This window comes from Ochotona princeps, chromosome X (genome assembly GCF_030435755.1).
Source record: "Ochotona princeps isolate mOchPri1 chromosome X, mOchPri1.hap1, whole genome shotgun sequence".
Lineage (NCBI taxonomy): Eukaryota > Metazoa > Chordata > Mammalia > Lagomorpha > Ochotonidae > Ochotona > Ochotona princeps.
The window spans coordinates 37,821,179-37,893,267 of NC_080865.1; the positions used below are offsets into that span (position 1 = coordinate 37,821,179).

General features: G+C 42.6%; 1 protein-coding gene across 2 annotated transcripts; it reads right to left on the bottom strand.

Moving 5' to 3' along the window:
* Window positions 1-22,671: 22,671 nt before the first annotated feature.
* LOC101521102 (protein shisa-1-like) lies at window positions 22,672-45,958 on the bottom strand. Of its 2 annotated transcripts, none has more exons than XR_009244567.1 (2): window positions 45,824-45,958; window positions 22,672-23,195 (listed from the first exon to the last, which is right to left on the bottom strand). XR_009244567.1 is itself a non-coding variant. In XM_004595258.2 (2 exons), the coding sequence occupies exons 1-2, from the start codon at window positions 30,910-30,912 to the stop codon at window positions 22,714-22,716; spliced, it is 813 nt and encodes a 270-aa protein (XP_004595315.2). In that variant the 5' UTR covers window positions 30,913-30,949; the 3' UTR covers window positions 22,672-22,713. The 2 variants fall into 2 exon arrangements, 1 of the variants encoding a protein (XP_004595315.2); XM_004595258.2 differs by lacking the exon at window positions 45,824-45,958 and adding an exon at window positions 30,582-30,949.
* Between the last annotated feature and the right edge of the window lie 26,131 nt (window positions 45,959-72,089).

The window sequence follows — 72,089 nt, forward strand, 5'->3', positions numbered from 1 at the left end:
TTCAATATAGTTTTGGCTATTCGTGATCCCCTGCGTTTCCAGGTGAAATTTTGTATCACCTTTTCCAGCTCTGAGAAAAATGTTCTTGGGATTTTGATTGGAATAGCATTGAATCTGTATGTTACTTTTAGTAATGTTGCTTATCGAAAGAGGACTCAATGAAGAAACCATGGTACATTTATTCTAGGGAATACTACTCAGCTACTAAAAAGAATGAAATATTACCCTTTGCAACCAAATTGTCCCAATTGGAGAACATTAATCTAAGTGAAATGAGCCAATTCCAAAATGACAAATATCGTATGTTCACTCCAAAAAAAGACAACTTCCATTGAGAATGCAAAACAAAAATTAAAGTAAACAAACATACACTTGTAATCTCACAAGCAAATACCAGGAACCAAAGAAGATCAACAGGAAACATCTCTGCAACTCAATAAATTATATCCTCAATGAAACTTCTAAATATGCCTAGACAACAGAATACTAAAATTTCTACCCTTGCCTATACCAACAGTGCCATGACCCATGTAAAGAGCAAAAAGATGGAGTTAAAACCACACTTGATAGACTGTTTCACTACAAAACATAGGGGACAATCAAGGGGAGGCATTATAAAAGTTCTTTTTAATGCTGTTTCTGCTACATATCATAGGATCTGATAGGTTTTTTTTAAATTTCAGTTCTTCAAAAAGGTTCTTTTTTTCTACTAATTTATTCAGTGACACATAGTTCATACAGCAGCATCAATTTCCTCAGGAAGGTTTGTTTTTATTTTATTTTTCATTTTGTCAGTGACGCATTGGTCATTCAATACCATGCTATTTAGCTTCATGTTGTTGTAAATCTTTTATTACTATTCCTGTTGTTGATTTTGTATTATGGCTTTCCATTTAAGGGGAAGTATGGTAAATGTGTAATTGAAATTATCTTTTTTTAGATTTATTTTATTTTTATTGCAAAGATGGATATACCAAGAGGAGGAGAGAAAGAGAAGAAGATCTTCTGTTCATTGATTCACTCCCCAAGTGGCTGCAATGGCTGGAGCTGCACAGATCAGAAGCCAGAAGCCCAGAACCTCTTCAGGGTCTCCCACAAGGATGCAGGGTCCCAAGGCTTTGGGCTGTCCTTGACTGCTTTCCCAGGCCACAAGCAGGGAGCTGGATGGGAAGCGGAGCTGCTGGGATTAGAACTGGTGCCCATATGGGATCCCAGTGAGTTCAAGGTGAAGACTTTAGCCGCTAGGCTACCACACCAGGCCCTGTAGTTAAAATCATAACCAATCGTGAAGATGCAATGCAGTATGCGTCTCTACTTCCAAACCAAAGATGAACTCCCAATGAGACAGTTAAATATGTGTTGACAATAGGACACTGGACTCTCCACCATTGTCCATACCTACAATGTAAGGTTACTCTTAAATAACAGAATGATGGACATGCGGCTGTTTATGATGGATTATACTACTGTAAGAAAGAGGGGAAGGGTGAGTAGAGGGATTTAGAATATTAGAGCCTATGGAATCACATTGTAAAATAATAATACTAGTACTAACAATAATAAAATACAGTTTAAAAAGCATTTTGAAGTGTATGGTTATGCTCTAGTTAATGCTCTGAATAAATAAACCATACAAATGGTTAAATAATTTGGCATTTGTGGATTTTTACAGGTGAGAACGAAATAGAATTGTTTTTTCTCTACACTTCAGCTTTCAAAAAACCCAGTAACATTTTCTGCAAAGAAAATGGCTAAAAATTTCATGTTTCACACATTATTAGGACATATTTGGATGGCATTACAATTTACCCATTAGAAAAAAACACAAGTCTCACAAATTATCCAGCAGCTAGAAAGTTTTGGGATTCAGAATTGGTTTCATAAAATATTAATTTACAGCATTATATCTAGTTAGTTATCTACTCTGCTCAGTGAATTTAAATTAAAATGAATGATGCATTTTTGTATACCCGGGAATAAAAATGTCTTGTGTGATGTAAATTAATATTGAACAATTATGCAAAAATTATTCTGTAGAATTAAAAATATATTTTATTGGCCCACTCTCCAAATGTCACAATTGGTAAAAATTCATACTAAGAAACGTACGTTGTTCCTAAAGTCACACTTTATTTTCAAATTTCCATTTCAGCTGCTCAAATCTCCATTAAGTAACTAAGGAAAAAAAACAGATAATTATATTTGGCATGGCGAAAGCATTAGATTATTAATAGATACATCAACTATCACACAAATATGATGGATTAAAAACCCCAGATCTTGCCAATATACATTATGATGCATGTCTGGACAATAATAATAATGCATGTAATTGGAGAGGTCCAACAATGGTGCCCATTTCATGGAGATAAAGTGCAAGCTGGACCACCTTTGCTGCAGCTGGGTGGATTATGTCCGCCAATGGACCTTGGAAGGATTTCATCAACCTTGGAGCAACAAAATCATTAGCATGTCAAAACTACTAATCCATTTAGGCAGTGTTTTCAGATCATGCTCCACACTGGAGATCCTAGAATGACATGAAGTAGTCATCAACCATCCCCAGGTGTTAGGGTGCTGGAAGCAGACCTCTTCTCTTCTCTCACCCCTTGCCCCAGATACAGGAAGAAAAAAAAAATGGAAGCGATTGTTTCATCCACTTTCCTCCATATCTCGACCCTCCCTATCCTAATCAGTGGTCCACATGGGTATACATATATAAAACAAAGAAATCTATCTGACAAGGCACAAAGGAAAGATACATATGAGACCCAACATAAGCCATAGTGAGTGATCGGGTGAATCAGCGTGTGATGAGACCATGGATGGAGGACAGTGGCTTGGTTACTAAAAATGGTCCCAAAGAGAAGTGCTATTCAACGTAGAATGTATAACAATTCTCCCTTATCTCAAGACTACTTTTGGAAGCAATTATTCTCCTAATATTCAATCAGACACATGGGGTATGTCAATAAGAAATCCATGCAGTGATGGTGAAAGACTAGTCAATGTACAATGGTATCCCACTGAAGACTAGAGGCTACTGATATTTGGTGAAGTATTAGAACTGAGGTTCCACTTAAGGTCCCGTCTCACAAAGAGTGAATTCCTCAGCAAATGCTGAGAGGCATTCCAGGGAAGACAAAATCAGTTACTACATTCGAACTAAAGGAGCAAATCATGGACTAGAATGGGAATATCAATCCAAAATGCTAAGTTGAAGCAGAAAATGGAAAAGTAGGATGGGACAAAATGAGGGCCTCCATGATAATTTGTTCAGAACTGTATTAATTGGGTCCAAGGAATTTGGCTCAAGACATATGAATTCTGTAGATGGGCCCACTGAGATGCCTCAGAATGCAAAACAGGATTCTTAAGGAATCCTTTCTTTAAAGAAAACTAGTATAAGAAGAAAGGGGAAGAAAGAGATTGAAGAAATAGGCCAGGACTCACGTGATTCTCACATCTACTAAGCATGGAAACTTCAGGAACATTATTAGCAACAATAGTTGTTTCAAGGGCAAGTATTTGGCACATAACTCAAAGTCACTGCTTGAAAAACCCACATACCATATGAGAGTGTCTGGTCCATGCTCCAATTACTATGCTAATGATCCAGTTGCCTGCTAAGGCACACTCTGGGAGGTAGCAGTGATGCCTCTAGTGTTTGAGTCCATGAAAAGCAGGTTGGAGACCAGTATTGGGTTTTTGGTTCCTATCTTCAGCCTGATCCAGCTCTGGCTCTTTATAGCATTTGGGGAAGTGAACCAATGGATGAGTGATATCGTGTTTTTGCTCTCTCTACCTGTCTTTCAAGAAAACAAAACCTGCAAGTTATGAGGATTTAGATAACATCTCGGTAACTAGGACTTGAGGAAATTAATATTTAAACATAATCTTAAATACTGAGAAGGTGGTGCTGGCATTGTGGCACATGAAGTTAAGCTGCTGCCTACGATGTTGGCATCCCATTTGTGAATGTCAGTTTGAGTCCTGGTTACATTGTTTCTGAACCAGCTCCCTGTCAGAGAAAGCAGAAGAAGATGACCCAAGTGCTGGAGTCTTGCCACTCCTGGTTCTCCCATGTGGGAGACCAGGATGAATTTCTAGGGTCTTGGCTTTGGCCTGGCCAAAACAATCTGGAGAGGGAACCAGCAGAGAGAAGATCTCTTCCTCTTTCTGTCTGTTCCTCTCTCTCATGCTATCTTACTTTGAATGAATAAATCTTCAATTAAAGTTAGTTAGAGATTACCATGTGGATAGGAGGGAAGAGAGAAAGACATTCTAGGTAATTAGAACAGCAATGATCAAAGGTACAGGCTTGTGAAAAGTGTAATTTTAAGATACATGTGTATATATATATAATTATTTGTGAGGTGTATCTTAGAATATAAGTAGAACAAAAATAAGACAGATCAGATAAAGTGAAGCATTCCTTCCTCAACTGACACAGAGAATATTTCCTTTCTCTTCCAAAGCTCCCAAACACAGTTTTGCTTTCATATGCATAGCTTTATTTCATTTTGGCTGGTTTAAGAAAACTACCACAGAGAATCAAGATAATGGAATAGGATGAGGACACGTTTAAACAGATGGAGAAACATTAGCCAGAGTGAAGCAGAGAGGGCACATCCCAGGAAATAGGAGAGGACAGACTGATAGCAGAGGAGCACCTGGAGACTGGAGGACACAGGAAAGAAACCGAGACAATGGTGTGGTGTTGCAGTGACCAGACATCCCAGCAACATTCAGCCAGTGGCGATTTGAACTGCACTGGCAACAGGAACTTCACCAGCAACCAGGTGGCAAGCAGAGTACGCCGAGAACTCAGGAGGTGAACTGCTCGTCCTGTTGGTTTGTTTGATTTGACCAAGGAGCAGAGACAGAGCAGCAGACCCCAAAGAGGTGGTGCGGTAACATTGTGGATTTCACAGTCCAAACCCCCAATAGAGCCGAATTGAGTGCTATCTTATGTAGGGAGGCAAAGGCAATGGGAGTCAACTGATTTTTTTGACTGGTACTGTCAGTCCCACCTGCCATTCAACCCTCATACATGTCAAGGGCACTGAAGCTAGTTCAACCCAACCAGCCATACATGTGCCAGCGGGTGCATTCTTTGTCTAGCCATGCTTGCCCCAGTCCTGGTTTTCATGCTCACCTGTGGGAGTGGCAACCTAAGAGGGAGGTGCCCACTGTTTCCCTACTGGGCCCACTCCTACTCTTGGATCTTGCACTCTCCAGGCCGTTTAGCTCAACAGAGTCCCGTGCCCCCCGCCTCCCCTCTCCAGTGCCAGCATCTACTAGCTGATGCTGTGGCAAAGCCCAACCATCCCACACCCACTCTGACTTATGCTTGCATTAGTAGAAACAGTCAACCCAGCCTGGCTTTCCCCTAATTCAGCTCACATGAGGCCAACCGGTGTTTTAACCCTGCTTGGTCTGGTTTGTCCCCATCCCAACTTGCACTCTCCAATGGGAGTGGTGGTCCTGCAGGGGAACCCCATGCAAACCCCGTAATGGCTTTGCCACCTTTCTGCTGGTTCTCATGTGTGCTAGTTGAGTACTGCAGCCCGATCTGGTATGGCCTGCCTCACCTCAGCATTTGCCAGTGGGTGCTGTAGCCTGGCTGGACCCAGCCCACACCCAATTCCAGCTCACATTGGTGGGGTATACAGCCTAGCACAGCCCAGCTGGCACCCAATACCAGCCCTCATATGTACTGACATGTGTTGTATCAGAACTCAGCCCAACCCACACTCCATTCTGGTGCTCGGATTCACCAGCAGGTGATATGAACGGGCCCAGCCTGGTCTGTCCCCAACCTGCACCAAATGTATGTCAGTGGGTACCATTCCATGGGCTGATCTGGGCTGCTCCTTATTGTGGTTCTTGTGCTCACCTTCAGCGACTGTGTCCTGACAGAGGAGTTTCCCAAGTTCCTCCATCCAATGCCAGATCTTGCACACACTAGTGGGTCCCTGAGCCAGCCCTACTTAGCCTACCTCCTGTCCTAGCAGAAACAGTGGCCTTTCCTGACCAGCCTTCAACCCATTCCAGTTTTTATTATTGGGTGTTACAGCCAAGCTATGTCTGATCCACACCCAGACACAGCTCATACATGGCTCAGTAGGGGCAAAGACCTAGCCTAGCCCATCCTATACCTACCCTGGTCCTCATGAGCACCAATTAGTGTTGGAGTTTAACCCAGTCCGGCGTGCCCAACTCTAGTCCACACTTGTGCCAAGGGACACTGCAGCCATACCCAGACCAGAACGCAGCCCCCACTCTGGCCCCTGCACTCACCAGTGTGAATCACATCCCAGCCAGTGTATACCCCCAGCTTCCCAACCATGCCTGTTCCCAGCCATAGATCTTTGTGCATACCAGTGGTTGCTCTGACCCAGCTTGGCAATAGTCTCTCACCTGTCATGACCTTCACCTTTGGATGCTGTAGCCTGGCCTGACCCAGCCTGCCCCCAGTCCCAATTCTTCCTGGCAGGTGCTGGAACCAGGCCTTGCTCAGTCTGCTCCCCGGCTCATGCAAACCAGTAGGTGTGACAGCCTAACTCAGCGTGACTTGTGCTCCAGCCTGGTTTTTGCTCTTGCTGGTGAGCTAAGGTTTGCTCAGCCCTTCCCGGTCTGCGCCCTACCCAAACTAACCCACATGTTAGCCAATAGTTTGCAGCTTGATTTTTATTCTTCTGGGTTGCTTTAGCTATTTGTGTCTCTTATGTTTCCAGATGAACTTTTGTATCTTCTTTTCTATTTCTGAGAATGTTGTTGGAATTTTGATTGGAATAGTGTTAAGTCATATAATGCTTTTTGGTAATATGGACGTTTTGATGACGTTGATCCTGCCTATCCAGGAACATGGTAAAATCTATCTTTCAAGTAAAAAAAAAATTAATGCTATTAATCCTGTCTATAAAGTGTTTTTTTTTAATAACCTGAGCATATTTCTTTATTTGAAATGCTGAGTTATGGGGGCAGTAGGGAGGCAGAGAGATCTTCCATCTGCTGGCTCATTCACCAGATGGCTGCAATGGCTGTAGTTAGGCCAGTTCAAAGCCAGGAGCTGGCCTTTCTTCTGGGTCTCTGATGTGGGTACAGGGGCTCAAGTACTTGTGTCTTTTGCTGTTTTCATAGGTGCATTAGCAAGGACCTGGATCAGATATAGAGTAGTCAGGACTCAAGCCAGCACTCATATGCGATGCTGGTGCTGTAACTGGACACTTTACCTGCTATGCAACAATGTTAGCCCTGCATGCAACCTTTTTTAATGGGAAATTTTTCTTTTTCTTCTTTAATTGTTATGATTATTTTCCATGTTTCCTTCTTCCTCCTTTTCAGTTTTCCCTCTCGACATTTTCCCCAGTGTTATCACAGTAGTATAGTGTTTTAGTAACAGTTGCAAGTTTAACATTCTGCCTTCATGCAAAATACAAAACAAATGGATTTATATGCATAAAATATTAATTTATGCTTTATAAATCTAGATTTTGGTTGTGCGGTTGGAAATAAAGATTGAAGGCCCTCAGACACAGGTTTGTATTCATGTATAGTAGTCAAAGGGTCTTGATAACGTTGAAAGGTTTCATTTGAAAGTATTTATTTGTGTTTATTTTAATGGCAGAGAAACAGAGATCTGCCATCTTCTGATTCACTCCTTTTATGCCCAGGGCTGAATCAGGCTGAAGCCAGGAGCAAGAAACAAAATCTGGTTCTCCCATGTGAGCAACACTGCTATCTTCCAGGGTGTATCAGGAAACCAGTATCACAGAAACAGAGCAGGACCTAAACTCAACCACTCTGATAGGTGATGAGGATTTCCCAAATAGCATGTTAATTTCTATGCTAAATACCTACCCCCTAAGGTGTGATCTTGATTATGTAAAACACATAAAAACAAAGCTATTCCAAAACAATATGCAAAGCCTGCTCATCCAGCCAATATTTTTTTTTTCTCTGAATTCCTTCCACAGACAGGGAAAATGAGATCCAAAGTGGGAAATGGGTCAATCATTCATTCACGTAGTCATTCAATTGTCATATACATTATAGCTACAGGTCTAGCTCTGTGGACCGGACTGTATGCTGAGAGTAAAAAAATAATAGAGACCTTAAGTGATTTTGGCTACAAGCAAAGTCATGTCTTATATTGGAACATAAAAGAAAGCAGAGATTAGGCTACAAAAGAGGGAAAAAAGAATTTGATTTACATGGCTTATATTTTCTCAGTGAAGCTTGAGACAAGATCATCATCTGAAATTCAGGGGTGAGAACGTAGCGGAGGTTTGAGGAAAGGGAAAATATGCTATAATCTCAGAAAATAGAAAGTCAGCCTATCAGAAAAAAAAAATCACAATTTCAAAGTAGAAGTAAGAATCAAATATAAAACTCCTAACTCATTGAACAAACCTGACCAAGTACCAATAGGGCTGCAAATGAAGTTCAGGAAGGAGAGACTTCTGACAGTTGGCATTATGCTAGTCTCAACCTCGGAGCCACGGGCACCTGTATGCTGCTGCCAGTCAATGCCCAGCAAAAGCCTACGGCAGAGGGCATCCATCTTATTGGTCTTTTTAACAAAGGTATTATATCTGATACTTATGACAAAGTTTATCTGACACTTTCTCTTTCCTCTCCTACAACCTTCAGCCTAGTGTACTAGGGAAAGATTACTGCCAGCTAACTCATGTTTTCTGGGCTTGAATTCCAAATTTGATTCTAGATAACTGTGTAAAATTACTTTTTCTTCTTTAGATATTAGTTTCTTTATTTGTACAATTAGATGGAAGTGGAGAAAGCTTACCAATTAATCCATTCTCCTGGAACTCTCATGATTTGAAAACTATAAACTCCAATCCTAGGAACTCCCTTAGTCTTAGGCAAATTGAATGTCTGGATATTCTAGCAAGGTCAGTGATTTCCAAAATGTTGCTAGACATTAACAGATATTCTGTAAGAAAAGAAGAAACAAACAAACAAACAAAAAAGTCATGCCTGAAAATTCATCTCTTCCTGAAGAACTCTGAATGCTGTGAATCTCGGTGAGGAAGCGTAGTGAATAACATTTTTCAATCTCTTTTGTGTACTACTGATTTTGCACTCAAAACATTTTATTTGAAAGTCAAAGTTACAGAAAGAGAGAAAAGCAGATCTTCCATCTGCTGGTTTACTCCTCAAATGGCTGCAACAGATGGAGTACTCGAGCCATCAGTTACTGCTTCTCCCAAGCACATGGTAGGGAGCTGGATCAGACAGAGAAGCCGGGATTTGAACCAGCATGTATATAGGATGCCCACAACACAGGATATGTAGCTCTGTGATGCAACAGTGCAAGCCCCTAATGGTAGTCTTTCAAGATAATCTGAGAAAGGCTGAATAAGATTACAAAATAGGACCTAGCTGTTCTACTTCCCATCCAGCTTCTTGCCAATGGCCTGGGAAAGCAACAGAGGATGCTCCAAGTGCCTGGGCTTCTGTACCTATCTTGGAGACCCATAACAAGCTCCAGGCTTGTAGCTTTGCACTGCTGTAACCCCTCTTGGTGGGCTATAGTCATTTGTTTTGTTTTGTTTTGTTTGTACTTTTCTTTACTTTCCAAACTATTTAATTGGAAAAATATATTACATTAATATTAATGCAATAAGTCATTAAAGAAAAGTTTGTTTAAGCCCAGACATTTCCTTCAGAGCACATTTGGAGTTCATAAGATCTTCACAATTAATCTCTGGCTTGATTTGCCTTATGCCTATTACAAGACAATTCAGTAGAATGGTTAAGAACACAGGCATTGGGGCCCGGTGCAATAGCATAGTGGTTCTAATCAAGGCGGCCCCACTTCCCATCCAGCTCCCTGCTTGTGGCCTGGGAAAGCAGTCAAGGATGGCCCAAATCCTTGGGACACTGCACCCGCCTGGGAGACCCGGAAGAGCTCCTGGCTTCGGATTGACTCAGCTGCAGCCGTTGCGGCCGCTTGGGAGAGTGAATCATCAGACGGAAGATCTTCCTCTCTTTCTCTCCTCCTCTGTATACATCTGCCTTTCCAATAAAAATAAGTAAAAACTTAAAAAAAAAAAAAGAACACAGGCTTTGGAGTCAAATCTGGGTATGAATCCTGGGTATATATTTTGTATAAACTAATCTCTCAGATTCTCCATATCTTTGTCAATAAAATAAAGGCTGTAGTATCATCTACCTCCTAACGTTGTTGCAAATAGTCAAAGATAATATATATGAAATAGTAACACAAAGTCTGGCACACATAGTAAGCACCCACTAAGTAATAACAGGCACTTCTATTCACATCATTGTTATCAACATGGTTCTTCTAGAGGAGTGGAAAGATCACTGCCGGAAGTTGGAAAGCGTTGGCACTTCACTTGCCTTTACACAACTGGGCTGAAAGACTTAGGATGAGATTCTTCTCTGGGACTTTGTAAAATCACACGGTACAACGTAGAAAGTAGTCCATACTTGCTCTGCCATTAACTTGCTAAATGATTACAACTAAATCATTGCCTCTGTTTATACATCTGCTTCCTCATGTATAAAATGGAAAATACAAAGGTGATTGAATGATTTGCATGGCTCTTTCTAGCTCTAACAGTCTACAAACAAAAGACGCTAACTGGTTACCCTCATCTTTGTCTCATTCTGCATTTAGCAGCTGTTAGGCTTATATTCACACATGTGGTAACCATGTTAGTATGTATTAAACACTGTCACTGTTTTGGATAAAGATGATACCCCGTTATCTGTAATACTTGTTTTAAACAACCTTCTGTGCTCCTGTAAATTGAAATGTGAGCCTACCAGCTTTTTAACTGTTACAGTAATGTATCCCAAGCACCAACTCTCCCAAAAATACCTGCTGCACCAGATGTAGATGTCCTCACTTCCAACCTTCATGCTCACTGTTTTTGTCACCTGCTCCCCCAGACCTTGAGCCCTGAATGTGATCCTGCATTTCCTCTGTGCTTCCAAAGAAGGGGGAGAGAGATCCAGAGAACTCTAAGAATCTTTCCAGATCACGGGCTCTGGAAAACGATATGTGCTGAATGTAACCATTCATATACAGGGAAAGCTCAAAAAAGTATATGGGAAAAATATTAAGATCCGGCAAGGCAGAGGTGAATCCAACACCCTGCAGAAAGCAAGCTGATATTCCCATTCAGGAATGTTTGGAATGCTGGTTCACCCTAACCTTGTCTCTACACAAAAAATCAACACCCCCCAAGGTGAGTACCCTCATATAGATGTGCAAACCGAGGAGCTGCTGCTTTCTCGCATCCCCCACACCTAGGAAGTATACAAGTCCAGTGTTGTGTACCCTGGGTGGCCATTTCCTTCATGCAGTCTCTCAGCCATGTGGAAGTGGTCCTTGGCCATCTGCCACCAGGGAGCGGTCTGTCAGACTCTCTTCTGAGTAATAAAGCTCTGAGCATGAATTTCAAGTCTCTCTCATTCTCAACTGCCTCTGAACCTAACAAAAATGAAATTAAGAGATAAGCTTACTTTGATATACAAAAATAAGAAATCCACGTGTTGGTTCTTTTTATAACACACATTTCCATGAACTTTGTGAAGACCAATCATGCGAGAAAAAGCCAAAAGAACCATTATTGGAGTCCTGCTTCAACTCAGACACTCTCCATTTGCTCAAGATTGAGGTTTCACTGCCTGATATTGTCTGATATAAGAATTCTGATCTTCTTACTGCAGCCAAATGATGAGAGCTCCTCTGGGCAAAAGAAAAAGGGGGAGGGCTTCTCAGATTCCTCCCTCATCTGGCTACAAATTACTTGCAATTACACCATTCAACTGACTGCTTTGCAGCTGAAGCATTGCTCTCATAAAAATGAAGATGCATTTTAAAGCAAGTAACTGGAACTACAACCTCTTCTTATTTGATAGGGGAAATGAGAGAGATTGCTTGAGAATCTTGGAGAAGTGAATGGATTTAGATTATTATTTTGCAGAAAGTCCTCAGCTGCGGATCAGAACACTGAAATTGCCTGCCTCCTAATCACTCTGAGATGTTGAACAAATCACTCCCCTAGATTTACTTCCTCATTTGTAGAATGTGAATACCACTAGCTTTGCCTAAAGTCTTTCCCCTGAAGTTTGGGGAAGCGCAAAAGAGAGGAGTTCAGGGGAAAGTAATTTGTCAGTTAAGTACTCTCAAGCATTTGAGAAGCTTTGGCCCCAAATCCAGAAGTCTAATTGCCTGGGACTTGATTTTCCAACTGTTCTTTCACCACTATGACCACATAATTGTGAAATTGAGGCCTCTGGCCAGAGATGAGTCTGGGAAGTAGAGGTTCCTTGAAATCTAAGCAGGAAAAGTAAGGACACACACTTTATTGCTTTTAATTGGAAATTGGATCTGCAGCCTGTGGGAACTAATATTTACCTTTGGCTATGGCAGGTCTTTTATTATTTTTTTTTTTCATAACAAGAAGCAAATTTTCTTACAAGATCCTTACGGGACTCTGCAAATCGCTGAAGTTTTGAAAAACTTTGCTAATATATCTGGACTTTTCCCTGCTAATCTCTTGTTGGAAGAAGAGGAATCTATGGAGATGAAAGACTTTCTCTCCAGGGTTAACTATAAATATTCACTCTTTAGGACAGAGAGGGGATTTAGCATGCAAAGTGCTTTCAGGCTGCTGGTAGAAACTAAGAATGCACAGCTGAAGACACTTAATCTCTACTCTGGATTCAGATTCAGTTTCCATTCTAGTAAATCAATTGTCTTTAACTGCAAACACCAGTTGAGGCTTGCAGACAGTGCTGTTTCTCAGAGGGGTTGTGTCAATAATACCTATTTGTATGGATTCCAGCACTGCATTCAAGCAGGGAGTGTCCCCTACATATTGACCTTAAATCATTTCTTTCTGGGCCCGCTGGCTTGGCCTAGCGGTTAAAGTCCTGGCCTTGAAAGCCCCAGGATCCCATATGGGCACCGGTTCTAATCCCGGCAGCTCCACTTCCCATCCAGCTCCCTGCTTGTGGCCTGGGAAAGCAGTTGAGGACGGCCCAATGCATTGGGACCCTGCACCCGTGTGGAAGACCCGGAGGAGATTCCAGGTTCCCAGCTTCGGATCGGCGTGCACCGGCCCGTTGCAGCTCACTTGGAGAGTGACTCATCGGACGGAAGATCTTCCTCTCTGTCTCTCCTCCTCTCTGTATATCTGACTTTGTAATAAAATAAATAATTCTTTAAAAAAAATCATTTCTTTCTGCCCATCCCCCTTTAAAGAAATGATCTTCCAAATAACCTTCCAAACCGCTAGATGATAGGGAAAGCCAGTTTTGATCCCTTTAGCAGTGCTGAAGTTAGGTCTCAGTATGTTTCAGTTCTCATTGCTAGTAACAACTCTGCAATGAGGACTCACCAATAACAAATGATACAATGTTCACTGGGCGCTCTGCACTGTAACAATGCCTTCTTTAGAGTAGAGTCTTATGATGTTTATCTTATTCGGCTCTCATAACAACATTGTGGGTCAGGGCAGAAATTCCGGTTTCCATTTTACAAATGAGAAAATCAATTAAAGCTAAGATTAACCCTAAGTTAGCCCTAAGTCACACAGAGCCAATATGTGACACAGGTGGGAATCAATCTGCCATTCTTTCCAGTTCATCTTTCTGTTAGCAGACTGATGAGGCACAGTAGATTTTAGGTGCTAGGAGCCAGGGTTTCTTGGATTTGGTACCAACTTGATCACCCAATTTGCTTGGTGATTTTGAAAAACCATTTCCTATCCTTTGATGGGTTCCTGGTCCTGTAAACTAAGAGTGGATGAGGACTTGGCTTGTAGTGTCAGACAGCCTTGAGTTCAAATTCTTATTTAATCACTTTTTGCTTGTTTGACCTTTGACAAATCTCTGAACCTTCTGCAATCTCTTTTCTCATCTGTGAATAGGCATGATAGTACCGTGTTTCAAGGGTTGGTTGGAAGCATTCAATGAAATACTGCATGTAAAGATCCTAACGCAGTACTTTCTTTTTTTTTTTTTTAAGATTTATTCATTTTATTACAGCCAGATATACACAGAGGAGGAGAGACAGAGAGGAAGATCTTCCATCCGATGATTCACTCCCCAAGTGAGCCGCAACGGGCCGATGCGTGTCAATTCGAAGCCGGGAACCTGGAACCTCCTCCGGGTCTCCCACACGGGTGCAGGGTCCCAATGCATTGGGCCGTCCTCGACTGCTTTCCCAGGCCACAAGCAGGGAGTTGGATGGGAAGTGGAGCTGCCGGGATTAGAACCGGCGTCCATATGGGATCCCGGGGTGTTCAAGGCGAGGACTTTAGCCGTTAGGCCACGCCAGCGGGCCCACGCAGTACTTTCAATGTTATTATTATTAATACACCAGAGATGACATACATGGACCTATCTACCCTAGGATTTTCTTAGCTCTAGACATAGTCCACTTGCAAAATCAAGACCTTTAGCATCATTGAACACACTGATTAGTATTAGGCATCATTACTATTCTAAAGAATCTACAAAAGCTACATCGAGGTCTTTGTCCTCTAGGATTTAGAACCTGCTGGAGACAAGCTGAATGTAAGCCTCATCGATTAATTGCACCAATCACTCACAGGTTCTATAATGATTGCTGTAATCAGATTTCTACTATTCTTCCAGGACCAAGTATATTGTCACAAAGACTGTTTCCTTAACAAGTATTAGTTAAGCTCCTCTTATTGTGAGTTGGCTGCTGGCTAAACTTGTTTCAGATTCAAATAGATGCAGGTAAAGCTGAGTAGACTGATTTAAAGCTAAAATACACACAGGAGTGAGTGCAGGTAACCCCTAGAGAGAATCAGTTGAAAGCAAGCTTCAAGGCTGTCCTTGGATATGATCTGGAGGCGTAGGGGGTGGTTAGAGAGGAAAGCGTAATTGAACATTCAATAGGGGTTAGGACTTAAGTACTTACTACCCATTCCCCTATTCTTTTTTGAAAATCTCAGGAAGGTCACAGTATCAGGTGCATGATATGGGAGTGGAAATATTGGCCATGTGGAGACACAGCCGGCAGCATACTGAATTAATATATATTCTCATTCTCTCAGTATATGTATTTTTCTCTGTATATAGTGTATATATAGATATTAGGAGAGAATATATAATATATGTGATATATTATGTATAAGGACAGCACTTAATTAACACACACACACATATGTATGTATTAGGGAGGGAAAGAGCTGCACGCTCCCCGGGAAAGGGACGCACGCGGGGCCAGTGGTCCCCCGAGCGTGGACCTTCGGCCAGCTCTTGGAGGCAGTAGGGGCCGTGGGGTGCCCCTCCAACCACTAGAGAGGGCAGAGGCATGGAGGAAGCCCGCCCTCTGGGCCCGTTTGCACCCCGGAGGGGCCACCTGGCGCGGCTGGAGGAGAACAACCAGGGAATGCCAAGCAGCCCTCCCTCCTCCACCAGTCCACCCGCCCAAAGGCCGGCAGAGAGCAGCACTTGATCAGTCTGTCGCGGGCCCACAGACCCAGGAGGAAAACCCTTGTGTCAAGGTCTTTCAATAGATCACAGCTAGGGAGCTGCTCTGCTACAAAGGAAACCCCAACCCAGAAGCAGGTCGTCTGGGAATGGTTTGGTGCCTGGTTCCCCCACGAAAGTGCCTTGTGTGGCGGGCAAGAAGGCAGCCTGTTTTCCAGCCGTGCCCTGTTTCCCAGAACTCAAGGCACTCCTCACCGGACCCGGACCCCGGTGCTGGTGCTGGTGCGCGGCAGGGGCGGCAGGGAATCAGCTGTCCGGGGCCAACTGAGGCTTCTTTGGCGCTGCTCTATCGTTCTGCCTGGGCAGGATTCTTAGAGGCATTCAGTCCGTATTGAGTGGTTTTAACTGGTGCCATTTCTAAATAGCGAAGTGGCAAAAGTTGGTTTTCAAGTGGAGACATTCCTAGTACCCAGTGTCCCAGTTACCCAAACCCGAATCATTCTCTGGGGCTTTTTACCCGTGATTCAATACCTGCTGGATTGGCCCTAAAGTCACAGGCACTGATTACGGTGACTTACAATAGCAACTTCTTCAGATTGCTGTTTCCCACACCTGTTTTTCCTCTTCAGCCTCGCCTCTACTTTGAAGCATCCCAAATGCTGTATCTAGCATCTGGTTCATGGGAGTTTTGGGTCCCTTGGTGCTGACTGACTGATAAAATGATTACCAAGAAAAATCTGTCCTTCCGGAGTGCTAGGGTCTGTTTTAGTATATCTCTTTAAAGTTTCTACCAGCCATCCCTGAAATAAGGATAAATCTTTTTCCTTACAATGTGTTATCACCATGGTTTTGTCATAATTTACAAGCTTGGCAATACAATGTTTTTATTCCAGTCACTCGACAGGTGAGCCCTGGCCAATAGAGGGCCGTTGAATAGTGGATCATCTCCCACATCTGTCTTCTGTTGCACTGAACCCTATGTGTCTAGGAAGCAAGGGCCTAGTAGAGCCTAAAGCTCCTTCTAAGGGAGTAGGGTTTTTAAAGAGTGTTCTCAAAGCCTGTAAGTAATGTCTGATCATTTAACTGTTTCTTACATAAGATGTCAAGTTGGAAAGTAATGTAAAAATTGAAGACCATTGGGGAGCCTGATTTTCTAGCTTATACAAAAGAAAATATGTTTTTTCTTATTTTCGAGATGAAATTTAAAGGTTTCCCAATTTACAAGGAAGCAACCTAGAAGTAGATCCATGAAGACTGAAGGGAAATCACTCAAGGTTTTAAAAATCTTTATGTATTCTATTGAGAACAAAGAAATATAGCGGAAGCAGTAGATTATAGCTCTATGAGAGCTACATTGTTCTCGGGCCTCCATGGCTACTAGAGCTTTCTGTGAGGCAGTGAACCAGGTCAGATTTAGCATCTTACTATCTCAATCATGTCCTTCAGTGCCCCCCAGGTATTCCCAGGGGATCCTTGTGGACTTATTTGGATCTGGCGTCCAGGTCTCTCTCAAATATGATACATGTTGGCTAAGCATGCTCAGGCATATTCATTTTGCCCAGGTATCCACAGTCCCTATGGGTTTCCATGAGGGAAGTATACAGCACAGGTCCCCAAAGATTTTAAGGCTCAGTCTTAACACCTCATTAAGTTCTGCTTGGTACACTGGGTCTAGCCAGCAGCATTCTGCTATGGCCGTTAAAATAACCTTGGAAGTTATCAATTGAAAGGGTCATCTTTTGCTGATTTTTTTCAGGCCATCAGTAGAGATATGGCTCAGAAACGAAGCATCCAGAATACGAACTGCTGCCCATGTAGGATCCTGGCATCATAGGAAACAGCTTTATCCCCCAAGCTAAAACACCAGACTCCAGTTCATCACTTCTTTTTTTTTTTTCTTTTTAAGATTGTCTTTTTAAAATGTTTATTGGAAAGTCAGATATACAGAGAGGAGGAGAGATAGAAAGGGAGATCTTCCTTCCATCCATTGATTCACTCCCCAAGCGGCAACAATGGCTAGAGCTGTGCCAACCTGAAGCTTGGAGTCCAGAGCTTCTTCTGGGACCCCCACGCAGAGTCCAGGGTCTCATGGCTTTGGGCCATCATTGACTGCTTTCCCAGGCCACAAGCAGGGAGCTTGATGAAAAGCAGAGCTGCCAGGACTAGAACTGGTGCCCATATGGGATCCCAGCACGTGTTCAAATCGAGGACTTTAGCCACTAGACTATCGCAACAGGCCCTGTTCATCACCTCTTTAAAAAATATATTTGAAAGTCAAAGTTACACACAGGGAATAAGAGATAAAGAGATGCTTCATCCGCTAATTCACTCCCCAAATGACTGCAATGGCCAGGACTAGGCCAGGCTGAAGCCAGGAACCCAGAACCTTCTCTGATCTTTCATGTGGGTACGGAGACCCAAAGACTTGAGCCATCTTCTGCTGCTTTCCCAGGCACATTATCAGGGAGCTAGATCAGAAATGGAACAACCAAATCTCAAACCAGGGCCTATATAAAATGCCATTGTCACAGACAGAGGCTTAACCTAGTATACTACAGTGTGAAACCACCCTGCCTCCCACCACCTCATTACTTCTTGATAGGAGCAAAAGAAGACAGTCACATTCTTATGCACCTAAGCATAATAGACATCTAGTAAGTGCTCCAGCTTGGCTAAGTGCTTCCTCTTACATTTGGGTAGAGAAATATAAAGAAACATCTTGGCACAAAAGCATTCCAGGCCAAGATCCATTAATATAAACATTTTGAAATCCTATTCAAGCATCCTTCTGTTTTCTTCTGGCTGGGGTGGGCTAGAGTTTTCAGTTGGGAAGGGAGAAAATGAGTCATTAAGCTTTTTATGCTCAGATTCATTGCAGGTAGGCACAGTAGGGCATAAATCTAAGTCACTGGTGTCTTCTTCAAGAGCGGGCCTCTGCTCAGGCAAATTCTAGTCTCTGGCTAAAGCAATAGTCTTTCACTTCATGCAAAAAAAAAAAAAAGCTGTAAGGGTGTTTCTATATGACAAGAACTAACACGCAAATGATTGTAACAAAAAAATACAAAATAGTTTCCTGTATTGAGGGGAAGAAAGTGAACTAAAACTTTGGAAAAGCTGTAGCTCAGATCCTCACACATTGCATAACTCTGTCTTAGCGACCCTCAGTTCCTTTCCCTGTGAAAGAAAGAAAGGGGACATCTCTACCATGTAGTCTGTGTAGTCTTTGTAGGAAATTTCATACCAATCTATGCTTCAGATCTTCACAGAAATGAGAAGAATGCTGGGGGTGGGGTCACACTAAGATTCAGAGCTCTCAGATTTGCCTCTATATTCTTCCTTTGATTCTTGGCCATTTTCTTCCCTTGCCTCTTCAAATCCTTTTCTGGAACAAGGCACACTGTACACATGAATGAGGAATCAAGTCACTTCACAGACACACATACCACTTCCCTGTCATCATAAGTGCAAGACAGAACAGTTGGTCAATAAATTGAGTAACTCTGGACTACCACATTGTGGTGTGAAACTTGCAGAGAGGGAGTCTGAAGTATGATAAAATTGTAGTTTTGGGAGGACTAGAGTTAGGACCAAAAAGAGCTCATCTGGCAGACATGACAACAAGGTGTATGTTGAGGTCAGGGTGGAGAATTGAAGGGATAAATTCGAGCAGCTAAGAATGGAGGAGAGATATGAGGCTTTCTCTCACAGAGTGTGGAATATAGCAGGAGCCAGACCCAGGACAAAATAAATGAGTAAAAGAACAGTTGTTGGGTAGCCATGAGCAAGTCTGTAAACATTTCTGGATTTGTATCCTATCTGTAAAATGAAGTTTTATAACCCCTGCTCTGCTTATCTCTAAGGGGGTGAGAGAGGAAGTTTATTCTGAGGAGCAAAATACATAATATACACCAAGGAGCTTCATAAACCTCATAAACTTTGAGTTACTTCAAAGAAGAAACTTTTAAAATAGTATTCATAATGGTACTAATAGTAGGATACACAATGAAATTGTAAGAAACCACTGAAAAATAAAGGAGCACACCAAGGTGGATCTGTCATATAGAGTACAGATGCTTAGTTAATATTAAAATTTTAAGACAATGGATACATTTGTAATATGTTTCAATATTACATGGGACATAGAGATGCTAAAAACCTCATCTGAAATCCAAATTTAATCAAGAATCCATATTCTTACTGTATCATGCAGTTTGTAAAAATAACAGCATGACTTAACAAAGAAGAGGACAGAATGTGCCCGGAATCTTGGGTTCACAGACTACTGGTGTCAGAGACCAAGGTCAAACTCTGGACAACGGTCTAAGAGTGGGCAAAAGTCCGAGACCAAGGTCAAGGCCTGTGAGCAATGGGCTGTAGCTGGGCAATGGTCCGAAGCCACAGGACTATGTGCTCTGAAATATTTTGAGACATTCATCTAGCGACTATACATGGGTCACCCTGTTGCTTCCTTGTCATCAAGCATTGGCTGGTTAATATGAATATGGGATGTAGTTATCAACGTTTGTGCCATATCGATGCCTGTAATTCGACTTCCCAAGCATTTCAGTAAGATCAAGACAGTGAGCCTTGTAGGTCGACCTCCTTCCTCAGAGAACGGGTTTCCCTCTGGCCACCCACTTTCATAGTTTTTATCTTTTGTCTGTCTCATTTCTTATTTTCTCAGTTGCATGTCACCGCCTCTGCAACTCTGTCCATGCCACACCAGTCTCGGTACTTATTTTTCGTTGCTTATTTAGGAGGAGGAGAATGAGGAAGAATACTCCCATTAATTAGTTCACTGCCTAAATGCCTGACGTGGTTGGGGCTGAGTTCAGTCAATGCCAAGAGCTAGGAACACAGTTCAGATTTCTCAAGCAGGTGGCAGAAACCCAGTTACTGGAGTCATCACCATTGCCTCCCAGGGACTTAATTAACAGGACAGTGGGATCAGGAGCCAGAGGCTTGTATCAGATCTAGGCACTTAGATCTGGGGGGGAAAAAGTGTCTTAATTGCAGGCTAAGAACTCACATCGATTTTGTCATTTGCTGAATCTAGCAACCCTACACCAAATTCTACCCTTGTCACTTAACTTGGACAGTTTACTTCATGCCACCTAGCCTCAGCTAACCCCATCAGCCAATGCTAAGTGTAAGGATCAAATGAGGAAATGAATATGAAAGTAAAGCGTTACACTAATACAAAATGTATTTTTTTCCAATTCTAAGACATGTTCTGATCATCTCTTGCCAAGGAAATATCTACCAGAATCAAACATTTTAATCTGGCACTTAAGTCACTCAATATTTAAAGAAGTGGTGAGCTCAATAATCCTTTCCTCATATATATGTCCAGGTCCTAATCCTCAAGACCTATAAATATATTATCCTGTATGGCAAAAAAAAATCTTCACGTGATTAAACTAAGGATTTTGGAATGAAGTGATCATCTTGGACTAACTGGGTAGGCCTGATATAATCATAGTGTTCCTTACATGAAGGAGGCAAAAAGATTTAGAGCCATAAGGGAAAGCAGTGTAATGACAGACAGGGAGATTGGAGTGAACTTGAAAATGGAGAAAAAGACATACAAGCCAACAAATACACGTTGCCTCCAGAACCTGTTAATGAGAAAGAAAGATTCTTCCACTAGAGCCTCCAAAAGAGACCAGCTTTGTTGATACCTTGATTTGGCCCAATAAAACTAATTTTGGACTTGTGATCCCCCAAAATTATTTATTTTGTTTTAAGCTACTAGGATTCTGGCTACTTAGTCCAGCACCAATAGGAAATTAATACACTCAAGACTATTTATAAGTTGGATCACATGTAGCTTGAGATGGAAAGGCACAGATTGGAAATCAGTGGTTATTAGCCCTAACTTCACACCAAGTCATACAGAGAAGTTTCAAAGAAAACCCCAGCATCTGTCCCCTGCATTCAGATTTTGTTGGTCTGGCCTAGTACCCTGCCCAAATATTTCTCCAGATTCCCGATTGATCAGAACTAACCAATACAGTAGGTGGAGTTGGGAAACAACAGCACACTCTACTTTCTCATCTTAACAAATGGAGAAATTGAGGCCTGAGGGGTGAAGTGATTTTCCCAAGGTCACACAGGAAGCTTCTTGCCAGGTCTACCAATAGAAAGTGATCATTAGCATTTGTGAGCATTACTGAGAAAAATCACCATTGGTCATAAACAAATCAACATAAAAAGAGGTGAATGACATGTCTGTGGATTTTATTTTCTTAAATCTGGCTACTACAAGTAACCTTTCAAATGTCTGATCTATACTAAACTAATGATCACCTCTGGGTCCTTGAGGTTTCTAACTCATTTTTCCTTAGTTCCAGGGTTAAAAGAAACTATTCCTAAGTGAATTAAGAATAATTCTCCTCCACCTGGTTATCTGGTGTCAAAGAGAGTTGTTCATTAGCAATTGTAAACACACTTGCATATTAAGCCATTTCAATTACTCTGAAGAGCTCTGCATGGTTACCTCTTACAAAGCATTTAATTAATAATCTCAGAGGCCATACTATCCATTAGCACTAGCAGCCTTCAGCTTAAGAAAGAATAAGGAATTGTTTTCCATTGCCTTTAAAATTCACAACTGGCAATCTTTTTTTATAGAAATCTTACTTTCTCCTGGAAGTTAAGTTCAGGTTCAGCCTCCATTGACCTCTAGCTCTCTTTGATCTCTAGCTGATCAATACTGGCCCTGAAAAGGAGGCAATACATATAGATGTGTATAGATAGATAGATAGATGACAGTTAAATTCCCACAACTCCCAGTATGAGCTAAACACACAAAATCCTTCATATATCTTTTAGGAACCCAGCCTCCAACTGGAAACTTAAATGGTTAACACTGCAGTGAACATTAGAAACACAAGTGAAATATTAACTTTTTATCCATTTTCTTCAGCATATAAACATAAGACACATTTTTCACATATTCAGAGACCTTAAGACCACCTTAAAACTGATGACAACATTTCCACTACAGACATAATTTTTCTAATTCATCAACTAAGTGATATTGCGCTTTGGTAAAATACTTCCTCTTTGTGAGAAAGCAATGGCAGTAGTCACAGTGCACTGCTATTAAAAATCAAGGAGAAGAGACACTCCTCTATCTGAAAGACAACTCAATTTTTATTTTATTTTATTTTTAGAAATCATTCTCAAAGTCCTGGACTCAGTTTGAGCTTTTTCCTCTCCATTTACTTGGTGCTTCCTTCAACAACGTGCTTCAGGATATAACAAGGGGTCCTGGAATGATGTGCCTGGGGGGTGTAGAGCAGAAGTTGGTCCATAAGAAATTGTACCAGTTGATAGGGGAGCAGGGGCTAGTACAATAGCTGTACTGGGAGTTAAGGAAGATATCTGGGGAGGCCCGGGAACGGGCCAGTGGAGAGGCCTTCCAACTGAGGTAGGGATGGTAAGGATGGTGTTCGGGTATTCCTGAGCGGTAAAATGCAGAACTGAATTCACACTGGGTTCACTGGGTTTGGAGTGAAGTAGTTGGCCTTCTGAGTCATTTATTCTGGAGTTGGGACTAGAGATTTGCATGGCAGGTTCAACGCTTTGAGGTACAGTGCAGACTTTCTTCCTTTTCCAGGACCAAAAGCACCGGAAGCAAGCAATACCAGCGAGGATTCCCAAAATGATGAACATGAAAAAGGTGCCACCCACGATCACCCAGGGCAGGTAGATGGATCCTAGGATGAAGAGGGGAGAGAAGAAACAGGTAGTTGCAAGGCTCAAGGTCTGGATCCAGTGAGACGGCTCAGTAGCTAAATTCTCCCCTTGCGTGCACCAGGATCACATATGGATACCAGTTTGTGTCCCAACTGCTCCACTTCACATCCAGCTCCTTGCCTGTGGCTGGGGAAAGCAACAGAGGATGCCCCAAGACCTTGGGACCCTGTACCCACTTGTGAAACCTGGAAGGAAGCTTCTGGCTCTTGGTTTCAGGTCAGCTTAAGTCCAGCCATAGCGGCCACTTGGGGAGTGAACCAGAGCGTGGAAGGTCTCTTCTCTCTCTCTCTCTCTCTCTCTCTCTCTCTCTCTCTCTCTCTCCTCTCTGTAAGTCTGCCATTCCAAAAAACAAAAAAAGAAAAAAACTAATGGCTTATTGTCATCATATACAGCAGAGAAAACACGTCTTGTATACTTGGCAACATCTAGAGCAATATCAATGTCAAAACTTTTCTTCAGGACCTTGTACTTAACCTGCCCAGGCTGGCAAGATGTTAAATTTACAGAAAACATACTAAGGCCTTTTGAAAAAAGAGGAATGAATTTCAGTTTCGGTAGGCCTGAGGTAGTACATGCGCTTAAGGGGAAGGAATTCACATGATATTTATGAGCCTGTGATCTATGGCTTACCACTAATCACCCAGGGAAAGGGGTAAACAGTTGTTACAGACTGAAGCCATCTGTCCTGCAGCCCTAAAGAGAAAATGTTCTGGTAGAACATCTCACAGGAAGAATATCATATCCCAAAGGACCACAGTACTTCCTTTGAAAGCCAATATGTTAAGTGGAAACAACACTTGATATGAGCAGTCACAAGCCCTGGTTCCTACACATTGAATGAGTTACTTGTAAACACATCGCCTTGAACAAACCAAGTAACATTTCTGAAATGCAGTTTATTCTCAGTGAAGTTGTAATAATATCTACTTCATATTAAAGCATATGTAAAAGCATTTGTAAACAACAAAATGTCCCAAAAACATAAGGAATTTTTCTCTCCATCTTCAGGGTGTTGCAGTGAGATTTTTGTGTCCCAGAACAGAGTCAAGGAAAGGGTAAAAAGGTCAGAGCTAAACTTCTTGTGCCCTGAACACAGCTGCTCAGCTTTTTCCGATGCATTATTTTTTTTCTATTTTATCTATACTTGATCTATTTCTCCTTTTTAAACATTCTGTATTGGTTTATTTGAAAGACAGAGTTGCAAAGAGAGAGTGTAGGGAGAGTCAGAAAGCTCTTCCACTCCCCCAATGGCCACAACAGCTAGAGCTAGGCCAGTCCAAACCTAGGAGGCAGGAGATTCCTCCGGGTCTACCTTATGGGTGCAGGGGCCCAAGCACTTGAGCCATCCTCTGCTGCTTTCCCAGGCATATTGGCTTGGGGCTGGATTGAAAATGGAGCAGCTGTGACTCAACTCAACACCCATATGAGATGCCAGCACCATATGGAAAGGCTTTACCCGTTATGCCACAGTACCAACCTCGATCTCTTTAACCAAGATAAGAAATGAAAGATAACATTGTTGCCAGCTGAAACTTAAAATGATGTTCATTTCCTGTCCCTATCCCTCAAGAGAAAATAATTTGACAGATGGAGGCCTCAAGAAGAACAATAAAAATCAACAAGGGATTGAGGTTATTCTGCCAAGATAAAAAGGATATACTCAACAAGTGAGGACTCCTGTCTGAATAAATGACTGTTGCAGGATTAAAAGCCTCAAAAATACAAGTATTGTGTCACAGTGGGTTAAGCCACCACCTGCAATGCCAGCATCCTATATCAAAGTTTTGATTCAGGTTCCAGTTATTCCACTTCTGATCCAGCTTCCTGGATCAGGGCCCTGTTAGTCATATTGGAGACCAAAATGGAATTCCTGGCTCCTGGCTTTAGCTATCCCAGCTCTGAATGTTTTGGGGACATTCAGGGAATGAACCAGCAGACAGAAAATATCTCTCTGTGTCTATTTCTATTTTTTTAAAGATTTATTTATTTTAATTGGAAAGGCAGATATACAAAGAGGAGGAGAGACAGAGAGGAAGATCTGTCTGCTGGTTCACACCCTAAGTGGCTACAATGGCTGGAACTGAGCCGATCTGCAGTCAGGAGCTAAGAGTTTCTTTCGGGTCTCCCATGCAGGTGTAGGATCCAAAGGCTTTTGGGCCATTCTCAACTGCTTTACCAGGCCACAAGCAAGGAATTGGACGGGAAGTGGAGCATCCAGGATTAGAACCAGCACCTATAAGGGAATTTGACATGTGCAAAGCAAGAACTTTAGCCACTAGGCTACCACACCAGGCCCAATAAATATCTTTAAAAATAAATGTCCCTCTTTCTACCCATATCTCTGATAATGCACCTGAGAAAGGAGCAGATAGTGGGCTCCTAACACCCCTGTGGAAGATCCTAAGGGAGTTCCTGACTTTGGTTTGGCCCAGACCGGGGCATTGCATCCATCTGGGGAGTGAAACAGCAAATGGAAGTGCTCTCCTTTCCTCCCCTTCCGCTCTATCCCTTCCTTTCCCATCTCCCTTCCCCCTCTCCCTTTCCCTCCCTAGCATTCCTACTTTCAAATACTATAATTCTTCGGAAAAAAAAAAGAGAATATTCACCAGAAATGTTACAAGATTGGTCATTGACAATGTGTATGTGTCTGACTTGTCCTGTAAGGCAGTTTAGGAATTAAGATTTTGTAAAGCAGTCCCATAACAAGCTGTGAAGAGAAGTTAGTTGTGCAGGGATAAGGCTCACATCTGGGCTGTGTCCTTGGAGGAGGCTCTGTAGGATTCTTCTCCCACGTGCCTGATCTTTCTGGAGCCTAGAATCATCAAGGCCAATCTGATGATCCAATCCACTGAATCAGAGATAATAGAGACATGAACCCCATCCTACAAGGAGCTCTACCAATTGGAAAGGTGACCTGGAAACAATCAAGTACAATCATGACGTAAGCAGGCACAGTGTGCAGAGGAAATGTGAGTAGGCCACTCTATCTGAGCTAAGAAGCATTTCCCAAAAGACAGAATCGTTTTCGGTGGGAAGAAAATGTTGATGTGAGGAGTCATAGCTGGTAACGACAGAGAACCGTTCTATACATATGTTGGGGAAAGACAGTAAATTATAGTTTGCGCGTAGGGCTGGGTTTTAAAAAAATTCCCCAAACATTTATATTCAGAAATTTGTAACGTAACAAAAAAGTGAGTAACATTGCTAAAAAAGAAACAAAATGAATAAACGTCAGGCATAACACAGAACAGTATAGTCTTTTAAGGAAACTACAAATAAGTTTCTATGCTAACACAATGTTTGCAGTTTTCAAAATATTTTTCCTAGGAACTGCATTTTCATGGCTCAAAAATGAAAATGATAAACAATGTTACATCTTGTTTCCACCTTCATACCTGTCCAGACAGTGTCACCTTGAAACCTTACCTCCTCAAAGGTGTTTATTTCCCTGTGTATCCCTCCAATGTTCCTATAGGCAAACAAAGGCAAATAAAAATCTATACCTTTCACAGCCAACCCCTCCACAATAGGCAGCACATACAGTTTTGCCCTTTGTTATTTTCAACCAAATAGTACATTTTGCAAATCTTTCCGTATAAGTTCACAGAGAACGTGTTCAATTATTTTGGGAGTTGTCAGGGGGAGGATGGAGCTATGCCATTGTCTCTGTAACATAATTTATCTTATCTGTACCCTACTGATAGACACATCATCTCTTAATTTCTTCAACACCCTAAGTGTTGATATTATGTCCATTTTATAAGTGAAGAGTCTAGGATTTAGAGAAATGCGTTTATAATCTCTACTGCTTGCTAGTAGTGGAGTAATTACTGAAACTCAAACTGGTTCATTTAGAGTTTGAACTGGAAACCACACTCTTCAAGCTGACACAATCCTTGAATTAGAGTGATTTATTGGCTCACAGGACCACCAAAACATGTGAATTTGTTAAAAATAAATATGAATGCAATATCTTCTAAGCTACTTTAAAATATATATATACCATATATATTTATATACTATATATACTAATATACTATATAGTATATATCGTGTATACATATTATACATCTTGTATATATATATATATTGTGTTATATATATAATAAAAAAAGCACTGTACACTGTAAGCATTGTGCAAGAATTCTTGACTACTCTGGCAGCCGTGGTGGAAAAGCCACTAGGCTAGGAGATCTATTACTTACTAGCAAATATGAGAACCAAGCTCCTTTAGAAACTGTAAATATCCATACCCTCACATGAGATGATTTCATCAGCTTAATATTCTAATAGCAATGGCTTTAAATCCCTTTTTTTGAAACCTCCAATCGTAAGAGCAAGTCTGAAGGACTCCAGTTAGGGCTGCTTTTGAGCAATGGTAGGAACTTGAAGAATATTATTTGAATTGTATCACGCAGATATCCCTCCCCAAAATGATGTCATTCTTGCTACCTGCCCTTATTCTCGAAATGTTTCCTGTAAATATTTAAGCCTTGAAGAGAAATATTGGTAGCTTACGCCATCATCAAAGTTATGACAATTACAAAAAGTGATGACCATTGAGAGTATCCATGAAGAAATAGGATAGATGACAGCTTCCATGGTGAAAAGTAAGACCAAGCTGATGAATATTTCCCCAAAGTACTTATTTGCCAGCCACCGTGCTCCTCCCTATTGTAGGAAGTGCAATGATGAGACACTATTGTTACCTTAGTCCGGTGGAGGTCAATAAACAAGTTAATCTACTTCAAAGGATTTTGATAAGCACTGTAATAGAAAATTGGGAGTTGTGGAAAAAGAGTTGCATTCTGACTTCTTGAAAAGCTGGAATCTGACCAAGAATTTCAAACAAAAGTAATATTACTTATTTAGAACCTGTTATAAGCTTGATGCCATGACAAGAGTTATGACTGCATTCATCTAATCTTCACGACAGCCTTCCCTACAAAGGAAAAAAAAAAAAAAACGGGGGCTAAAATATGAAGTAACTTATATAAGCTAAATAACTGGCAGTAAGAGGACTTAAAGCCTGCTCTTTCTGGTGGTTACTCATTTTTTTTTCCTAAGATTTATTTATTTTTATTGGAAAGCCAGATCAGATTTTATGGAGTGAAGGAGAGATAGAAAGATCTTCCACCCCCTGGTTCACTCCCCAAATGATCCCAATGGCTGGAGCTGAGCCTATCCAAAGCCAAGAGCCTGGAGCCTCTTCCAGGTCTCACACACGGCTATGCAGGGTCCCTAGGACTTCAACCATCCTCCGCTGCTTCCCCAGGCTACAAGCAGGTAGCTGGATGAGATGTGGAGCAGCTCGGATACAAATCTGCACCCACGTGGGATCCTGGTGCTTACCAGGCAAGGAATTAGCCATTGCCCCAGACCCAGTTGCTGATTTTGACAGACAATAGAAGTAATGGAAATTCCAGGCAAAACAAAAAAAAACCGACATGGGCGTAAGGAAAGAGAAAGTGCACTCTGGAAGACCTAGAGACTGAGAGGGAAACTATGAAGAGTGTCTTTAGACAAATATTTAATTTGAAAGGCAGAGTAGCAGAAAGTGAGAGATAGAGCAGCACATGTTCCTCTGAGGGTTCATTCCCTCAAATAATGCTAACTGCTGAAATTTGGCCGAAGTCAGGAGCCAGAAATCCCACCCTGGTCTCCCATATGAGTGGCAGGGGCCCAAGCAAATAGGCCATCTTTCTGCTACCTTCTCTGTTATAATAGCAGGCAGTTGGATCAGAAGTGGAGTGGCCTGTACTCGAACCAACCCTCTAATATGAGATACTAGCATTACATTTAACCCCTTGGGCCATGATCCCAGCCCCCAGCGAGTGCTTGAGGATATTATGGCTACAGAAGGGAAATTCTGCAAGTTTCTAATTGAGCACTTCTGCTCTACTCTATGGATTACAGGAAGCATTTTCCTCCACTTCAGAAGTGATCCTGAAAATTGGGTTCAACTACCTAGGCAAAGAGTTTACAATGGAATCCTAGTGGGCAGGAGAAACATCACCTATGTAAAACAAAGTACAATCTTAAAAGTTTGAGGAATAAAATTAAAGAAATAAAAATAATTTAAAAATGTTAAAGAGATATCTTCAAAAAAACCCTTGGAAAATATGTATTATGAAAAACTGAGCATGTTAATTTCAATTTCTTTGAACCTTTCTTTCTTTCTTTTGTTTTACGAGATCATTCCGTAGGCTCAGGCATTTCCTCCCCCCACTTCAGTAATTCCAGTCAACCTCTCCCCCAACACACATACACACACACACACACACACACACACACACTCACACACTGATTTCTCCAAGCAGTCACACACGTACTTGGCAAATGTCACTTGTCTCCTATACTCCTCACCAATCCATATTTGTTTTCCTGGAACCACAAACAGTTGTAGTCCACGGCCCTGGGCCTGCTGAGTGACCCTAAGCACTAACATCTGGGGAGATGAGCCATGAGGGCTGTACACACAGACTATGCTGGGCTGGAGGAAATCTGACACCAAGCCCCCTGAGGCCTCAATGGAAAATTATTCTGCCCAACCCTTACCCCACCCCACCCCCCTCCCCCCAACTAAAACCACCCCAGGCACAAAGAGACAGCTTTGGGTTTGGGGATTAGGAGAAACTCTTTCCAGGCTGCTTGGGGGGCAGGGATGGGCCCCAAGGGAGGCCTAAGGCGGGAGATACTGCGGGACCACAAATTGTGTCCTCAGAAAGAGTAATGCAAGAAAGTGATTTAAGGGAATAAAAGTCAAGGAATCATTTTTCTGGAAGCCCTAAGCTGCAAAAAATTCCACAACCCTCCCTTCTCACAAAGATCCCCAGGTGGGAAGGAGATAAAACAATAGTTTCCAGCGTGAGGTCTCTGCTGACTGGATCAGATTTTTACTGGATAAACAAAGAAATAACATTTTTTTTCTGTATGTTTGAAGACACCTTAGTGAACAGGAGCGATTTCATACAGAGCTGCTTCCCCAGTTCACAAGGTTGAAACTAAAATTATGAGGCAAAGGGCCTAGGTGTCGAGTTTCCCAAGTTAGGCCAAGGTGGCTGGAAAAGCAACCTGGAGCCTATATATCTCAAGTATAAAATGATTCTCATATTTCCTAGGAACTATCTCATTTCTCATAGCCCCCTTTCAACCTGAAGAAAGCAGGAAGCCAATGGGGAAGCAGATTCTAAGAAACCCTCCACCTGACCTAAAATCACACAGGATTTGTTGGAAATGGGATTTCAGCAAAGATCGTCTGAACCTCCATGTAACAGGGCACATACCCATCTCCCTCCTCCCACCTGTCTGACTCCCCTCTGTCCCCCTTCCAGTCCTGGGAGTACCTTCCGGAGGTGCAAGCACGGCCTCTTCGGAGTCCCAGGGCACCGTCTCGGGACACTGTGCCTGATCCAGTCGCCCCTCAGGGGCGGCGCAGCAGTAGCGCAGAAAACAGGTCCCACAGCATAAAGTGGCAGTGGGCGTATCATATCCCTCTGGACACTGAAAGCCTCCATGCAGTACCTGGGCGCTATCCATCCAGTGGTGGCAGAACTCACCCTGAGACCTGGCACTTTTGGGCAGAGCTAGCAGCAGTGTGCTGGCACAGAGAAGCAACCCCAGCCCCGACCACTGAGGCGGCCCCATAACAGGTACCTTAAACACGCTCCCAGACATGTGGCTCTGGGCCGACAGCACTGCCTTGCCACCCACAAGCCACAGTTGGTCTTACTAAGAAGCTCAGGGCAGGTCCCAGGTGGCTCCTTCCCCAGGAGCCTGTTATTCATCCTGCTGTTCCCCTCCCCAACACACCCCTTCCAAGGCCACCTGCTGCCTACAGCCGGAATCTCAGTGACTGGGTTTCTGCCCACTGCCCTCCCTCTCCTCCTCTTGCCAACTGTCTCCTTTGCACCAGCACAGGCCGAAGGACTGTTCATGTGGAAATTTGGGGGGAGGGGGATTTGATGGTTAACACCAGAACAGTGAATACTTTTCGCTGATTTTCAGATCTATGATGTGAATTTTCGAATTTTTTAAACTGGGGAACTACAGTACCTGACTTCTAAAGCCTTTTCCAGCTCATCTGCATGTGATTTGGGGGAGTCACTCAGCAGTAAAAAGTACAGGAACACAAATTCCCCACCTGCCCTTTCAGTGAGCCACACTTCTGCTCCGTTTCCCATGACTCAGCACCCCAGGCTGTTTCCCCTTAACTCGCTCTAGTGTCTCTTTCCACGAGGGTTATTTCTAGACTCCTGCCTTTACAGCCCTCTTCACCCTGCCCCCCACATTAACCCTTACACAGCCCCTATCACAAACACTAACGCTGATTGGATATCTTTCAGATCCTAAGATTGTATTACTTCACTGGTAATACAATTGACGTCAACTTCCTTTCATTTTGCTGGAAACAACCCCCCCCCCCTTTTAAGGACACAAGCTGCTGCTTTTTATTTTTGCGAAGAAATTGAAAGTCTTATCTGTTTTTCACCCAATGCCTTAAGTGAATCCATATCACATTTTCTTCCAGGTTTCTATAACAAGGAGGTCAGCTTTGTAGTACTGGCAGTTTCCAAAGCATGCTCATACCAGTTTTCTCTTGCAATTCTTACAACGCTATGAGGTTAGTGAACTTGAACTCTGCAAGTGAGAAAACTGAGAAAGACATTGTAGCTTCCCCAGACTCCTCACGCAGAAGTGACAGCTAGGACTTATCCTGGGCTGGCTGACAGATCAGAATAACAGAGTTAGGAAATTAAGAAGTAGGTACAACTACATAAAGGAACGCAGTACATGGCAAAAGTGGTGTTTGAAATCACTAGAGAGAAAGGATGGATTACTCAGTAAATGTACTGAGCAGACAGCATACCTATTTCCACAGGTGAAAGAAAGAATAAGCCTGACTATGCAAATCTCAGCTTTTCTGCATGACAACGAAAAATAAAATGGAACCATGAATATTTGCATTTCCTGTCACAGAGGGCTAGTTTGCTTGGCCCGGTGCATTTTGTGTAGCATTTGAGATACCACTTAGTATTCCCTCGTGGAAGTCCTGGTTCAACTCCAGGCTACTCTGCTCCGTATCCTAGCTTCTCACTAGTAAAGATGGTTGCAGACAGCACATGATGGCCCAAGTACTTGGGTTCCCGTGGGAAATCTGGCTTTTCAGCCTCCTGGCTTCCCTGTGGTCCAGCCCTGACTGTACAGGCCTTTGGAGAGTGAACTGCTATGGAGAATATCTCCCTATTTATCTGTTTCCTTCTTCCTTTCCCTGGCTTTCTCTCTTTCAAATCAAATAAAAATAAACAAAAATTTAAAAATAAATACAAAAATTTGAAAACATAAGTAAATATTAATAAGACCGAAAGGTCAACTATACGAAGTTGATAAAGTATATGAATATCCTTTTATAAGATATGTAATGTGTATATTTATATAAGCACATAGGTATAGGATATATATATATATTCTTCTATACACCTGCAGAAGGAAATATTGGAGCCTGCATTGCAGTAGGGCCACTGTCTACAACACCAGCTTCCTATGTCAGAGCAGCACTGGTTCAAGAGAGTCCCAGCTGCTCCATTTCTGATCCATCTCCCTGCTTATACACTTGTGAAAAAAGCTGAAGATTGCCCAAGTACTTGGGGACCTGCACCCAAGGGTGAGACCCGGATAGAGTTTCAGGCTCCTGGCTTCAAAATATCAGTTGTGGCCATGTGGGAAGTGAACCATTGGATGAAAGATGTCCCTCTCAAAATAAAACTCTTTCAAATAAATCTTTAAAAAAAGAACGAAAATGCAAAAGAAATAAAGAAAGAAAAGAAAGAAAATGCACGGTGACATTTATTATCTATCAGATTGACATGATATTTAAAAGGTTTGTAGGTATTGTATTAGGACCTGGCAAAGTAACCTAGCAGCTAAAGTCCTGGTCTTGAACGCACCCGGATCCCATATGGGCGCCTGTTCTAACCCCGGTGGCCCCACTTCCCATCCAGCTCCCTGCCTGTGGCCTGGGAAAGCAGTCAAGAATGGCCCAAGGTCTTGGGACCCTGCACCTGCATGGGAGACCCGAAGACGCTCCTGGCTCCTGGCTTCGGATCAGATCGCTGCAGCTCTGGTTCTTGCAGCCAACTGGGGAGTGAATCATCGGACGGAAGATCTTCCTCTCTGTCTCTCCTCCTTTCTATATATCTGACTTTCCAATTTTAAAAAGTAAGTATTGCATTAAAGCAAGAATGTGAAGAAACAGGTATTTTCATTCATTGCTAAGGAGAATATAAATTTATATCAGTGTTGGGGCCGGCACTGTGTCATAATAGATTAAGCTGCAGCCTGCAGTGCCAGCATCCCATCTGGGCACCATTTCCATTTCCAGACACTCCACTTCTGATGTAGCTCCCTATGGGAAATCAGTGGAGATGTGCCAAATGGCTGGCCATCTGCTGCTGCATGGGAGACCTGTAAGAGGCTCCTGGCTTCAGTGTGGCCCAGTCCTGGCCACTGCAGAGATGTGGGGATGGAACCAGCAGATGGGGGATCTCTTTCTGTCTCTCCCTCTCTCACTCTGTAACTCTGTCCTTTAATTTAATAAAAACAAATCTTTTTAAAAACATAAAATAACAAAATAAATTTTTTAAACAAAAATTACAACAATGTCTATAGAAGGCATTTTTTTTTTTGGTATCCAACAACATTTTAAACACTTGTATACCTCTGAATCTATCGACTCCACTGGTAGGAATTTACCTCACAAATATGCTTACAAGTGTGTAAAGTAATGGGTTTCTTTATTTTTATTGCAAAGTCAGATACACATATAGGAGGAGAGACAGAGAGGAAGATCTTCATCCGATAAGTCACTCCCCAAGTAACCGCAACGGCAGGTACTGCAGCGATCTGAAGCCAGAAGCCAGGAGCCTCCTTCGGTTCTCCCACGCCGGTGCAGGGTCCCAAGGCTTTGGACCATCCTTGACTGCTTTCCCAGGCCACAAGCAGAGAGCTGGATGGGAAGTAGGGCTGCCAGGGTTAGAACCTGGAATTTTTATCTATTTTTACAAATTAATTTTATTTTATTTGAAAGGCAGAGGTACAAAGTTAGAGGGGTAGACAGCAGGAGAGAGAGTTCTTCTATCTGGTTAACTCCCCAGATGATCGCAAGAGACATAGCTGAGCTAAGTGGAATCCAGGGGCCGGGAACTTCTGCCCCATGGTTTTCAGGGGCTCAGACACTTGTGCCATCCTCTGTTGTTTTCCCAGGCACATGAGCAAGGAGCCAGATTGTAAGTGGAGTGGCCAAACATGAACCTGTGCCCATATGGGATGCCAGTGTTACATGGGCGGCTTAACTTGTTATTGCCGCACTGCAGGCCCTGAATCAGGAAGTTAATTGCAAACAATCTAAATGTCTGTCAGGTACTTGTCAACTAAATTATGGCATGTGTATATGATAGAATATTAGGTAGCCATTAACCAGAATTAAATGGACCTCAACATGTAGACACAGAATACAATGTACAAGCAAGAATCAGAAGACCGTGTGCAGGTCGGTTATCAGGTGTGTGAAGATTCAAGAATCCCTGAATAATCGCCTAGAGAACTGTGAATCTGGAGACTGAGAGCCTGGGAAGGGAGGCATCCTCTTCACTATACACATTTTTAGCTTAAACTTTTTGTTACTATTATTTATGAGCTAATCAAAAATATAAACGGAAATATAGGGATTCCTTCCCAGACGACTGTGAGGATTTTCATCCCACATGATGCTGAGTCTCAAAGCTCCCACTTCACTCATCCCTTGAACTTGAATCCACCCTTTAACGTGAAAATCACACACACACACACATACTCATCCACACACACATATAATTGAAGATACATGCGTGTTGAATCCCACAGGCCCACAATTTTTTAAAAATTTATTTATTTTTGGGCCCGGTGGCGTGGCCTAGTGGCTAAAGTCCTCGCCTTGAAAGCCCCAGGATCCCATATGGGCGCCGGTTCTAATCCCCGCAGCTCCACTTCCCATCCAGTTCCCTGCTTGTGGCCTGGGAAAGTAGTCGAGGACGGCCCAATGCATTGGGACCCTGAACCCGTGTGGGAGACCTGGAAGAGGTTCCAGGTTCCCGGCTTCGGATTGGCGCGCACCAGCCCGTTGCGGCTCACTTGGGGAGTGAATCATCGGACGGAAGATCTTCCTCTCTGTCTCTCCTCCTCTGTATATATCTGGCTGTGATAAAAAAAAAAATGAATAAATCTTTAAAAAAATTTATTTATTTTTATTGGAAAGTCAGATATACACAGAGGAGGAGAGACAGAGAGGAAGATTTTTCACCCAATGATTCACTCCCCCAAGTCCACAACGACTGGTGCTGTGCCAATCTGAAGCCAGGAGCCAGGAACCTCCTCCAAGTCTTCCATGCAGGTGCAGGGTTCCAAGGCTTTAGGCCATCCTGGACTGCTTTCCCAGGCCACAAGCATGGAGCTGGATGGGAAGCAGGACTGCAGGGATTATAACCAATGTCCCATATGGGACCCCAGCACATTCAAGGAGAGATTTTAGCCGCTAGGCTGCTGCTAGACCACTGCTAGGCCACTGCGCTGCTCCCCTCCCCGCGCCCCCCACCAGTGGCCCACATTTAAGCTCTATATCACTTCTGTATTTCTGCTTCCTCTAGAAGAATATGCATTTGTTCAATATGTAGCTCTGTCAATCTTTATGTTGCTTTCCTGCTATGTTTCCCTTTTAGAAAGGAAGGATGTGAGATGCACTGAGAATTCCCACCATGCTCATTTCTTGACACTCAGGCAATAACAGTCTCTCATCAAATGCTTACTCCATGCCAGGCCCTTCATGGACATTTGCCTTTTTCTCCCCAAAAGACTGCTAGGATGTTAGCAGTATTATCTCCACTTTATATATAAGGCAATAGGTACTCAGACTCAAAAATACTTCCCTACGGTTACCCAGGTAGTCTGTAGCACTATATAGTATTAAGTCAGCTCTGTATCCATAGTCAAAATTCTTTCCCTCTGTACCTTGGTTCTCAAACTTCACCCTACAGGCATCCTGTGTAGGTAGGGTCCTTCCTGAGTCCTGCCAGTTCTAGGCGTCAGTCAGAATTCTAGCATCGGACTGAACAGATCCAGAGCCAACAAGCTGTTTCTCAACTCCTCTTCCTTATGTTTTGAGGCAACCGAAGAAGCCTCTGAGAAAAGTCTGGGCTCTTCTCCCTATGCTTCGTTTCCCATGATTTAAATACATTTAGCCAGATACACACTCTGTCTGCCACATGGAATCCTGTGAAAATCCTTTAACAAAGTTTGGGAAAATGTTAAGTAGTGGACTCTGTTGACAGTTTCCTGGCTTTTCCTGCTGCTGTTTCTTCTGCTGGGAAAGTGTTGTCTTCTGGACTTGTCCTCCCTCTGCTGGCCACACAGCAGCATAGCTTTGGGGACTATGGTATAGAGCCTTATATGCTAAAGCGGTTGGTTATTAGAACCCTTCAAGCCTGTATTTTACATTGTCATGAGAGTCTATAATAGTTTGAAAGGCAATATTCTCCTTAGCAATCTCTAAGTATTGACTCAGAGGAAGATCCTGTGCCAGCCACTGCAATAAAGGAAACGACATTCTATTTCTGTAAAGATCACTTTACAAAGGCAATTCAACTTGGGCAAATAATCATTTCTTATGCACATCTAATGAAAATAAAATGGATTTTCTCCAAGGATGGTTGACAAGAACATTTTTTCACGTGGAACTCAGATGCATTATCCAAAATATGCCTTTAGGACAAAATATTTAAGAACCGCTTTCAAGAAGTATGCCACATTCCATTTTGGTGGCCTTCTATTTACAACGCATGCTCTGCTCCCAGACCTATTGCTGGGTTAATTGGAGCTTACAAAGAGCTTTTCAAGCAGCAGCTGAAATATTTTGAGAGACCACAGAATGTTCACAGCCCCAAACTATCATTTTTCTGGTGTATGTGTATTCCATCCCCTCCCAAGCTCGTTCTACTTTTCTCCAAAACTTTTCTTGTCTCCGCTACACAGGTTCTTTTAAAGCCTCCTGTGACTTTCTTCCAAACTATGCTGGAAAATGCAGGCGAGATCAGGAACACAAAACAAGTACATGTTAGTTTGAACCATAGGAAAATGTTAAGTATTTGACCGCTATTGACTTACAAAAATAAATTTCTTATGGTTTGATCTTACAATCAAAAGGTAAGACACATCTTAAGCAGTTTGTCACATCTTTGTCTCATTGATATCAACAGACCTTTTATTCATGTATAATTGTATGCGGAAGTTGTACCCGAAGAACATAAAAAAAAGGAACTGCTTTTATTGGAGCATGGAATCAAGCCTGGGTTCCTGGATCCTCACATGTTTAAAACTCCCTTTCTCCTGCCAGACAGTCCCTGAGGCATCTTCGTTAATCTGAGAGCTTCCTGGAATATACTTCATGAACCAATGTATTGGATGATGACACACAAATCTTATGTGATTCAGACTTCATATGCAGGGCATTCCAAGAGGAAGAAAACCATTTAACAGTCAAGTTTTTAGGGAAAACTTTCTGGAAGAAGTGAGACTTATGTGAACTCTGAAGGATACAGACAATTTAGATAACTTGAACAAGGGGGATATTCCAGGTAGAACAGTATGATCAAAGGCATGAATATGCATAGGGCACCTTGATGGGCAGGATACCGTCTATTGTAGTGTGTAGTGTAGGAGTAGTGTGAAGGATTACAGTGATTTTCAAAAGTATTTGAGAGTCCTAAGGTTGTTTGCTATAGAGCCAGGGTACCTGCATTTTAATCTCAGCTCCATCCCTTTCTAGCTCTGTGACCCCGCAAGCATTCCAACCATTCTGAACCTCGATTTTCTCATCTGAAAAATGGGGATATTAACACTTTTTTCCTCATATGGATTTATGAGGATTAAATGAGTTAATACATGATGACTATTTTTTTAATTATTTATTATTTAACTTCATTAATTACATTGTATTATGTGACACAGTTACATAGATACTTGGGTTCTCCCCCCCCCTCCCCATACCCTCCCACCATGGTGGATTCCTCCACCTTGTTGCATAACCACAGCTCAAGTTCAGTTGAGATTCCCCCATATACATGATGACTATTTAAGTCAATGCTAGCCACAGAGCACTGTCAGTTGCCACTAACAAAAAAATCATTACACGGGTTCTTGGTCCCTACCTCTGTTTAAACCACAGAAGTCTATTTTTTGTTTCTTTGTCAGGCTTCCATGCAAAATCTATGCATGAAAAATTCTTCTTTTATCAGAATACCTGTAGTTCAAAAGGTATAAGCTGATATTCCAGCTCCACTACTTGGTGGCTTTAAAAAATTAACTTCACCTGTCTGAGCTCCAATTTTCAAGTCTAGAAAGCAGGGATACTGACAGCTACTTTACGCTATGGTTGTGAATAACATAAAACAGTTGGCTAGCACACAGTAAGAGTGCAGTGAATGATAGCTATTGTTTCGACATCCATTTGACATTAATGGTTAGGGCTTCAACATATGAACCTGACAGGAGGAATTGCAATCCAATTCATTACGCCAAGGTACAAAGATTGTCTTCTAGAAGGTTTATACCTGGAGGTTTTACAGATAGATCCATGAGCCATTTTGAATTAATTTGAATATATGGTACAAAGTTTTTCTCATATAGACATTCAGTAGATTTCACCACTGATCTGTGTAATTATGGACTTGCAATATACACCGTATATCTATACATATATTTTTATGCCAGAAAAAAAACTTTATGGATTGTTTTTACAATAGATTCAAAAATCAAGGAGCAAAATTCCACTAACTTTAATCTTGAATCAAAACAGTTTTGCCTCTCTGGTTCCAAGTGATTTTTAGGATCAATACATTTATTTGGAAAACAATTCAGCTGTGATTTTAATGAGAATTGTTGAAATTTATAGATTAATTTAGGGATAACTGAAGCATCTTAAAAGTATTAGTCTTAATAATATCAAATTTTCTAACATGAATAATGCATATATTTTGATTCATTTAGGTCTTCTCTAATTTCTTCTAGCAATATTTGTAGTTTCACTCTATAGATGTTCAGGTCTTAAACATCTTCTTCAATTTTGTCCTTAAGTATTTACACATTTTTATGGTAATCAAAATATTTTTTAAAATTTCGATTTCTAGTATCTTAGCATACAAAACACAAAAGCTATTTTTATTTTGATCTTGTATCTTGCAAAATTATTAAACTTTATTATTTATTCTTGGTGGATAATTTGCAGATTTTACCAGATCTCCTACATACATATTTTTTTTTAAAGATTTTATTCATTTCATTACAGCCAGATATACACAGAGGAGGAGAGACAGAGAGGAAGATCTTCCGTCCGATGATTCACTCCCCAAGTGAGCTGCAACGGGCCGGTGCGCGCCGATCCAAAGCTGGGAACCCGGAACCTCCTCCGGGTCTCCCACGCGGGTGCAGGGTCCCAATGCATTGGGCCGTCCTCAACTGCTTTCCCAGGCCACAAGCAGGGAGCTGGATGGGAAGTGGAGCTGCCGGGACCAGAACCGGTGCCCATATGGGATCCCGGGGCATTCAAGGCGAGGACTTTTAGCCGCTAGGCCATGCCGCCGAGCCCTCCTACATACATATTTGTATTGTCCATGTCAGCTTTATTTTCTTTATAATTTTGATATATTTTGCTAATTTTCTTCTATAAAAATACTTTTATTTATTTGTTACCTATTTATTCAGGGAAAGTAACAGAGAAAGAAGGCACACAGAAGGAATTCTTCTTGTCTTACAGTGCTTGCTTAAAACCTCCTGTTAAACATTGACTAGAAATTGTGAGAGGGGGCGGTATTGTGGCACAGCATGTTAAGCTACCACCTGCAACACTGACTGCACACATGAACCCTGGGTTAAGTCCTAGATTTACGAGTTCTGACCCAGTCCACTGTTAATGACCCTGAGAGGTAGCAGAGAATGGTCCAGGTACTTGGATCGTTTCTATGAATGTGAGAGACCCAGATGGAGTTCCAGGCAACTGGCTCTCCCTGGTCCAGTTCTGTCCACTGTGACCATTTGGGGAGTGAATCAACAGATGGAAAATGTCTGTGTCTGGATATGTGTGTAATTTTATCTTTCAGATAAATTATATAATATATATATTACTATAAAATTTTTACTATAAAATTACTATAAAACTTACTATAAATTACTAGAAAAATTACTAGAAAAAAATGTTTGAATTGTTGATTTTCTCATGGTCATATATAAATGTATTTCCTGCTGTTAATACAATGTTCTGAAATAAGAAAAGAGGGTAAGGGGAGAATGAGGATGAGAGAGGAAGGAAAACAATTGTTGGAAGTATCACTATGGTCTTAAAATTATATGTATAGGATATAAGAATTTTGTTATCATTATATGATTTTTTTCTTTTTAAAATTTATTTTGAATTTTATGCTACAATTCCACAGGGTGTGGAATTCCCCCCCAAAAAAATTCCTACCCCCTGACTGATTTTCCCCATATTATTACATTAGTATATTCCTACACAAGGAGTCATGATTCTATCAGTCTGTTATTTAAGTGTGCCCTGGCATTGCTGATACAGACAATGTGAGACAGTCCAGTGTCCCATTGTCTAGATATGTCCAACAGTCTCATTGGGGGCCCATCTTTGCTTTGGAAGTAGGCGTGCATATTACATTGTATCTTTACATATTTACATTCGGGTATGTATCTCTACTATGCCATCACTGTACATTTCCTCGAATGAGAAGCCACGAAACAAAGTCAACAACAGGTATGAAGTTAAAAAACAACAACAACAACAAAGGTTACAACAACACGGAGTCGAAAAATTTGCCACTGAATAACCAATGCATGGGTGACAAAAAAGAGACACAAAAAACCTATTGGGTAAAATGATGCCACCATGCAATCACTCCATGAGCCAGCAATGAGCTCGACAAGATAAAAGAAACCATTTAGAAGAAACGAAATCAAAAACATCAAAACACATGTGATGTAGCAAAAACAGTATGGAATTGGTTATTGAACTTACCATTTGCATGAAGATTTCCTCATATTAGAGAGAACATATGGTATTTGTCCTTTTGGGATTGACTTATTTCGGTGAGCATAATGGTCTCTTGTTGGGACCATCTAGTTGAAAAATGTTATACTTTCATTCTTCTTAATGGCTGAATAATATTCCACAGAGTAAATGTACTGCAGTTTCTTTAGCCACTTCCCTTTGGTTGGGCATATGGATTTTTTCCATGTCTTTGCTATTGTAGATTGTGCTGCTGTAAATATAGGATTAAATATCACTTTCTAACGTGCAGGTTTCACTTCTATTGGGTATATTCCTAGGAGCGGGATAGCTGGGTCATATGGCAGGTTTATTTGCAATTCTCCAAGCGCTCTCCATACTGATTTCCAAAGTGGTTGTACTAGCCTACATTCCCACCAGCAGTGAAGGAGAAGCCTTTCTGCCCACATCCACGCCAGCAGGTGGTGTTTTTCAAGTTCTGAATGTAGGCCAGTCTCACTGGAGTTTGGTGGTACCTCAATGTGGTTTTCATTTGTATCTCCCTGATGGCTAGAGCGCCAGAGCATCTTTTCATGTGTCTGTTAGCCATTTGAATCTGTTCTTTTGAAAAAAATGTCTGTTCATTTCCTTTGCCCATTTTTTCAATGTCTTCTTCTATTTCTTTTTTTTTTAAATGTTTTGCAGTTTTCATCATAGAGGTCTTCCACATATTTGGTTAGCTTAATTTCTAGGTATTTAAGATTCCTCTCCACTATTTTAAACGGGACTGGACTTACAATTTCTTTCTCAGCCATGGAATTATTTGTGTACACTAGTGCCATCAATTTGTGTTCATTAATTTTGTATTCTGCTACCGTGCCAATAGTCTTTTGACTAAGTCTTTTGGTTCTCTTATGTACAGAATTATGTCATTTGCAAATAGAGATAATTTCAGTTTCTCATTTCTAACTTGGATTCCTTTTTTTTTGCTAATAGCTCTGTCAAGTATTCCAATACTATATTGAAGAGTAGTGGTGACAGGGGGCATCCCTGTCTAGTTCCAGAGTTCAGTGAAAAAGCTTCCAATCTTTCCCCTTTTAGTATGATGCTGGCATTGGGTTTTTCATAAATTGTTTTGACTGTGTAGTAGAATGTGGTAGATTTAATGACCACCTGTTAAAGAAAACCGGGTAAGTACAAACAGGCCCGGCGATGCCTGGGCCCCACAACATACAGCTGGGCGAAAAGCCACCAACAATTCCTGGGATTGGAGAGCTGCTTTTTTTTCTGTAACTTTGTCTCGCCTGTTTGGCCATCTCCTCACTAGCGTTGTAGACTCTAAATGACATTTTTACCAGTTCTTGGAATAAGGATTTGAGGACCCTCCTTGGCTCGAATATCTGGAGACTGGGAAGTAAAATGGATTGCCAAAACTGTGGCCCCCCGAGGGAGATTTCTGGTCTAATTTAGTGTATTTAATAAGAGCCTCAGACAACCTGTCCAGGAACAGTGCCAGATTTTTATCCGTGTCCTTTGTGATCTCCCATAACTTATCAAAGTTTACCAGTTTGTTGGAACCCATCTGTACGTCAGTCAGGAGACATTGAATAACGTGAGTCCCATTGAGGCAGCCCTATTGACTGTCTTGATAGTCCAGCAGCACATGAGGGAGTGTCTGAGCACCTGGTGGGAAGGTCTGGTCAGTAAGGTGTTGTTGTTGGTCCATGTGATCTCTGGCCACCTGTAAGATGTGAGTCCATTCCTCAGAGGTCAATGAGGAATTGAGGCTAATGTGGATGTCGGCTATAAATTTGAGGTAAGCGCACAGGCTTACAATGAACTTACATCGCACATTAGAGAAAACAATGAGAATAACATGAATAAGTTGGTTGATACAGGTAAGCAGATTTTCAACATTGTTCAAACAGGTATGGCTGGAACCATAACATGTGTAATTGATAAGAGGCATTTGTTTGTTCATCCTAGGAAGCACATACAGGATTGTACAAAAAGGTGTAACTTTTAGATCCTTTTGAATTGAGGTAACAACCTTTAGGGACAACATAAAAGATTATTAGACCTGTGCAACTGGAGTACTCCAACATAACAAAAATTTGCATCACTTTGCACCTTGACAGTATATTTGATGGAGTCTAACTAGCCTAATTAGTTGTTGTTTCTACAAAAAGAGAGAGATAAATCCTTTTATATTTGCAGGAGGCCTTACTGCAAATGTCAAAATGCCAAAATCTGAAACTTTTGGGCTTTTTTAAATGCCTGTCAAGGATGCCAAGAAGGCTTAAAATATCTGGTTGAAACTGAATCTTTACATGACAATGTAGATCAGATTAGTTATCGACATAAAGTGATTACTCAAATTTCTTTAAGACAAGCACATAACTTTGCTGATTTTAAGCAATGAAAATCTAATGAAATGCAGAAAACACAAGAATTATCTCAATATGAAAATAGCTGCAGATAAGGGTACAGTTTAACAGAATCACATCTACATTTTTCTGGAGGTAACTAGGAAGCTTAGTTATTAACTGGTTAAAATCCACTTAAAATGAGGGCCTGGCAGGGTGGCCTAGTGGCTAAAGTCCTCGCCTTGAAAGCCCTGGGATACCATATGGACGCCGGTTCTAATCCCGGCGGCTCCACTTCCCATCCAGCTCCCTGCTTGTGGCCTGGGAAAGCAGTCGAGGACGGCCCAATGCATTGGGACCCTGCACCTGCGTGGGAGACCTGGAAGAGGTTCCTGGTTCCCGGCATCAGATCGGCGTACACCGGCCCGTTGCGGCTCACTTGGGGAGTGAATCATCGGACGGAAGATCTTCCTCTCTGTCTCTCCTCCTCTCTGTATATCTGACTTTGTAATAAAAATAAATCTTTAAAAAAAATCCACTTAAAATGAAATGTTACAATAACATGTGTATTTTAAAATGCTGTTGTCCTGTTTAGTTGTATTTTCTATCCTGCCTCTCCTGACTGGCGGGGATGGGGGTAGGGAATTTGATAAAGAGAGAAAGAACAAAAAGTTAAAATGACCTTGAGGGAAAAAAAAAAAACTGCAGCTGTGGGCAGAGTGGCTTGTCCAGGAAAGAAGGAGGAGGACAGGAAAAGTAATAGTGACTGTTGCTGAGGAAAGCGGAAGAGATTCAGAGAGAGTTTAGCCCTGAGGTTGCTGGGTGGGAGGAGGAGAGGTAGATGAAGACATAGGAAAGTCAGGTGGTGCTATAGGGAGGAGGGCAGGGGGAAATGGAGTAAAAGACCATGCAGGTAAATTGCTGTGACTCAGGTTAGTACAAGTGGAAGGGGGAGGAGCAATTTCGATGAAGAATGTAGATGTGACATTTCCAGGGGCAGCAGCTGTGGATACAAAGGAGAATGAGGAAGAGGCAGGTGTGGAGATGGCTCCAGCTGGTTGAGAGAAGTAGTGGATGTAGAAATGGCAGATTCTGAGTCAGGAGAGTTGGAACCAAGAGTGGGAACGGTGTCAGAGGAGGGGAGAAAGAGAAGGAGGGAGAGCAGGGAGAGCAGGAGTTGGGGAGAATCCCAGAACTCCAGGTGGCACAAAGAAAGTATAATCAGCCTTTGGATTCAAGGAGTCCACAGAGCCAGGAGAACTTGGGACACAGAACAGAAAGAGCAAAGCTAAGGGCAGGAACGGAGGTCCCAAAAGGTCTGCAATAAGACATCTTGGACCACTTGCTATTGCGGTGACAGAAATTGTCCAATTTTGTGAGGATATTAAAATTGAACATGCCCTCCACATGTCATTTTGAATCATTGTCTAAGGGATAAGATGTTTGCGGTCTAAGTTTTGGCCTAGTTCCATGCCTTTGAAATTAGCCAATAGACATCCCAGTGGAGCCTGGGGATCATATGCACGAAACTGTGAGTTGTCCAATCTGTCTTGATTATCTCAAGGCTACTTCGGGCTCAAGGAAAGTGTCCTCGCCTTGAGAGGTGAACTAGAATGAGAACACGATTTCCCTACGAGGGCAGGCCAGTGAATGGGACATCTCCCTAGACACAGGTAGCTCTGTCAGCATCCAGACTGCCCAAAAGAACAAGTCATCAGTGAGTGAGACATATCCCTAGACACTGAGAGCTCAAACGGTGTCCAACGTGCATAGCTTCAACTGACCAAACAGTGAAGAAGACTTTGAAGATGCGAGGGGCTAGGTGGAGGGGCTTACCTGGTTCCTGGCTGTCACTCTGGGGCCAGCAAATGTTCCAGGAGGTAAGCGGCTCAAAGAGAAGTGTGGACACCCAGGCTCCACAGGTGGGAGCAGGTCTACAACCCGTGTCCTGGGTTGTTAGCACCAAAATGTTAAATTTACTGACCAACCGTGAAAGGAAAACACTGGCCGAGTATAAACAGGGCCTTTATTAAGAAAAGAGAAGTCAGTTTCTGAGTCTTTCCCTGCACAGCAGAGGACTGAGCAGGAAAAGAGGTGACAGCAAGTGGGAAAGACAAGCTGGGTAGTAGGGACAAAGGTTTCATACCCCTTTTGATGTGGGTGCTGGCATCAGCTCTGCTTAGGCCTTGATAGGGCAGGAATGTTGGTCTTTGCCCATCGTTGTCCCGTAAGTGACCTTGGCTGCCTTTGTGGTGTGACAGATCTCTGGCTGAGGTCACAGTGGTGTCCACCCACTTCCTACAACCATGGTAACCATCAGAATGTTCCTTCTGTGCCTGCCTTGCTTAGGGTTTTCAACATGAAGTTTTATTGGATTTTATCAAATGCCTTCTCCGCACCTATTGAGATGATCACATAGATATTATTTTTCAATTTGTTGATGTGGTATATCACAGTTATTGACTTGTGAATGCTGAACCATCCCTTCGTGTCTGGAATGAATCCCACCTGGTCTGGGTGAGTAATCTGTCTAATGTGCTGTTAAATCCTATTGGCTAGTATTTGGTTGAGGATCTTCATGTCTATGTTCATCAAAGATATTGATCTGCAGTTTTCTATTTCTGTTGTGTCTCTATCTGGCTTTGGTATTCAGGTGATACATGCTTCATAGAAAGAGCTTGGAAGAATTGACTCCCTTTCTATTGTTGGAAAAGCTTGTGGAGAATTGGGGTAAATTTCTGTTGAAATGTTTGGTGGAATTCAGCAATGAAGCCACCTGGTTCAGGACTTTTCTAGGTTGGTGGTGGGGGGGTTTAATTACTGAGTAGATCTTAGTCTGTGTTATAGGTCTAATTTTTGCGGATTGTATGTTGTCGCCGCCCTGCAGCGACACTAAAATGACGAGGAATATTCTTGGAGGTCCGGGAAAAACTGGCAAAAGCGGCTGCGTTTAAAACCTTTTCTCCGCTGCTCCTGTCCCCGTCTGTCTAAGCTTTCCTACCCGCTTCTTCGCCACCCTTCCTCCCGTTTTCCACCACCCTTCTTCCCAAATCTTCCCGTTTCTGTATTCCCCCATTCCCCACGTAAGGGCCTCCAGAATGTCACAAACCAAAGAGCGTTTATTGCTGAAAGCGAGCTGCTTACATATAGTTCTTCCACCAATCACTTCTGCACGTGGTCCACGGGGCGCTATCTGATAGGCCAGCAATCGCAGCGAGGGGAATTAGCCTATCCTTGTGACCTCCTGCCTGCCCACTGGCGGGAACAAGTCCTGCCTCCTGGCACTCGGCCAGCCGCCATCTTGAAGCCCCTCATCCATGTGGGATCGGCCGCTCCCCACAGTATGTGTCCAAAAAATCTATCAATCTCTTCCAGGTCTTCTGGTCTGTTTGCATATAGTTGTTTGTAATAGTTCCTAATAATTTTCTGTATGTCCAAAATATCTGTTGTTTTATTTCCTTTCTTGTCTCTGGACAAGGTGTGTATCTTCTCCCTCCTTTTTTTGATTAGTTGAAATAGTCTATTTTGTTGACTTGCTCAAAGAACCAGTTCTTTGATTCATCGATCTTATGTATAGTTCTTTTGTTTTATTTCCTTCCTTGTTTGGGCTATTTCTTTTTTTCCTACTGATATTGAGATTGCTTTATTGTTGTTGTGTTTCTAGTTCCTTCAACTGTAATGTTAATTCATTTACTTGGTGCTTTTCTAGTTTCTTAACCTAAGCACTGATTGAGATGAACTTTCCTCTTTTTTATTTATTTATTTATTTATTTTTTAATTATGTTGTTGAGAATCTTTACATAGTTAATTACGGTAAAAAGGTTCAGGGGCTATAGGGAAGTGGGTAAGACTATTATGTCCATATTGTTTCCTTCTTGTATCTGAGGTAAAGGGGGATATTGAGGGAGAAGCCCCACCCAGTTTCCCACCCACCCCAAGTCCCGGATGTGGGGCATGCTCTGAGATCCTTGCTCAAGTGGTGTTAATAGTTCACCAGTTATGAATCACTGCCATTTTCGCCACTCCCAGCTCAGTGAGGTTGTTGAAGAATCCACTGATTGACATAGTCCATCATAGAGTCTTCATTTGCCCAGTATTTCGCTGCCAACATATAGCTGAGGTGGTTGATTGACTTGTTCTTTCTTCTGTCTTTTCTTGGCTAGGGTTCTGAGTCCAGCATTTCAATTGGGGTGATCCCCATAGAAACTTTGAGGTATTCCCAGACCAGATTCTTGTATGTTCTAGCAAGCACAGGGCCCAGCACAGTCCATCTCCCCGATCAGCCGGTGGTTGCAATTGCTGGGTTGGTTCTGGTTTTAGTCCCAACTTGCACTGGAAGCAATGGGTGTTGCAGTCCAGCCTGGTTCTGCCCATCACATACTCGGCCCTCACATAAACCAGTGGGAGTTGCAGCCTAGTCGGAGCGGCCCGCAATAACCCCCACCAGGCCTGCCCCCTACCCTGGTTTGCCAGTATGTGTGGCAGACTAGTCCAGTCTGTCCCACATCCTATTTGGCTCTTGTACTTGTCAATGGTTATTAAAGCTTAGTTCCAGCTAACCAGTTCAACTATCCAGCCCTCATGGATGTTGTTGAGTGCCTCTCTGTCTAGCCACCCCAGCCCCTGTCCTAGTTTTCATGCCCACCCACGGGAGTAGTGACCCAAGAGGGGGGAACCCACTATTTCCCTCCCAGGCCTCTCTCAATCCTGGTTTATGCACTCTTCGGGTGGTTCTGTGGTTTGACTTGACAGAATTAGCCCCCAGTGCCAGCTTCTGCCATCTGATGCTGTGGCTAAGCCCAAACAACCATCACCCACTCTAATTTTGTTTGCACCAGTAGGAATATTCAGCCTAGCCTGGTTTTCCCTGATCTAGTCCACATGCAGCGCACAGGTGTTGTATCCCTTCTTAGTCTGGTCTGTCCCCATCCCAGCCCAAGCTCTCCAGTGGGAGTAGCTGTCTGGCGAGGGGACCAGCCCCTTAATCCCCATGCCGGCTCTGCCCCCTCCCTTCCTGGTTCTCACGTGTGGTGGTTGAGTGCTGCAGTCACATCCAGTACAGGCAACCTCACCCTAGCGTTCCATATTGTGCACTGGCTTTAGTTGCGACCAAACCTGGCTCAATCCACGCTCTGTTCTGGTGTTCGGATTTGCCAGTGAATGACATGAACTGATTCAGCCTGGTCTGCCCCCGACCCATGCCAAATGTATGCCAGTGGGAAACTTTCCATGGCCTGTTCTGGGCTGTTTCCTATCATGCTTCTTGTGCTTACTTGCAGGGATTGTGTCCTGCCAGAGGAGTTGCCCAGGCTCCTCCATCAGAACCCCTCCCAATGCCAGATTTTGCGCATACCAGTGGGTCCATGAGCCAGCACTACTCAGTTCACCTCCTGTCCTAGCAGGAACAGTGGCTTTTCCTGACTGACCTTCAACCCAAACTGGTCCTTGCTGTTGGATTAGCCCAGCCATGGCTCGTCCATACCCACGTACAGCTCACACATGGCTCAGTAGGGGGTTGAGACCCAGCCTAGTCAGTCCCACATCTATCCTGGTCCTCCAGGACACCAGACGGTGTTGAGGTCTGGCCTGGTTTGGTGCATCCAATCCCAGTCCACACTAGTGCCACGGGAGACTACCACTGTTTCCTCGTTAGAACACAGCCCCCATCCCAGCACATGCGCCCCTTTGTGGGAACCTCAGCCCAGTTAGGGTGTCCCCTTAGCTCCCCAACCAGGCCTGTTCCCAGCCATAGATCACACGCATGCCAGTGGCTGCTCTGACTCAGCTTGGCTCAGTCCTTCACTTGTCCTGGCCTCTGCCTTAGACACTGGCTTAGCGTCCTTAACTCACGCAGACCAGTAGGTGCAAGAGCCTAGCTCGTTATTACCTGTGCTCCATCCCAGCTTCTAGTTTCGCTTGTAGGCTAAGGTTTGCTCAGTCCTGCCCAATACATCCTGTTCCATTACCAATTGACACATTAGCCAACTGTTGGAGCTTCTTTGTCCAGCTTGCCCGACCCCCAGGTCTGGACCACATGTTCAGCAGCAGGAGCTGTGACTCCCCAGGAGAGTTTCCCAAGTTCTTCCACTTGATCCACTCCCCGACCCAGTTGTCATACATGCCATTGGGTTTTAGGCCAGTGCCCGGTGCAGTCTGGCCTTCCATTTGGCCATATATGAGCTGGTGAACGTTGCAGCCTGGCCCACCCCACACTCTGTTCAGGATGGACATTCGGTGCTGTTGCCTTAACAAGTCCAGACTGCTACGGGTTCCTTTACCTGTGGTTGATGGCAGGCTCCTTGGTCACACCTAGCTTGATTCAAAACCACCCAAACTCTTGTGCTTATCAGTGGGGCTTGACTTTCCACAGGGTTTGGCCCACACATCCCACACAGAATCTACCCCTGGATATGGTTCTCGAGTGCTAGTTAATGTTATGGCCCTGCCTAATGTGACCAGTCTCCTGATCCATCATCATGTCAGGTAATAGGATATCCCACTGGACAAGCCCCAAGCCTTAGCTTTTGCATGAACTGGTGTTCACCACTCAGCATTGTTAAGTGATTACAAGTTCTTCAAAGGAAGAGTTACTGCCATTGGGAATCTTTAGGATTGACTAAGATCCCAGAAGCACAGTGGGATCAACCTGGAGCTACCTAAGCAGCGATTCAGACAACCAATACCCCAGAGCTGCCCAGCCAGGCGGCCAGCAGGCAGAGCCTGGCGCCAAATGGCACACTGGCCACCCGGGGACAGCTCACCACGTGCACATGGTTGCTAAAGTCGGGATCCGAGCAGGACGCCCCATCCTGGATCCCACCAACAGCCTCCTGGCTGCTGGAAATTTAAACCCGCAGGCCCAAGGTTGTGCCCCTCCCCAATCCCATTCACCGCCCAATGAGGGTGGTGGGTGGGCCCCAGACCTACCTAGTCATGGAGACTTCTCCCCTCAGTGTACTCACCCCAGAGAAAGCAGTCCCCGAACCCAGGCAGGCCCGGGGACAGCTCACCACGTGCACATGGTGGCTGAAGTCGGGATCCGAGCAGGACGCCCCATCCTGGAGCCTACCACTGAACTTTCCTCTTAACACTGCCTTGATTGTGTTCCATAAGTTTTGATATGTTGTGTTGATGCCTACATTTTTTTCAAGCAATTTTTTAAATTTCCCCTTTGATTTCATCTCTAGCCCATTGTTCATTTAATAGCATATTATTCAGTCTCCATGTGTTTGCATGTCTTCTTGGGTGTTTTGATTTCTTGGTCTTTAGTTTCACTCTATGATGGTCTGAGATTTTTAAAATTTGCTGAGGCTTGTTTTGTGAACTATAACGTGGTCAGTTCTGGAGAAGGTTCCATGTACTGAAGAAAAAAAGTGTATTCTCTGTAGGATAAAAGGTTAGGTGGATATCAACTAAGTCCATTGCTCCAGTGTTTGGGTCCCCCTTTTTCTCAATGTCTTCCTCAGATAACTATGAGGGTGGTAGAGGCTTTTGCTGTTTTGCTGGAAAGTCTTCAGTAACATTCATAGAGTCTCTATATCTTCTTTTTGCTTTTGTCATTGCAATTCTGGTTGGCAGAGTCTTCTCCTTAGGTCAGGTTTCTAAGATCTATTACCTACAGGTCTACAAGTCGATTTTTATGTTCAGTCAGTTTCCTGGATTAGAAAATGCCAGCTGTCCTGAATAACTGCATTGTCAGAGACACTGATCTTGCCAGCATGTGCTGGCCCTTATGTCTGAGTGCTACCTGGAGTTATTTTGGGTGAAGTCTGTAGTGTGCCACAGTGGAACTGGCTTTTCTTTTCTTTTCTTTTCTTTTCTTTCTTTCTTTCTTTCTTTCTTTTTTTTTTTTTTTTTTTTTTTTTTTTTTTTTTTTTTTTTTTGAGGGGCCTGTTCAGTATTCTAAGCTGGAAGTGATTTTGTTTCCAGCTTAGCTCTTGCATAGCTCAGCTGGCCTTCCTTAAGTCTAACAGTGCCTGATCCCGTGAAAATGGCATCTGAGTCGTACTGATTTAGCACATGTGCACTTTGCCACTGCTTCTCCCATCCCCTAATCCTGCCCCTCTGTGCAGGATGGCACCCTTCACAGCACCTTTGGAGATCCGGGGTTGCCAGCCGTCAGATCCAGGGACCACACAGACCTTGCAGGATGTGAAGCAGGCACTGCTTTCCTTGTGGGCTCAGCTCAGTGCTATTAGCTAGAAACAAGACCTCTCTAGGCCATCCCTTCAAATTCACACTGTCTGCCCCCATTACACATGATATTGCCTGGTGTGGCACTGTTGGAGAATCGGGGCTGCTGGCTTTCAAATCTAGGGACCTCACAGACCCTGCAGGATAGGAAGCTGGAGCTGCCCTCCCCATGGGATCACCTCAGTGCAATCAGCCAGAAATGAGCCCACTCCAGACTGTCACCTCAGATTCAAACTCTCTGCACCATCACACAAGACAGCGCCTGAGATCTGCGCTGTCTTGTACGATTAGCCCTGCCGCTAATCCACCCCCTGGAGTCTGCCACTTCTTCTTTGCTCATTGCTGGGCCAAACTATTCAGCAGGTTGAGCAGGTCTCAGTCTACATTTGTCTCCTGAGCTCCCTACATGAACCTACGCTCCAACCTAGCTTCCACAAGAGCTGTGGCCACCACTGGATCACTGCTGGAGCCTGAATCGCTGGAGTCTGGATCGCTGCTCACTGGCTACTGGTGGGTTTTCTGTTCACTGCAACACTGCTCCACCATTGCTGCTTCCTCCCTGTATCCAGGAGCTCTCTATGTAATTTTTTTTTTCAAGTAAAAAAATATGTAGCCACCACTACCTGCATCACCAGTATCTCACATGGGTGCTAGTTCAAGTCTTGTTTGCTCCACTTCCAATCTAGCTTCCTAATAATGGCCTGGGAAGCAGAAGGGGATGGCCCAAGGCATTGGGCCCATGCACCAATGTGGAAAACCTAGAAGAAGCTTCTGACTCCACACTTCAGACTGGCCCAGTTCTTGCCATTAAAGCCACTTGGGAGTGAACCAGTGGATGGAAGATCTGTCTCTCTTTCTCTCCCTTCTCTCTGCTTCCCTTCTCTCTAATACTGCCTTTCAAGTAAAATAAATAAATCCTTTTTTAGAAGAAGTAGAAAGCATAATGTTCTATAAATGTTGACTGTGTAAGTTTATTGATAAAGTCACTCAAGTAGTTATATTCCTGCTGATTCCTTATCTGCATGTATAATCAAATATTGTGAGAAGAGAATTGTAACCTCAAGTTCTAACTGTGGATTTGTCTGGTTCTCTCTACACTTCTGCAAGGTTTTCCTTTAAATATATATAAATATATATAGATATAGATATTAGAATATATTACTTTTAGATTGAGATAATTAACACATACATTTTACCTTAGATAGTTTGAGTATATTTTATGGTTTTTGTGTCTTATATATAAACATTTTGTATATGTAACAATTGCTATTTTCAAAATCCAAAACATTTTCATCACTTCAAGAAGAAACTCCATTCCCTCCTCTCTAGCCAACCCATGGAAACTATAAAGCATCTACTTTTTTCTATTAATTTACTATTTTATTTCTGTATTTTCCCATTTAAGGCATTTCATATAAAGAGAATCATACAGTATATGCACCCGTGCCTCACATTCTGGACCTGGGATGGGTGGGAGGCTGGGTGGGGCTTCTCCCTTTGTTTCTCCCCTGACCCCAGATACAGGAGTAGGGGGGGAAATGATGTTATTAGTGCGGAAACAATAGTATTGCCTCTTTCCTGTAGCCCTTGACCCGTTATACCCAAATCAACTAAGTAAGATTATTTAAAAATAAGTAAATAGGGCCTGGCGGCATGGCCTAGTGGCTAAAAGTCCTCGCCTTGAAAGCCCCGGGATACCATATGGGCACCGGTTCTAATCCCGGCAGCTCCACTTCCCATCCAGCTCCCTGCTGTGGCCTGGGAAAGCAGTCGAGGACGGCCCAAAGCTTTGGGACCCTGCACCCGCGTGGGAGACCTGGAAGAGGTTCCTGGTTCCCAGCATCGGATTGGCACGCACCGGCCCGTTGCGGCTCACTTGGGGAGTGAATCATCGGACGGAAGATCTTCCTCTCTGTCTCTCCTCCTCTCTGTATATCCGGCTTTCCAATAATAATAATAAAAAAATCAATCAATCAATCAATCAATAAACCAATATATGCACCTTTTAAAAGAAGATTTATTTTTTACTGAAAAGTCAGATCTGCAGAGAGAAGCAGAGACAGATAGAAAGATCTTCCATCTGCTGGTTTACTCCCCAGTTGGACACAACGGCCAGAGCTAGGTCAATCCGAAACCAGGAGACAGGAGCTTCTTCTGGATCTCCCATGCTGGTGCAGGGTCCCAAGGCTTTAGGCTGTACTCTACTGCTTTCCCAGACCACAGGTAGGGAGCTGAATGGGAAGCAGGACCACAAGGACACCAACTGGTACCCATATGGAATCCCAGCATGTGCAAGGCCAGGATTGAGCCGCCTAGCTGCTGTGTCAGGCACTATGTACACTTTCGTATCTGTCTTTTTTCACTTAATGTAGTTCATTTATGTTGTAACATTAACTTTTTAAAATTGATTAATTTTTTGACTTATGGAAAAGTCAGATATACAGAGAAAAGGAGAGACAGGGGTTACTTTTTTATAGTCAAATGAGATTCTGTTGCATGGATATACCACATTTATTTGTCCACTTTTAAGGTAATGAACACTAAAGTTTTTTCCACTTTCTGTTACCATGGATAAAAGTATTATGAAAATTTATGTAGAAGCTTTATATGAGCATGTTTTTATTTCTCGTATGTGGAATTGCTGGGTCAAAGTCTTAAATTTTGGGGCAGGAGTGACTGGCAGACTATGTTTCATACCAACAACGTATAAATGTTCCAATTTCCTCACACAGCCTCTTCAGCATTTCTTATCATCTGACATGTTTATTATAGTCATCCTAAGGATCATGTAGTGATAGCTCCTTCAGGTTTTAATTTGCATTTCCTTAATGACTAATGATGTTGAGTATTTTGTCATGTTTATTGGCTATTTTCTCTTTTTTTTTAAAAAAAGATTTATTTATTGTTATTGCAAAATCAGATACACAGAGAGGAAGAGGGACAGAGAGGAAGATCTTCCATATGCTGATTCACTCCCCAAGCAGCTGCTATGGCCGCTTAACCAATCCAAAACCAGGAACCAGGAGCGAAGAGCCAGGAACCAGAAGCCAGGAGCCAGGAGCCAGGAGCATGTTTTGAGTCTCCCACACAAGTGCAGGGTCCCAAGGCTTTGGGCCGTCTTCGACTGTTTTCCCAGGGCACAAACAGGAGCTGGATGGAAAGTGGAGTAGATGAGATTAGAACCAGCACCCATATGGGATCCTGGCATGTGCAATGTGAAGACTTTAGCTACTTCACTATCATGCCGGGTCCCATTCTCTTCTTTGAAGACATATGTAGTTGGATCTTTTGCTCAATTTTAATTGGGTTATTTGTCATCATTGAGTTGTAAATGACCTTTAGATTACATATAGTTTTTTTTGTGTACAAGTCTTTTTACAGATTGTTAGATAAAGTGAATTTGGGAATTTTACTACTGTCTACCTACTATCATTGTGTTCTTATAACTTGTGCTAAAAACTCATTAACTCAAATCCAAAAAGACATAATCCAATATTGTTCTGAAATATTAGTTTGTCTTTCATATTTTAGCCCTTAATTTGTTTATTTTTATGTGGTGTAAAATAGTATCCGAATGTTAGTGATGAATTTCTCAGTACCATTTCCTAAATATTTTCCCCAGATCTGTATCCTATCACAATCACAAGATTTCATTGTGTGCACTGATCATTTCATAGGTATTCTTTGTTATTTTACTTCTGTATTTTTGTATCCTGAAACCAATACCGCATCATTTCAGTTCTGTATAGGTTGGTGTTAAATTTAACCATTCAGAAGAACAGGACTTACTTCTTTTTCTTGAAGAATGTTTGGGTATTTTGGCTCATTCTTTTTTGTAAAATATTTAGACTCAGGATCGTCATTTGACATTTAACGTAGTGATTAGGATGCCATTTAGCATCCCCACATCGATGTTTAAGTGCCTGGTTCAAGTCCCAATTCCTCCACTTCTAATATAGTTTCCTGCTAATTACAAGCTAGAAGGCAGGAAATGATTGCTCCAGTGCTGGAGTTCCCTCCAACTGTATGAGAAGCTCAGACTCATTTCTAGGCTGCAGGTTTCAAACTGATCCACATGTTTTTTATTTTTTTTTTTGTTTGTTTGTTTTTTAAATGCTCGTCTTTTTTTTAAAGATTTGTTTATTTTTATTACAAAGTCAGATATACAGAGAGGAGGAGAGACAGAGAGGAGGATCTTCTGTGCGATGATTCATTCCCCAAGTGAGCCACAACGGCCGGTGCTGCACCGATCCGAAGCCAGGAACCTGGAACCTCTTCCGGGTCTCCCACGCACGTGGAGTCCCTAGCCAGATTCCACCTCTCTTTGGGCCGTCATCGACTGCCTTCCCAGGCCACAAGCAGGGAGCTGGATGGGAAGCGGGGCTGCCGGGATTAGAACCGGTGGCCATATGGGATCCTGGCACGTTCAAGGCGAGGACTTTAGCCGCTAGGCCTCGCCGCCAGGCCCTGATCCACATGTTTTTAAAATGCATTTGAAGCCCAGGCCCAGCTCACTGTGTGTTCGCAGTGGTTATAGCCATGGCCCCAAGCATGGAGTCTGACCCAGCCCAGATGCTCCCAGCAGCCAATGGCTGCTGAAAGTTCTGTGTACCCAGAGACCAAGGTCGCATTGCCCTGGTCCCACCTTCCACACAATGTTGGCAGCGGGTGGAGCCTAGGCCCGCCTTGCTCCCAAGAGATCCCCTCCCAGTTGTACCCACCAGGAAGGCAGAAGCCTCTTGAGCCCAGGCAGGCCCGGGCCCAGCTCACCATGTGTGCTCGCAGTGGCTGTAGCCATGTCCACAAGCATGGAGTCTGACCTGGCCTGGGCGCTCCAAGCAGCCAGTTGCTGCTGGAAGTTCTGTGTCCAGCAAATAGTCTCTTTCCGAAATCTACCTGGAGAAATGAGGCACATTTTCAAAAATGATTGATTGATTGACTGATTATGGAAAAGTTGGATTTACAGAGAGAAAAACGAAAAGAAGGATCTTCCATACACTGGTTCATTCCCTAAGTGGCCACAACGGCCAGAGCTGAGTTGATCTGAAGCCAGGAGCCCAGAGACTCTTCTGGGTCTCCCATGTGGGTGCAGGGTCCCAAGGCTTTGGGTAGACTGCTTTTCCCAGGCCATAAGCAGGGAGCTGGATTGGAGGTGGAATAGCTGAGGTACGAACTGGCACCCATATGGGATCCCGGGCATGCAAAGCAAGGACCTTAGCCACTAGGCTACCGTGTCAGATCCATAAGGTACATTTTAATATGAGTCACATCTGTTCTAAGAAATAAATCCCGGTATCTACCAAGAACACATTCCTGCCTACTCCTAACAGACTGAACAATTCTGTTTTGTGTTTTTCCATGTCTGACTTATTTTCTACTTGTTTGGGACTCCCCTGTGTTTGAGAGTATAGTCACAATAATGATTAGTACTCATTGAGGACTCACTCTATGCCAGATGTTGTGCAAAGTTCTTCACAGGCATTGTATCATTTCATCTTCACAAAAGCTCTTTTTTAAATTTTATTTTTGATGATCATTACTAGTTGATTAGGGTGCAAAGGGTCAAGGGCTAGAAGAAAGTGTGTAAGGCCATTGTTTCCACATTCTCTTTTTTCCTTTCTGCATCTGGGTGAAGGGGAGAGGTAAGGGAGAAAGCCACACCTAGCCTCCCAACCAGCCCAGGGTCCCCGATGTGGGGTATGGTTCCAAGGGCTCTACTCAAGTGGTTTTGATATTTCAACAGTTCTCAATTGCTGCCAATTTCGTCATGCCAAGCATGATGAAATTTCTCCAGAATTCACTGTCTGACATAATCTACCTTAGAGCCTCTGCCTAGATTTTCACTGCCAACACTTGGTTGGGGTAGTGAATTAATTTGTTCTGTCCTCCATTCTCTGTTATGGTACGAGGTGTCCTCTGCAGGTTCTAATTACTATCATATCCTCTGTGTGCAACTGGCTATGCTGTCCACTGTTTTGTCTAAGCCACTGAAGAGGCCCAGCTCTGACACAAGCACTCCATGGTTAGACCATGGAACCTGCAATTTTCTCCATGGTTGAAGTTCTAAGTCTAGCATTTTAGTTGGGGGATCCCCAAAGAAACCTCATCTGAGGTGATCCCAGACCTGATGCTTGTGTGTGCTTGTCAATACAGGGTTCTGCACAGCCTGTCGCTCCAATCAACTTACACACACACTGGTGGTTGCAATTGCTGGGTCATTTCTGACTCCATCCCTGTCCTCTATGCAAACCAATGGCTGTTGCAGCCCAACCTGGTCCCATCCACCACACACTTGACCACGTAAACCAGTGCAAGCTACCACCTAGTTGGAACATCATGGAATAACCCCCACCAGGCCTGGCCCTGTCCTGGTTCCCATGCTTACTAAAATGTACAGCAGTCTGGTCCACTTTGTCCCATGTCCCATTCACTCTCATGCATGCCAGTGGACACTGAAGGCTAGTTCAACCCAACCAACCCCACTATCCAACTTACACACACACTAGCAGGTGCCACTGTATAGCTCTTAAAGGGAAATATGACTCTTGGATCTGGTATGAAAAGAATGAACCAAAGGCCCAGAGGTGTTAAGCAACTTTCCTAAGTTTATCCAGCAAGGAATGACAGAGGTGAGTTTCAATGACCAGAATGTTGCATTCCAAAGCAAATATTTGTTTTCTTTCCAGCATATTGATTCTTACTTTACACAGATTTCTGCCTTGTCCATGGACAATTACACCCTCAGGCTTCTCATTTCCAATCATTCTTTCTCTGATTCCCGATCTTGGTCTACCTTAGAATAAGTGCAAGCCTTCCTATGAGAATCAGCAGGGTTTTATTTTGATTGACTCAGGATATGATATAATGTCTGCCAAAGATGCTGGGTCACTAGGCAATTCGTATAGGTGGGAGCTCTTTTTGATCTCTTCCTGTCTTGGTAGTATGCCTTGCCCCTGCCCAATGACAAGGTGTAGCTCATAGGTCCAACAAAAGTACCACAGCTCATGGCCTAACCACACATCCTCCCAAACCCTTTATGCTCAACCTGACTTGAAGATCCTGCTTTGAATAGCTTATATTAAAAACTCAGAGGATTTAGTTCCAATACCAAGTGATCCATACCTTCCGTTATTGGTTAATAATACTAATATGGCTGTTACTGCTCCTTATCAGAATCTATCTGCTTGGACCCAAGCCTGCACCACCATATAATTGCTAACTCCAAAACACAGATATCTTCATCCTGTTTCATGTGCTCAAGTCTTTTGGATTTTACACCTTTACGCAACTCTATTTCCTGTCTCCCTTGATAATTGGAAAGGTTTTTCCAGCTCCGGAATCATCCCTCCACCTCATTCCTGTTGCTTAGCAAAAACAATTCATCTGGATGACACAATTTGTAAGCTCCATCTTGCTGCCAGTTACAGTGTTATGCTGTTTCTGCTGGTCTATATTATCTTCTGTTTGGTTTTTTTGTTTGCTTGGGTTTTTTTGTTTGTTTTTTTGTTTGTTTGTTTTTTTGCTTTCCCCCTTTGGGGGTTTCTTTGTTCTTTCTCTATCCCATGACTTTCCTCTCACTTTCTGCACTTAATACTTCAACTTAGCATGGACCATGTCTCTTTTCTACATAGGATATGTTTTCATTTTCTTCATTTCATTTGCCTCAAACCATGATAAGCAAAAGCTTCAGATCAAAAACAGAGCCTGGGCCATAAAGTAATGATATAAGACAGACAATTACAATTCATTTACTATGTGCCAAGCATAATTCTACGACAATGAATCTATGTCATGAGTCTTTTCATCTTTATAACAACTTCATGGTCTGTAGGTACTGCATCATTTTATACTCTACGAAAAGAGATAAACTTCCTTTTCCAAGATCACATAACCTAGGTAGTGAAATCAAACCCAGTCAGTATACTGTTAACTATTGCTCTACATTGTCTTGCAAAGTGAGATTATAGGAGACACTCAAAACATTTTTAATTTAACAAAGTATAATTTACTTGCAAGACAGTTTATCTGGCTCCTCTCTATATATGCTTCTTCCCTCTCCCTCTGTAATTCTGCTTTTCAAATAAATAAATGAATTTTTTGGAAAATTTTGCATTTCCCTTGGGAATAGGGATGAAGATCATCTTCTCATATGCTTTTTAGCAATGAATATGACGTATTTGGTGAAGTAGATGTGAAAATTGTTACCTATTCTTAGTTGGATTATTTATCTGTTTAATCATTAGAGTGTAGTGTTCTTCATATATATGCTCTATTTGTTATTTGCAAACATTTTCTTTGCTTTTCTTTGTATTTTCTTAACCATGTCTTGAAAGCACAAATGTTTACCATTTTAGTGATGCTCACTTTATAATTTTTTTCCTCTTAAACAATGTGTTTGTGGGGTTGTGTGCAAGAACTCTGCCTAGACCAGGGTTTCTCAAACTTAATCATTGTCCCTTTAGACTATATAATTCTTTGTTGTGTGAGATTTTCCTGTGTTTTATAGGATGTTTAACAGTATCCTTTGAGCTCTACACACTAAATATTAATAGCACCATTTTACCCTCAAGTCACAACAATCAAAATGTCTAGAGATTTTGTCAAATGTTCCCTTGGAAATAAAATTCCCTGTTGAGAATCATAAATTTAAGCCAAAATCACAAAGATTTTTCTCCTATGTTTTCTTCTAATTTGAGATATTATGTTTTAGATACTACCTCTTTTGAGTTATTTTTCTATGAGATGTAAGATAAGATGAAATAAATATTTTGCATGCACCTAGTCAATTGTTCCAACACTACTTGTTGAAAAAAACTATTATTTCATCAATGAATTGCTATTATACTTTTATTAAAAAGCAGTTATTCTTATATTTGTGCATTCATTTCTGAATTCTCAATCCAGTTCCATTTATGTCTATGTCTATCATTATGCCAATACCATACTCTTTCATTTTCTGAGTGATGTATTTGGAAGTCAGAGTTACCAAAAAAAAAAAAAAAAAAAAAAGAGGGTGAGGAGAAAGGAAGATGGCCGACCACAGAGAGCTGGTGTAGGGCAGAGTGGGGACAGAGGGGAACCGATCCAGTAGAGAAACAAACCAGGAGACACAGAATTGTGGGGATAGGTGTAGGAAGGTCACTGGAGTTCGCTGAAGTAAGAAGATCTACACAGCGTAGAGAGACAACCATAAAAAGGAAAAAGAGGAGACAGCACGTACGAGAAATTTGGTGAGTTGGGATCCCAGCCAGGGGGAAGGCAGGGGAATCTCAGCCATTCCAGGGAGGACAAAGGCGGTTGGAAGGACAGGCGTCCACAGTCCACACCAACAGGGGCACAGACCACTGGAGTGCAGGAGACCCTAAAGGAGGCTACTGGGTTGAACAAAGGGGGCATCAACCCATGAAGATAAGCAGGGGGAGTTGCCCAGAAACGTGCCTCCCAGCAGGTCAGCAGCTTTGAGAGAGTGCAGAGGGGACTGGAGCTGCGCTCTGGGACCGGGTCACAGTAATCCCCAACTCAGCTCCAAACGGTTGACTAGCTGCCAGAGGCTCCAGTGGAAACTGTTGCTGGGCTCAGCCTGAGCACTAGGAGTGGGGCAACACTCGGCAGAGCCTCCCTGGACAGAGGTGCAGGCTGGTGGGAGCACGGCTACGTGACTCCCATGGCTCTGCTCCCAACGGCAGAACACCTTTGAGAAAGTGCAAAAAAAAAAAAAAAAAAAAAAGAAAGAAAGAAAGAAAAGCCTTGTAAAGGGGGCAGGGCAGGACTATGAACTCGGGCAGATCCCCTGCTGTGCTCAGCTCAGCAGGAGACCCAGAAGCAAAGCCGGTTTGGCAGAACCGCAGGCAAGTTCTCCCAGCGGATAGAAGCTGGAGGCTGCTAAACAAAGCCTGCTGGCCTGGCAGCAGAGTAGCTGTAGTAAGTCTCCCAGTGGGACAACTCTTTTGAGTGGGAATTCCGGGGAGACGAACTTGGCGGATCTTTCCAACCCAGCCTAGGGTGTAGATTCCAAACTACAGGAGGCAGGGGCCCAGGACAGAGACCCCTGCAGTGTGCAGCAAGGGTCCCCAGCCCAAGAGTCAAGACACGACTCTGCGGACCTGTGGCCTGAGGTGGCGCAGGGACCCCCCAAGCCCAAGAGGCGGGTCGCGGCTCAGTAGACCTGTGGCCTGAGGTGGCGCAGAGGCCCTGAGCTCAAGAGGCAAGACAGGACTCTGCGGACCTGTGGCCTGAGGTGGTGCAGGGGCCCCAGCTACAGGCAGCTCCCGCCCCAAGCCCAAGAGGCGGGTCTCGGCTCTGTAGATCTGTGGCCTGAGGAGGCGTAGAGGCCCTGAGCCCAAGAGGCAAGACGGGCTCTGTGGACCTGTGGCCTAAGGTGGCGCAGAGACCCCCAGCCCAAGAGGCAAGATGCGACTCTGCGGACCTGTGGCCTGAGTTGGCGCAGAGGCCCCGAGCCCAAGAGGCAAGACGCGGCTCTGCAGACCTGTGGCCTGAAGTGGTGCAGAGGCCCCTGCTACACACGGCCGGCCCGAACCCAAGAGGCAAGACTTGACTCTGCAGACCAGTGGCCTGAGGTGGCGCAGAGGCCCTGAGCCCAAGAGGCAAGACACAGCTTGGCAGAGTCAACTAACCCGGACGGAGGCATGGAGCAGTGTGTCTCCCAGTGGGGCAACGACTTTGAGTGGGAGCTGCAGGGGGAAGGCCTGGCACTAGGGTTGGGACATAGAGCCTCCTGACCCAGCTCGGGGCTGTGGTCCACAAACTCCGAGCAACAAGCAGCTGGAGTCTCAGGCAGAACCCCCTGCTGTGCTTAACAAGAGCCCCAGAGTCAGTGGCACCACCCAACAGATCTCCTGAACCGGGAAGAAACACAGGCAAGCAGGACCACAGCAGGGTGTTTCCCAACAGGGGAATACATCTATGATGGTATAGTTGGGTATGGAACAGCAAGCTCTACATCTACCCAGAGCAAAGAGAAGAAACCCAAGGTTACAAACTATATTATTTACACCCTATCCACATTGGCACACATAGGACAACACCCAACCAACTAGCTACAACGAAGACAAGTGGCAGAGATATAAACCCAGGTGCAAACGAAGCCAATCAACACCCACCTCACGATCATCTGCTGTCCCCAATAGAGTAAGAAAACGTATACTTAGGCCAACACTCCATACAGCAGTTGCTGGGTCACACTTCCTATAAGCTACAGCATCTAGGGCAATGGCTCCAGACAAGCAAGTCAGAGGCTAAAATCCCAAAATGGCAAGAAACAACAACACAATGAGGAGAAGTATCAGAAAAAGTAATGACTCAGAAGAAAGATCAAGCATTTCCCCCAAAACAACCAAAAACTAATCTCAATATGTGAGATGCAAGCTGATGACATAGAGGAATTACCAGATAAGGAATTTAAGAAACTAGTGATGAGATTCATCAGAGACAGTGAGAAGCGCTGGGAAGAGTCCAAGGAATTTGAAAATCATGTCATTGCAGAAATAAATCAAGTCAAAAAGGGAATCCTCAATCTAGAACACAAAATTGAAAGCCTAACCAACAGATTGAACATAGCAGAGGACAGAATATCAGAATTGGAAGACATTCAGAATGAAAGGCAAAAGTTCATCAAACAGTTGGAGACAAATCTGGAGAAAGCCAATAGGTCCATAAAGGAAATGAAAGACAACCTCAAAAAATCAAATATTAGAATAATAGGCTTTCCAGAGGGAGTGGAAACGGAGATAGGCTTGCAACGAGTGTTCAATGAGATAATACAGGAGAACTTCCAGAATACCGGAAATATAAATCCAGCACAAATCCAGGAAGGACAGAGAACCCCCAATAGATTCGACCCAAAGCGATCCTCACCCAGACATGTGGTCCTCAAACTGCCTTCAAGTGAATACAAGGAAACAATTCTAAGACAAGTAAGAAAAAAGGACAAGATTACTTTCAGAGGAAGGCAAATCAGAATCACAACAGATCTCTCAGAAGAAACACGCCAGGCAAGAAGAGAATGGGGTAAAACCTTTCAAATCCTGAAACAAAACAACTGCCAACCGAGAATAATGTACCCGGCAAAACTCTCATTTGTATTTGAGAATGAAATTAAATATTTCAACAGCAAAGAGAAACTAGAAGAATACACCAGCACGAAACCAGCTCTAGACAACCTCCTCAGGAAGGTGCTAAACCCAGAGAGAAAAAATGAAAACCAAAATCAAAGATGGCAAATGGGAAGACCTCCCCACTAAAATCCATACAAGGATAGTCAACCAGGCAGAGATTCTAATAGTCGCAAATACACACTTCTACACTTACACGCGCTAATAGCAGCCCAAAATCAATTTCTTTCAATATTATCTCTAAACACAAATGGCCTAAACTCACCAATCAAAAGACACAGATTAACAGACTGGATCATGAAACAGAACCCAACAATCTGTTGCCTACAAGAGACACATCTAACCAGAAAAGCCTCTAAGAAACTGAAAGTAAAGGGATGGAAAAAGATATTTCATGCCAATGGACGAGAAAAAAAGGCTGGGGTAGCTATTCTAATTTCAGATGATATAGACTTCAAGCTGACAGACATCAAAAAAGACAGGGAAGGTCATTATATATTGATGAAGGGACTGATCCATCAGGAAGTAATCACCATTGTGAATATATATATGCACCAAATTCCAACACGCCTAGCTACGTGAAGCAATTACTTACAGACTTAAGAGGAGACATTGATATGCACACAATAATAGTGGGTGACCTTAACACCCCGCTAACAATAGACAGATCAACAAAACAAAAACTCAACAAAGAAACAACAGAGCTCATACAAACAATAGAACAACTGGACTTGGTAGATATTTATAGAACTTTTTACCCCAAGGCCACAGATTATACATTTTTTTCAGCAGTACATGGCACCTTCTCCAGGATCGACCACATGATAGGACACAAAGCAAACCTAAATAACTTGAAAAAGATAGGAATCATACCATGTACCCTCTCAGACCACCACGGAATGAAATTGGAAATCAGCAATTCAAAATGCCCCAGGAAATACAGAAACTCTTGGAGGCTGAACAATATGCTATTAAACAAACAATGGATCAGAGAAGAAATTAAAGATGAGATCAAAAAATTTATGGAAACCAATGAAAACTCTGACACAACATTCCAAATCTTATGGGACATGGCCAAAGCAGTGCTACGGGGTAAACTCATTGCAATTGGAGCTCATGTCAAGGCCCAAGAGAGGCGTCAAACACAGGAACTAAACACACACCTCCAGGAATTGGAAAAGCAGCAGCAGATGAGCCCCACACACAACAGGAAAGAAGAAATCATCAAAACAAGGGAGGAAATTAGTCAGATAGAAACAAAAAAACTATACACAAAATCAATTAATCAAAAAGCTGGTTTTTTGAAAAGATAAACAAAATAGACACCCCGCTGGCCCGACTGACAAAGAAAAAACAAAAGAAAGCAAGAATTAACAGCATCAGAGATGAAAAAGGCAACATTAACAACAGACACTGCAACCATTAAGAACATAATCAGAAATTACTACAAAGCACTATACTCCAACAAATCAGAAGATCACCAAGGAATGGAAAAGTTCTTAGACTTATACAACCTGCCAAAACTTAGCCCAGAGGCAACAAACGAACTGAACAAACCCATAACTGAAGCAGAGATTGAATCAGTGATTAAAGTTCTCCCAACAAAGAAAAGCCCAGGCCCAGATGGCTTCACTACAGAATTCTACAAAACATTCCGAACACAATTGACCCCAGTCCTCTACAATCTCTTCAATACAATAGAAACAGAGGCAACTCTTCCAAGCTCATTCTATGAAGCCAACATCACCTTAATCCCAAAACCCAACAGAGACCCAACTGAGAAGGAAAACTACAGACCTATTTCTCTGATGAACATCGACGCTAAGATTCTCAACAAAATCCTAGCCAATAGAATTCAAAAAATCATCAGACAGATCATTCATCCACATCAAGTAGGATTCATCCCTGGAATGCAGAGATGGTTCAACATCCGGAAATCCATAAATGTGATACACCACATCCAAAAATTGCAAAACAAGAACCACATGATAGTATCAATAGACGCAGAAAAAGCTTTCGACAAAATCCAACACAATTTCCTGCTAAAAACCCTAACCAAGGTAGGCATAGATGGAAAAATCTACAACATAATCAAAGCAATATATGAGAAACCCAATGCCAGCATCATACTGAATGGAGAAAAACTGGAACCCTTCCCACTGAAATCTGGAACAAGACAAGGATGTCCGCTTTCTCCACTGCTGTTCAACATAGTCCTCTAGGTACTCGCTGAGGCCATAAGACAAGAAAAAGAAATCAGAGGAATCCAAATGGGAATCGAAGAAGTCAAGCTTTCACTATACGCAGATGGCATGATTCTCTACATAGAAGACCCAAGAGACTCAATACAGAGACTGCTAGATCTTATACGAGAGTTTGGAAGAGTGGCAGGATACAAAATTAATGAACAAAAAATCAACAGCCGTAGTGTATGCAAATAGCCCAAAGATGGAAAAAGACCTAACCAGCAAGATACCATTCAAAATAACAGAGAAAAGTATGAAGTATCTGGGAATAAATCTAACCAAAAATGTAGGAGACCTATTTGAAGAAAACTACAAACTGCTTAAAAAACAAATTGAACAAGACCTCAAAAGATGGAATAACATCCCATGCTCCTGGATAGGTAAAATCAGTATCATTAAAATGTCTATACTGCCAAAAGCAATATATACATTCAATGCAATCCCAATCAAATTGCCCAAAACATTCTTCACAGATCTGGAAACAATGATTCAAAGGTTCATCTGGAAACACAAAAAACCACGGATAGCTAGAACCATTCTCAAGAACAGGAAGTTAGCAGGGGGAATCACGGTCCCAGACCTCTGGACATACTATAGGGCAGTGGTTATCAAAACAGCCTGGTACTGGCAAAAAAAAATAGAGAAGAAGATTAATGGAGCAGAATAGAAACACCAGAAGGGAACCCACACAAATACAGCCAAATAATCTTTGACAAAAAGACAAACGACAATCCAGGCAAATGGGAAGGTCTCTTCAATAAATGCTGTTGGGACAACTGGTTGATAGCCTGCAGAAACAAAAAGACCCACATCTCTCACCATACACTAAGATCAGATCTAAATGGATAAAAGATCTCAGCCTACATCCAGAAACCTTCAAACTTTCAGAAGAAAATGTAGGAAATACTCTGCAAGATCTAAGGGTAGGTCCCTACTTCCTAAAAAGGACACCAAAAGCATTAGCAATCAAAACCAGAATAAACAAATGGGACCTCATCAAACTAAGAAGCGTCTGTACAGCAAAGGAAACAATCAACAAAGTAAAAAGGCAACCCACAGAATGGGAGAAGATCTTTGCGCACTACGTAGGTGACAGAGGGCTAATCTCCAGAATATACAAAGAGCTACAAAACAACCAAAATGTCAAAACAAACAAGCCACTCAAGAAATGGGCACGGGAAATGGGCAGACATTTCACAAAAGAACAAACCCAAATGGCAAATAAACATATGAAAAAATGCTCAAGTTCCCTGGCAATAAGGGAAATCCAAATTAAAACATCAATGAGGTACCACCTAACGCCAGTAAGACTGGCTCACATGAATAAAAGCACCAACAACACTTGTTGGCTAGGTTGCGGGTAAAAGGGAACCCTACTCCACTGCTGGTGGGGCTGCAGGCTGGTACAGCCTCTATGGAAATCAGTATGGAGAATATTCAAACAACTCAAAATCGACATACCTTATGATCCAGCAATAGCACTCCTAGGAATATACCCAAAACACCTGTTTTATGAGAAGCCAACATGCACCCCTATGCTCATAGCAGCACAATCAGTAATTGCAAAAACATGGAAGCAACCAAAATGCCCATCAGCAGAGGATTGGATAAGAAAGCTATGGCTCATCTACTCCATGGAATACTACTCAGCTATTAAAAAAAAAAAAACAAAATGCAGTTCTTTGTGGCCAAATGGGCCAAACTGGAAACCATAATGCTAAGAGAAATGAGCCAATCCCAAAAGGTCAGATACCACATGTTTGCGTTAATTTAAGAGGATATGATGTTATGTAAAACATGTTATTTTATGTATATTATGTTATATGTTGTGTATAAACTAAAACTGAATTGACAATGAGGTGATCACAGAAGATGGTTAAGAAATTGCAATTGTTTTTAACATCTTGGTTACTCAATACTATAACTATTAGTTACACAACGAAGTTAATTGTTGCTGAGGGTATGTTGGAGCCTTTAATTGATCGGGTTGATAATCTGATGGTTCTGCCCTCGGACCGGACAGGGTCTCCCCAGGAAGCTGAGGAACTAGACTGGACTATAAGACGTCGGACTCTATGTTAAGTTTAGGCTTGCAAAGAAGGAATCTCAACTGTACTTGATCAGTGGATATGCAACAAGGTGGAATATTCCACATGGGGGAGGACAGGGGGAGGGGTAGAGTGATTCCCAGTTCCAACGAAACTGTATCACATAATACAATGTAATCAATGATTTAAAAAGAAGAATAATAATAATAAAAAAGAAAGAAATCTCAAAGATAGAGCTATGAAAAACAGATATTATACCAATCAAATATAACTTTGATTTGAAAGTATTATCTGATAGATATATCTACAACATTATATATGAAACCTCATGAGATAGGATGCCTTTTAGGATTTGATGAAATATTAGAAGATGCATGTGCATGAATTTAAATTGTATGGTACATCACCCACAGCAGATTCAAGGTCAGAATTAATGAAAATTATAAATATCCATTTTGCATAGGACTCAAGCCCATGAATAGACTCAAGTAAATTCAGGTTAGGTTTTATGTCTAGCAGTTTGTGTTAACTACTATTAAAGCTATGCTTAATTTAAAAAAAAAAAAGAAAGAAAAATTAGAAGCAACGGTTTTGAGCACTGACTCCAAAAAAATGGTAAAATTTTGAGAATAAAGTAATGTATAAAAAATATGTTTAAATTTTGGAGTGTGCAACCACGAGCCGATAGGGGTGATGGACTGCCGGGCCCTGTGCTTGCTGGTGCATACAGGAATCTCACAAAGTTTCTTCTGGGATCCCCGCAATCGAGCTTTCAGTCTCTGGATGCTAAACATCAAATGACAGGACAGAACAAGTCAATCGACCACCTCAGCTATATATTGACAATGAAAAAATGGCCCAACTGGAGACTATATGATGGACTGTATCAATCAGTGGGTTCTCCAATGACCGCATCGTGCCTGGAGTGGTGAGACTGGCAAGAATACAGTTCTGTGAAAACTATCAAAACTACTTTGCCGGCTCTACCTTTGGACCAGAGATGGCCTCCCCAAGAAACTGAAGAGCTTCTCTGGACAATAAGATGCGGCACTTCTTGCCTGGTAGATGCACGCAATGAAAGAATCTCAACTGAATTTGATCTGTGGTAATGCAACAAGGTGGAGGAACACACTATGGTGGTGGTGGGGGGGAGAATCACAGGGCCTATAAAACCATGACACATAATGCAATGTAATAATAAAAAACACAAAAATGTAATACAGCAAAGGGGTGGAGCAATCCACCATGGGGGAAGGGTACAGGGAGGGGTTGGGGCATCCCCAGAGCCTTTGAAACTGTCACATAATGAAATGTAATTAATAAAATTTGTATTAAAAAAAGAGGGTGAGATGAAGACAGAGAGCAAGAATCTTCCATCCAGTGGTTTATTTCCCAAGTCATTGCAACAGCCAGGGTGAGGCTAGGCTGAAACCAGAAGCCAGAAACTTCATCTAGAGCTCCCACACGTGTGTAGCACTTGGGCCATCTTCCACTGCTTTTCTAAGCATGTAAGCAGGAAGCTGAATCAGAAATGGGGCATCTGGAACTCAAACAGGCACCCATATGTGATGCTGCCCATTATCACAGGCAATGGCTTAACAGGTTACACAACACCAGCCTCTACCATACTCTGTTAAGTATTGTAAATTAGCACTAACTTGGAATCAGGAAGAGTAAGTCCTGAGACTTCCTTCTTATTTTTCTTATTGTTTGTCCTACTCGTTGTCATTTGACTTGTTATCTTGAATAGTACAGGTTTGGAGAGTATTATCGTACATTATGTCCATTATAAGGGAAACATTCAGCTGGCTTCAGGCCTTGCCTTTAAAACTTTTAGGTGGATTTGAGTTTAGAAGGAACTTTTTAACTTGATGATTTCTGGGGCCTGAATCCAGTATTACTGGAGTTTCCAACTATGTATGTTGCTCAGCTTCAGTGACTAAATAATCATAAACTGCCAGAAGCACAGTACTATAGTGTGTTCTATATAGGGGTTTCTTTGTTGTTGTTTCAATAAGAGCAGCTTTCAGTACAATTAGTAGGATGGAATACTAGTACATGCTATGTTCCCACTCACTAACGGTTCTTTTTTTTTTTTTTTTTAAAGATTTATTTATTTTTATTGGAAAGGTGGATATACATAGAGGAGGAGAGACAGAGAGGAAGATCTTCCATCCGATAATTCACTCCTCAAGTGAGCGCAATGGCCGGTGCTGCGCCGATCCAAAGCCAGGAACCTGGAACCTCCTCCAGGTCTCCCACACGGGTGCAGGAACCCAAGGCTTTGGGCCATCCTTGACTGCTTTCCCAGGCCACAAGCAGGGAGCTGGATGGGAAGTGGAGCTGTCAGGATTAGAACCGGTGCCCATATGGGATCCCAGCGCGTTCAGGTCGAGGACTTTAGCCGCTAGGCCATGCCGCCGGGCCCACTAACAGTTCTCGATACATGGAACATAGATCTCTTTCTAGCATAATTTCTAAGAAATGTAAAGCTAGCTAAAATTTTACAAAATACCTAGTGTGGTAAGAAATAACAGAAAATACCAGTAGGACTAAGGCTGGAATATGAAGGGAAGGACCCTTGGAGCAGGTTCAGGAAGAACAAAAGACAAATCTTGATTTCTATAACACTACCTATCATAGTATTAGTAAGTTTATAGTTTATTTCCTTTTCCCCCTCAGTGAATACTATCAAAGTCACAATGAAAATAATTTTAGGGCTTAATGTAGATTTTTCTTAATGTGTTCCATGGAGACTGAAAGGAGGATATTCATATTCCTGTTTCTTGTGAAATAGAGCCACAGACTAATATCCATGGCACAGAAAGTGTAGTCTTCAGTGGCTACTCCGTAACTGAGCATATTAAAGAATTTTTGAGGTTAAGCATTTGGCCCAACAGTTGGCAAGCCATCTCAGAGCCCAAATTCCACATCAAAGTGCCTGAATTGGAGGCCACACTCTACTTCAGATTCCACTTCCACAAGCATTGGTTTAAGTAGTTGAGCCCCTGCCACATACATAGGAGATGTTAATCTCTCTCTTGCTCTTTCCTCATAGATAATTTTTAAACATTTAGTTTGATTATTTAAGAGAGATAAAGAGAAATATTCCATCCAGTGGGCTGGACAGATCAAAGCCAGAAGCAAGAAATTCTCTTTTGTCTCTCACGTGGGTGATAGGGTCCTGAGTACTTGGACCATCTGCTGCTGCCTTCATAGGCACATTAGAAGGAAAACTGGAGTAGAAGCAGAGGTGGGACTCAAGCCAGTGCTTCAATATGAGATGTTGATGTTACAGCACAATAACACAATGATAGCTCCAGATCATTGAATAGTAATAATAATAGCTTTCAGACAGCCTTGGCATCGGTAGGATGAGCTAAAAGCCCATTGTCAATATGGACAGCTAAGTGTTAAAATGTTAGTCATGCACAGAGCACTGTTCCACATTGTGGAAAGTACAAACATGAAAAGAACTGACCTTTACTTCCAAGCAACAGAAAGATTCAAATGAGAGTCAAAAGGTTCTTGAATGACTTTAACTCGTAGGAGTTGGATCATTTGAACTAAGGCAAATATGCTGCCATGAAACAAAGATCATGCCACACTATCACTTGCCAGATCATAGACTGCTTCCTAGAAGTGATATTTGAGTCAACTAGCCACCATCCTCATTATTGTCAATATTATAACTTTACTATCAGAGGGAATCAAAATTCTGACCCTCAAAGTCCTACACCAGAAAAAAAAAAAAAAAAAGTCACACGAAGCCAAGGGCAGAATGAAATCTTCTA

Coding starts and splice junctions, on each gene's coding strand:
- LOC101521102 (XM_004595258.2), bottom strand. CDS start 30,912: ATGTCTGGGAGCGTGTTTAAGGTACCTGTTATGGGGCCGCCTCAGTGG. Junction 23,196..30,581: donor CGTGCTTGCACCTCCGGAAG/GTACTCCCAGGA, acceptor TCTTCATCCTAG/GATCCATCTACCTGCCCTGG.